Raw genomic sequence first — 60,948 nt, 5'->3', positions numbered from 1 at the left:
TTATGCTTTTTTATTCAATATGTCTTGTGGAATACGTCTCTCTAATATTCTATTAAATTTAAACTCATCTATATTTTATCTTTTATAAAAAGTAAAATTGAAAATTATTCTACAGATACGTAATTCAATGAATTACTTTTAAAGAAGAAACAAATCTTGCGTTGCTTTGGCTTTATATAACACATATGTTTATTGAATCAAGGGTTCATTTAAAAGGATAAAAATTATGGATTCTCGACTTAAATTTTAAGAAGGTAAGTTTTTTCTTCATAAATTGTATTCAAGATAAATACAACATACCTAATTTTATTTTCTAAAGATTCATATACACTTTGCAAAAGGATAATAAATAAAAAAACGTACGTTTATTGAAAAATGTAAGACACAGAGTAAGTACAAAAAGACACAGAAACTTTCAGAGTAACTGGAGAATGTACAAGAAATGTGGCAAATATTTCCGCTTATGGATTACACGAACGCATATTTTTAAAATCAATTACAACTCAGTCTACTAATACTAGTCACTACCACTTCTTTTTATCCTTATTGTTCTTGTTCTTCTTATCTTTATTATTCTTCTTTTTTCCATCCTTGGACTTCTTGCTCTTATCCTTGTTCTTTTCGAAAGCTTTCTTTTTATTATTCTTGGTCTTTTCCTTTGATTTTTTATCTTTTCCTTTGTTTTTCCTTTCCGCCTCGTTACGTGTTTCTTTGAGAGGTTCGAACGAATCTTCAATCACTTTTTCTTCCACAGGATTCTTCTCCTCCTGATCAGCGAATAGTTTCTGGTCTTTTTCTTTCCTTTGTTTCTCGACATTTTCTGCAAGATAATAGGATTTAAATGAAGAATAATACAAAAATATATGCATAAAACTATTAGTCTAGCCTTAAATTGAATGTATAGTAAAAGAAAGCACAGTAAATCGATTGTCTAGGAATTCGTGAGTATTAGCAAGAAAAGCCTCCACGTTTTTTAGACTTTTAACATTTTGCATCGCTATCATTTTTGTCTCCTTTCAATTAATTTTGAATGTCAGTAATTCAATAATAAATTTATTTAATTACTGCATTTTTCAGTTGAGGAAGGGTTAGTTTTTAGTAAAGGAGTTTTGATTGAACAATTAATGTTCTTAATTAATTAAAAACTTGAATTTTAAATCAAAACGTAGATTTTAAATCACATTTTCCAGCATCATTTATACAGATTTATGCAACTTTGGTTTTTAAAAAACAAAGTACAATGTAAAATTAAAGTTATATGTGACATTTCTGCATAAAGTAACTGTATTTCAAAATATTCTTTTAAAAGCACTTAAAGGTTAAAACATTTTATCTCTACCCCAGCAGTGAGTAGCCTAGTGTATTAAAAAATTACAGAGAAATATAGAAGTCAGAAAGTTATTAGCTCTTAAATAGCATTGTTCAAAAACTGGTATGCCGATATATGCTTTAGCAATAAACTATTGACTGTGGTCACGCAGGTTGGTAAAATTGGTTCTCCAGGCAAATACAATGTGATTCAAGTTTTCTTGAAAACTTTCTAAGAGGGCAACAGTTTCTGAGCTACATCATTGTTTCCTAAGATACTTTAATTCCCTTTACTACGTGTTTTTAAATCTTTGTTCTCTCCAACGAGATTCTATTGAACGAGAATTCGAGTTCTTCTCATGGAGGTGGTAAATTGGTTTAAATACGGCGACTGAAGTGATTCAGATTTTGTATAAATTATACAAACATCAACGTTAAGAGAAGTGTGTTCAGGATCCTCTCCTGATGAATCCCAAATTTTATGCTCATAATTTTAAGTTTACAAAAATAAAAATGTATTTAAACAAAAAGCATGATTATTTTATGTTTAAATACAGAATAAGATTCACTATTCCATTAATAATATCAATTATGTAAAATAATTTATTACATAACTAAATTACTTAATCTCGATGCTAACTTTTATTTTCAAACAAGGACACCTCCACCCTCATGCTTGCTGTCTTAAATTTTTGTATTACGTTCCCCCCTCCCTTCTTCACACAAGTATACACCCATCAAAATCAAAAATATAAAATTGCTTTCATTTCCAAGTAAGACATAATTCCAATACGTTTCAGACTTATTTATCACTAATATCAAGAAAGGAAAGCCTCGGCTTTATACGAATTAAAAAAAAAAAAAAAAAAAAAAAATCCGAGATGAGCCTTTGTACAATTTGGTTGATTTAAATACTTGCCGACAGTTTCAGGTGAAATTGAAGCAGGGAACATTATGAGAAATTCAATAGAAATCTTTGCAGCATTCAAATGTGGATTTTTCGAAATTTTTTCTAACAATAAATCTCTTATTTTTTGCTGGACGATCTTTTCTTACCACATTTTTGATTAGATTTTCTTTTATTAAAACTTTTATCATATATTGGAATCAATTTACTAGTATAGCTGTATGCTAAATTTACCAAAAATATGCTGGAAATCAATCACTTTTCGAATGCTATTTATTGTTTTCTTATGGTAATAAGCCATTTAAAAAAAATAAACAGAACATAGAGAAGTAAGTATACAAAGATTAAAGCCAAACGATTTTTAAAATATCTCTAAAATGCAAAAAAAAAAAAAAAAAAAAGTAGTAACAAACGATAATTTTAGTTATAAATGTAACTGAAAATTTTTCAATGTAATATCATTTTTGTGACGCATTTTATTTCTGCCTTTGCCTTTTCATTTTTATTTAAAAATAAAATACAATAAAGCAAATTAAAATTGGATTTTTTTTTCAGAAGCACATAGTGATATGATTTGAAAAAAAAAAAAAAAAAAAAACATATAAGATTTTATATTTGAATTTATTTCTAAACTATAGCTTTTCTTCACATTTTAGAAATGCACAAACACTTATGGAGCCATTGTATAAGTAACCCACTATCAAACATAACAACTCGAATAGGTATCATATTTCAAGATCGTTTGATAAGCTTGAAGGATCTTTTCAAACAAATAACTTAGATCACGTGATTCTAATATCACGATAAAATGCTTCAATGAAGTGACAATCTATTTTACTTTTATAAGGAAGGGAATTGAGCAGCAACAAAAAATGGAGGAAGCATAACAATAGCGAACTACCTAAAAAATTCATTTCAAGACAAATCTACTATAATCATATTACAAAAAGGTATTATTATTTCATAGACAATTATTAATGAGAAAGATTTAAAAAAGGGGGGGGGGGAAGCATGTGTGCGCATTATCTAGCAACTTTGACATTAATGAATTAGCAATGGCATTATGCCTGAATGAATTTCCTTTTCTAGCGTGAATGCAAACATTCCATTCACTGAACAAGATGGAGACGAAATTTCGTAATATTCTTACTGAACAGATAAGTAGTATACAATTACTTATTTGTTCAGAAAACATGTTTGGTTTCTCCTAGAAATGACCTTACTTATTTTAATTTTACCGAAACGCTTTTTAAAAAAGTAAAAAAAAAATGTACGAGTAATACGAAATACATTCATTATTTCAATGGCTATTTTCTTTAAAACATGGCGGAAGAATTGATTTTGCAAGATACTAACCAGCATGATGATGGCCTTTCTTCTTTTTCTTGTCTTTCTTCAGGTTTTCTTCATAAGTTAAATCTTGCAAGTGAAGATCTTCCACCTCGGCTTTCTGTTTTTGTTCTTCTATGGCCTTTTTACTCGTCTCAATGTCAGACTGTAACTGGATCTCGGGCTCAGGAATATCGGCATGGGCCGGTTTGGGTTCAGGATCGACTTTTTTAGGCTGTATATAAAAAGAAATATATTTTTTATAGATTTTATAACAAACGCAGCATAAGAATATTTCAAGAATGGAAGTAAATGTATTGAGTAGATTTGTATTGATAGTATAGAATTGTATTGATTGTTTAGTAGTATTTAGTAGGATTTCGGCTCCAGTAGGAGTCTGGTTAGTAGGATTTTAGTAGTAGTTAGTAGTGTTTAGGAGGATATCGGCCCCTAATATTGTCATGCAAATCAGAGACTTTTTTCAAATTCTTCAATATCTGTAAGCAGAAAGTGAAAATTAAATAAAATAAAATAAAAATTAATTAAAAAAGTGGAAAATTAAATAAGACTCGAATTCGCCATGATATTTTAGGATTGATTAGTTTATGTTAATATTAATTTTAAAATTATTCTCTAGTGAACATTTTGAAAAGAATATGAGAGGCAGTTTGGCTGTAGTTTTGACAATTTTTTCCTGTACATTGACTATTTAATTCTTTCTTACTTTTGGAATGATTTTCCTTCGAGCATTGTTTCATTTCTTTTCTTTTATTTGGGGAAGGGGGGATTTCCACATGTCTATCTTTTGGGGAATCATAATTTTGACTTTGACAATTTTATTAAAATTAGAGAAAAATTAAATTGATATCAGCAAAAGAAGAAGAAATATATTTCTGTAATTTTAAAGTAATAAAGTGTAAAAATTATTTCGTATGATAATATACTCCAAAGTTACAGAGGATAAATATTAAAATTTCGAATAATTTTAAATTAGACACGGAATAAAAATTATGAAAAACTTTTTCTGAGTCAGCACTTACAACCCAAGAACTAATTACTTGACAAAGTTGATAGGTCTAGATCCAATTATCGGTCTTAATGGGTATTTTGCGCAAGTTTTATCATGTATGTCGTATGACGCACTGTACAAATAGTATGCAGTTTTTAAACAGGTATATACTAAAAATAGTATAAAAAATTAAATAATAATCGAATTAATAAAAAAAGCTCAAAATAATTGTAATTTCTAAAACTTGCTTTATATTTCTACCGGATTCAGATTGAATATCTAAATGACACTTGGAACTAAATAATTTCTCAGCACAACAGTGCATTAAATTTTTTTTCATTCGCAAAAGAAGATATAGTTTTTTTTTTTTTTTTTTCAAAAACTGTCAAATTAATTTATTATAAAGAATATAATACATTTCCATGAGCTATTTTTAAATTTAGATAATCGAATCAATAATTATCAACATTTTACCTCAGAATAAAAACCTTTTTGCAAAGAAAAAAAAATCTCGCATCCTAAATTAAGGTTAATAAGTTAATAGTAAAAACTTTTATCTCTTCATTCGTTGTAAAAAATAATTTTTAAAGGTACAGTAACTATGCCCTTCCTAAGAAGTTACAGTTGATACTATGCTTGAATAATCTACACTTAAAAAAACAAAAAGATTATTGTAGGAAAAGAGGGTATTCTTAAAAACTGGTATTTGCAAGAAAAGAAACAATAGTCGTGCCGTAAAACCATCTGCAAGTAAAAAAACATAAACGATCCATGGCAATTCCTTAAAATAGATTTGTATATCCAACTGCACCTGGATGTATAAGCTAGTCTGTTGTAAATAGGCTTACACCATTGCAACTTTAAAGCAACGAGGAATCCAATGCATTATCTAGTAGTTAAAACATATTTTATCACCAAAGAGTAACATAGAAATGAAGGGGGGAGGGGAATACCACTGATATTTAAAATTCAAAGTAACAATTTTTCAGTCGATAGTTATTTGCCACTTTTGTAAAATAAATTTGAATGGAATTCAGCTACAAAGATATGCAATTTGAAATTTAAACTGACCGCATAAGCAAGCTTTTCTTTCTTTTTTTTTTAATCGAAACATAAATTAGTGGTTGAGATTAATCGATAAATTCCGAAACCATTTTGATACAAAACAAAATCCATAATAAAAATCAACAGCCTGGCCTTTCATCTATATTTCAATATAAGAATGGGATTTACAATCATTGGCTAAAAAAAAAATTACCTTGGTAATTGGTTAGGAAAGATTGATTTGTTGTTTAGTAGCTCAAAAATAATATTTAGCTACAGTACTGCAAGTATGCCGAAAGCGTCAAAAGGCATTATAATTTGATTTTAGCCAAAAAAGCGGAGAAGCGTTAATGAAATGACACTGAAATTAAAGTAAGATAATGTAAGATTACTATTGCAGTAATAATACAATAAGTTTGTTTAAAAAAAACCAAAAAATATCAGATTACGACAGACCAATCAAATTTAAATCTGAGTAAAAGGATTTTTGAAATCTATTTTTATTTATAGATTTAGAAAATAAAAATTCAGGATTGGACTTGGAAAAATCATTAAAGTTCCAATTTCATGAAATCCTCATTTTCAACTTCTTTGTCCTGTTCATTAAACTTTAAATAAGGTGTGCAAAGCCCTTTACAGAAATATTCTTGAATAATGTCAAACTAAAATTAACTTAGACCATTAGCGGATACTTATTAAGCTTGAGGATCGTATCAAACCACAAAACTAAAATCCACACACAGCTCAGTCTTTAGTTATTGATCAATAGTCAGTATCAATAAACCAGTGGTCGTCCATCAACATACAGCTGGATCTGTCAATAGGTTATTGAAATCACCGAAACACTGCACGAATTTTTCATGCAACAAACCTATGACTGATGTGCCGTTTCGAGGCAACACCTGTCCCCTAAAGCTATTGAAAAATTCTATGAAATATTACTGAATCAGTTTTACAGTATTTTTTTTTAGGTCCGTCTTTTTTTTTTTCTTTTTTTTAGGTCCGTCTTTTTTTTTTTTTTTTTCCCCTCTTTTCTTTTTTTTAATAAAGAGCTCTGATCTCAGAATCTTTTCTCGTGATTCCCAATGGATATTATATTAATTAATAATATATTACAAAGAATATTTATTTAATGAAACTATATAATAAATTTTACATATTATTAATATCATTTTCTTATTAACTGTTGCTTAAAAAAGTACATTTTTTAAAAACTTTTTTGTACTTAATGTACGTTAATCAAGTTGATATCTGATTGTGACATATGTTAGTATCTATTGAATTCTACCCCTTTATAGTTTTAAATCAGTTATGTATCATGATTTTATTTGAATTCTGATTGAAATACGTATGTACCAAAGATGATTCATTTGCCTTCTCTATCATTCATTTGTGGAACTTTTTTTTTTGCGTCATTTATTTCTCCTTCTTTAAAAATGCACATTACTACTAAACAGTAATTAAGGTCGGCCAATTGGACATATGCCTGGAGTCTTGTACTGAGCTATCTTATAGTATTTCAGAAACTCTAATAAGTCTTGCCAGATTTCTTTCCTGTATTCCTAATACAAAATTTTGGCAGTGAAAAAGTAATCATAATAATTTTAAAAAAATGTAATTGTCTATTTAAAAAATAATTGCTACGTTCTTATAACAACAGATTTCAGTTAGAAAAATATATGTTTATCCGTTGGAATGAGATAATCGATGAATTGGCTGAAAGCTAATGTAATAATTTGATATATATTTATGAATTATAAGTTAAGTATTACTATTTAAGTAAAAATAAATGCTATAAATATTCTTGTTTTTTACACAAAAAATAAAAGATTTTATTTATTTATTTATTCATTCTTTTATTAAAAGGGGTAGGCCTCCCATTTTATATTTGATTTTAAGCCCTCAAAATCTAAACAACGTCTTTCGAATAGAGATTTGACGTTTTTATAACAACTAATTTTGTTCTTTTTGGTATCTGGATAAAGGTACACTGATTTTATTCATCCTGCATTTAAAAAAAAAAAGTCTTAAGACATTGCAAGTTAATAAATAAAATAAAGAATGAAATAAATTGATTAATTAGAAAACATAGCGAGCAAAAAATAAGTTTGCTTTAGTCACAAGCAGATAGCAAAAACATCTTGAGTAATACTTTGTAATTCTTAATTCTATGAATTAACAAGCATTGAGTGCCATTTCGTGTAGAATTACTCACAAGCATTCATTGCTGATTTATGTGACACCTCTTCCTCTTTTATGAGACAAAGTACTAAACATTTTTCTCTTATCTCGGAAGCTTTTAATTGGTCCTTGTTAAGTTCAAGAGCAGTTAGAATTACATATATCAACAAATATGACCAAAAGAAAAACTGAGGGACTGTAGAGAACTCCCATTATTTCATGACGATCACAATAGAAAATTAATTGTAAAATATTTTGATAAACCAGACGAACATAAAAATTTGCTTATCGAAATTAATCGAATGTTGGCTAGAAACATTCACAAATTTGACATAACTAAAAAAGCTTCAAAAATTATTGCAGGTTTTTAAAATTCCGAATTCGAATTTTTGAAATTCGAAGCAATCCGAAATATTAGCTCCCATTCATAGAGAAAGATTCCTCTCAAATTTTAAATGTGTTCTAATGTGCCTTGATTTTTAAATAATGTCTTAATATTGCTTTCTTAAGATTAAGTTTATAGCTTAATTAATCAAACTTAAAAGATCTAGCTATCAAAATATCTTCACTGCTAAAACAGTTGACGAGCATTTTTATTATCTGATAATTTTAATATAAAAAAGGCCTTTTTCTCATCGGTTAACATCATTTGTTCTTAATCACACTTCAAAAGTCTTACTTTTATATTAAAGCTTCGAACTTTGTTTAAATTGCATGCAGGTTGTTTAGAAAACGACATTAGGCCTTTTGATAGCATATACATGTGCATAAAACAAATCTAAACAAGAAAAATATTTCAATAATTTCACATTTACCTTCTATAATAAAATAATAATTTTTTAAAAAAAATCTTGGTTAAAAGCAGGCTGACTTTTTTTGAATTCTAGAAAATGAAAGCGAATTTTAAGACTATATTTGTCGATTATTTTGAATTAAAAATAAATACAGTCAAAGCAACTGACGTTGATAGTGTGTAGAAAAGTTACAAGTGGCTGTATAATTATAAATATAATTTAAGATTTTATCATAATTATTATCATAATTATAATTTAAGCCTTATTGTATAAAATAAAATAATTATATTTACATAACCTTTAACAACATTAGGATCATTTTCAGGTCTATTTAAATGAGGTGAATTATACACCATATAAAGCCTTTCTCAACTGTTAACTCAAACTACCAATAATTAGTTAAGCGAAGATATTGTTGGAAAGTTACTCACTTCATCAAGAACTTGGTGCTTTTTGTGTTTATGCCCTCCATGATGATGAGTCTTCTGATATTCTTTGGAATATTTCTTTGAACTATGCGCCTTTGTTTCAGCTTCAATGGGGTCGATATTTTCTTGAATTTGCTGAAAAGTGAAGAAGATACTTAAGAATACTAGTAAACATAACAGCACTATTACCATAAATTAACATTGATTATAATTTAATTGTTAATATTTAAAATAAGCTTACTATAAGAAAACTATAGCAAAAATCTATCGTTATCAACTCATTAAACCTACTTAATGAAACCGCAAGAAAAATATACAAACATTAGCATAATAATAGCTGCGCCAAAATAATACAGAATGAAAAATTCACATGTTTAAGATGTGCGAAAAACAGTATATAATTTTAGCTGAATTGGAAGTGATGTGAAATCAATATGAAAAAGGTTGACAATCGAAAGAGATTTAATAAAATACAACCAATACAATCACATAGACTATTACTGTATTTCACCTTTCCGATTAGAGGCGGAATTTGCGATTCTAGACAGTGCATATTATGAGGCCTCTCTTTTAAAAAGACATTTATTTCACAGTTCAACACATTTTTATTATAAACTAATGATTTCTTTTATTGTAATACATATATTTTTATTTTATTAACTTAGTAAATAATACATGTTTGTTTTTATTTATTTATTTATTGTGATTGCCCGGCATCCAAATTTGCATACAATGTTATTGAAATAGATATTCTAAGAATTGTGTGAATATAATAAAACATATGAGAAATACGGCCAATTACACTTGATAAAGTGTTAATATTATCATTTATAAAATTTGTATTTTTGACAAACATATTTTTTTTGGCAATTAGAAAAATAAGGTTTTTATATTAATCTTTTCTGCTGTCCTAACATCTGCCTAGCTGGAAATCCGCCTCTGATTCTAGTAAGATATTGGCTAAAGTGCTGTATTAATAGAACCAAGCGGCCAGGCGAATTATTCAATTATCTATAGCCATGCCGTAAGAAACATTTTTAGTAGTGAATAATTTCACGAATAAACTTCACTTATTCAATATCTATTCCATTCTCCGATCAGAATCATATGTTCACCATTAAAAGTTTATAAACAAAATAATATATATTTTTTATTTTTAGTATTTTTTTTTTTTTTTTTTCATCTCAAATATATTTCCCTAGTTTCTTATAATAAGTATAATCGAATCCTACAATCAATCTTTCTTTCTTTTTTTTTTTTAATTCACTCTCAGAAGAGTGCTTTTGAGGGATCATAATTAAAATTAATCAATTAAATTATTACTGATCGATTAATTAAATCCTGGAGAATATTCAAACGCCGAACTGCTATTACGAACATACCATTGTACAAAATTTTGGAACTAAACTTCAACAGGAAATGAATGCTCAAGTGAATCATAGATTTCATTTTACAAACATAATAGCATGTGAAATAAAGTGTGCAAAGATACTTTTTTTTTTTTAATTGTATTGACAAATAGATCTAACTAAAACCGTTAACATCCCAAAAAACAAAAAAACGACGACCCTCATAGAAATTAGGATGTTGTTTGTTGATCGTATGTTTTTCTTAGAAAACAAAAATCCAATGGATGCGCGCTTGGATACAAAGATAAATTCCCAGATACGGCGGAAAAGATCTAAGATTAAACTCTAATTAGCGGTTTTCCCACTAGAAAATCCCTCCCCCATGCGTGGGTAGAATCGAATTTCTCAGTAAAAACGGATGACCGAAAACCGAGGAGGTAGTACGAAGAGAGGAATTTCAGCGGTAGATCGCAGATGATTCGTTTCCCAGAAAAAGGAAATGGAATATTTCAACAGGGAAACTAAGCGCAATATACATCTGTTTTCGTTTTCAGTTAAAACAAACAAATCATGGTAAAAAATATTTCGCTTTAGTCAAGCAGATGAATGCGGCTCAATAGCAGCAAATGAAAATAAAGGTCTAATGGTTTATGCTAACAAAATAAATAAAACAAATCCATCTGCTGTTTTTTTTCCCTCCTTTTAATGATTAATGTTTGATTTTAAATAGTGTTTTTTAAAAACAGGTTTTACAAAAATAAAAAAATAATAATAATAAACGCTTCAAAGCCAAAATAATAATAATTAACTAAATGGAAAGTATTTTGAAACGTAAAATACATTAAAAATAAGCCAAAGAATTGCAAGCTAGACATAGTGCTGCAAGATGATGTTTTGTTATCACATTCTACATATTACCCCAACTTCAAAATACAATTCGAATTTTAAACACTTTTTTTTCTTCTTTTATATTACAACTATTGGGAAAATTGCCAAAATCAACGACTCATTAAACAATCTTTCAGAAAAAAATTCATATCCTAAGATTTTCCATTTAGTTGTAAATAGTTTGGAGTAATCTGAATTTTAAAAATATTTTGTTTTCTGAACAATCTAAAAGATAATAAATTTGCCCGCCCGGCTCCATCATTGCAAAATAAATCTGTCATTTATTTATTTTATATAAATGGCAGAAATAAATAAATTTTACATTTATTTATTTTGTAATATTACAGCAGTGAATTTTTTTCAACCGACTTCATATAATTTATTTAAATAAAAGTCCAGTTTTGAAGCTATACGAACTGATTTTGAACCGTGATCAGATAACAAGAATGATATACGAGCAAATAGCATTTCTCCAAATTTTCATATCACACCAGTAGCTGGAAATTAATGCAAGATTTAACGTATAGAAGGCTCACGCACATACTGCAATATTTGATGGAATCGTATTTGTAACCGTGATCTTGAAATTGAGATCTTACAAACAGGATTTCACGACTTTTATTGGAATCATAAATGAAAAAAATAAATAAATAATAGCCACTAATTTAAAGCATCTTTTAATATGGTCTCTCGTAAACACAAATGACAAAAAAAAAAAGCATATGTGTTTCTGTGTTCTGAATTTATCTTTTTTTTATATTTATTATTATGATAAGCTATCATGTTTTGATGTTTTACGAGTCATGGAGTAGTAACCAAATAATACACAAAACAAAAAGATTCCGGTTTTTTTTTTTTTTTTTTTTTGTACACGTTGTCAGAAAATGGTTTTCTATTGTTCCTACAAAAGTGAATCTAATGTTCAGTTTGTGGTTCGGTAGAAGGGAAAGGGGGGGGGGTCGCGAAAAAAAACCCCATGAAGGCCAAAATACGGAGTATCCAGATGAAGAACAATGGTCATGATTCGGGCATACATCCCGGATTTCGGCATGACATCACTATCAGCTGTGTGTCTATTAGGGGAAAAAAATGAAGCCTCGCCACCGTTTCTGTAGGGGACCATTTCCATATTTTTAACAGCCATTTCCAATTTTGCACAATTCAATCAGAAATAAGAAATTACCTTTATGCAAAATTTCTAAAAGTTTCTCAGTTATTATTATGGTTTTGAAAATTTCAATTAATGATGGTTTTCACACATCAAACCAGAGCATTAGATCTAAGCAGATTTGAAGTATGGTCTCCCGTTCGTTCAATATCGTAATTTCTGATCAGGTCAACTGTATCAAATCAGAAAGCTATTTATGAATATGAAATAATCAGAAGCGGGAATTATAGTTCAACTAGGGAACTAACAATCAAAACTTTATTGTAATAATTAAGTGCTGCTTAATATCTTTTATTTCATATACTTATCAAATAAATATTTTGTTTGGGAGCTTCCAGAAAGTGACAACGTGAACAACGATAGGGTTGCTTAACTTCGAGTTAGGGCAGCTTTTTAGGGGGGTCAAATATAATAAAATGAATTTTGATGTTTCATAGACAATCATAAATCTTCTGCCAAGATCCTTTAATAATATTAAGCAAAAATAATTGGGAAAGATAAATAGTTTTGTAATATTTCATTAAAATTTTCCAAGAAAACAATTGTGCAAAAAGTGTAAATCAGCATTCAGCCATTCATTCCTTTTGAGTCCTGTTATTTTATTAAAAATTAAATTCTAAACATTAATATAATGCCAAAATCATTTAAATAAATCAATTTTTAATAAAATAATGCTTACAAATGGAACTACTTCGATTTACTTTACTGCATAAAATGCATAGCTTTATATACACAGCTTTAAAATAACTTTTTATTTTGTACATAGTTTAAAACAAAATGAATAATGATAAGTTTAAAATAAATTAACCAATCTTATTTAAATTTATTTTCGATCTTTTCCTTTTATTTTAATAATTTTTGAAAATATTTTTAAATAAAACAAATTAAATTAAATTAAATATCATAGTGAATAAAATAAATTATTATGATTAAATTTTAATTAACTGTTATTTTAATGAATAATTAAAATAAAAGTTATTTAAAAATTAAGCAAATTTTTAATGTTTCCTAGTTTATTTTTGACAGCATCTCACAAAAGGCTACTTTTCGTGGAATTATGACGTAGAATTTTTATTGAAAGAAAAGAGATATTCCTCCTCCATATAAAAGAATTCAATTCCCACAACTCTATGGAGTTATAATAAAGAATAAAGATTACATAGTTTTCTACTTTAATCTTTTTTTCTGTCAAATGAAATAAAAGTATTTTGCCGATGATGAACTGCCCCGTTTCTGGTTTCTTTTTCCACATCTGTAACAAATCGGGATTCTTTAGCTCTTCCATTCTTCGTGAGAGTTATGATGCCTTAGTAAAAATAATAGCTAGCAAATTTGATTCAGTTTGAACAACTCAAAATTATTCATTTTACATTTCATTTCTAATCAAGATTGAGGTTTTTATGATTTCTTTAAAAATTTATATTAAAGAATTTGTTTTACATTTTACCATGAATATGGGTAATATAGTCATTTTCAGCTCTTATACTATGCATTTAATAGCTATGTGTATTCCATTCGTACCTACTTTCAATACTTTAAAAGAAAAATATTTAAAGTAACTCGTTTACAAGCACTGCAATCGTCTAAAAAAGTCTATTTTAAAATTGGATGAATTTCCACATTTTATATATCTCTGAGATAAAAGGAGGGGGGGGGGGGAGAAAAAAAGATTTTTAGAACAACGCCTGTCTGTCAATAAGATAACTTGTATCTTTTCGTGATAAGTTTTAAATTTGTATCAAATTTTGGATCAGATCTGTGATCAGTTTATCTGTTCGAGTAGAGTTCAAAAGAAAATTTGATGAAATTTGGCATATTGTTTTGTCATTAAAATTTTAGGTTTTAGTCCCATCTTAGATCAAATCTACCAATAGGTTGAATGCCTGCCTGTCTATCGATTTGAGTGTATGAAAAAGCAACAATTCAATATAGAGAGATGAATTTCAGTATCTGATTTTTATGAAAATTATAGGCCTGTGTTAAATTTCGTTCAAAATTCATTCAAAATTTAGGTTCTCTGTTTATGTAATGTGAATATTATATAGAAACGCAATTAATTAAATAAAAGAAATTGGATATGTTATCAAAATGGCATGTATCAGTTCTGATTTCTGATACAGTAGGTTTTCAGGAAAAATCAATAATGCATGCTCAATACCCCCCCCCCCCCAAGTGAAGTTCAAAACACACGTAGAAGTAAGTATAGGTACGGTTCAAAAGAAAATGCACATGAGAATACAATGAATTGCAATTAAACAAAAATTATCTTTAAAAATCAACCAAATCAATTTATCAAATGATGGCAATGAAGTTATTTCGAACAGAAGCACAACCTCAACAATGTGTCGAAGGCTGCATTATGATATAGTTTCCTTTATTCCATTCTTTCTTCGAAATTTCTATTATATTAAATTAAACTGAAAAGTTGTTTATCGCAACCAGTGTAAAAAATGCTTAAATAAACCGTTCTATTTCAATTGATTTCAGATCATAAGTCCTATAAAATCTCATTACCAGAGGCAGATTTACGTATTTAACTAATTGATTAAATTAATTTATTTTAAATTAATGATTTATTTAAATAACTGTGAAAATGTACATGCATTTGTGTATTTATTTATTATGACTCATGATTGGGGTCGCTTCCACTAGACGCTCGGTTTTATAAATACTGTAATAACAAAGTGAAACTAATGAAATAGATAGAGGGTCTAATAAATTATACTCGAAAAGATGTAATATTATCCAAATATTTTATAAATTCATAGAATTTTCATTTTTTACAAAAAAATTTATATAGCAACCAGACTAATTACATGTTTTAGCCGACCTATCTAAAGCTCCCCTCATCCCAGGGTCTAGGCAGCTGTCAAATAGGAAATCTGCCATTGCTCTTTGCTAATAAAAAGAGACGCGTCAATCGACAATAACATCCAGAATGATTCATATATATAATCCCCAAGTTTACGAGGGAATGCGTGTTGTTCTCCCTTTTTTATAAAACTTCTGATCTAGGTTCTTGGAATGCAACAAAAAGATCTGGAAAAGAGATAAAAAAGGTAATGGGGGTCAACTGCATTCTTTTTCTGGGTCATCGGAATATTTCGCTTTATGTGGGAAAAAAATTCAATGACAAAGCACTAAGCTTTTCGGTTGCAAACACTGCCCTGAATTTTTATTCTATAACGGAAAAAAAGTTTACAGTCAGATAAAATGTACAACTAACAAGTGTGCATGAGGTTTAAATGGAATGCAACTACAAAATAACAACAATGAATGATCGTCAAGTAATACTTCATAAAAAGCTTGCTACATTGTTGGAAATTTTCAGTTACGGTTATTGCTGTCAAAATGTGTTGATACATACTACTTATATGAGGGAAAATATTTCGACATGTAACTGAAAAAAGTCTTAGCTGTCTATCTTGAAATCTTAGCTACAATTTTTCTTTCAGGCCAAAGAATTTAAAATAAAATGTATTATCAATATGCACCTGGTGTTATGCATTAGATATCTTTTGCATTATATTATCTTTTGAATATTACAACGTTTGGATAGTTAAAATTTGTTTATTATGCAAAAACAAATATTAAATAGTAAATTAAAATTTCTATATTTTAAAAATGTTTTTTTTTTCGTAGAAATGACAGATAATTATTGCTTTGTCACAACATCATCATCAACAATATAAAAATATTATCAGCATAATATTTCACTAAGAATTCAAATTATTGCTAATTCAGTTAATCATAAAAATTTAGGTTTCAAAATATTCCAATTTCCAAAAAAAAAAAAAAAACTATAATCATGTCAACATACGCAGATTAATATTAGAGAAGTAAAATGTTTTATATTCTCGTATTTCATCAGACTTCGTCGTTCAAACAGGTAGTTTTTCAAATCTCTAATAATCTCATTCGAAAATCGTTTCACAAAATTATACTAACTTATGATGCTGCGATTAACATTTATAAAAACCCACCCTAATTTGTAGTAGCGAATTTAATCCATTAAATATAAATCTAAAAATAAAAATTGTTTGCAATAGTGAATTTATTACTTAATATAAATGAATTAAAAAAATCGTTTGCAGTGCTATAAAACTGCAATATAATATATGAATAATTAATATAAATATACGAATAAATAGCGAAAACGTTCCCACATACTGGAACACAATTAAAATGCGTTTTTCTTGTAGCTAACTTTCTCCCAGAAAACGCGAAGAATCTCTTTTGACGTAAGCACCGTTAAGTGTTTTAAAAGCTATGATGCGTAACATTGTTTCAAGAACAGGAAAAAAAATTAAGGAACTCCCTTTATTTCATATCTAAAAATGCAAGTAAGGAAGCAATGCTTCTCAAAATACTTCTGATTCACCAGCCACCCAAAGACGACCTTACCATCAGAATAGGAGTCAGGGCCTGATAAGAACACTTGAGTGTGCTTTTTTTCCCAGCTTCCGCGAGCGAAATGAAATTGTCCTTAGAAATCCAGGAGATAATTGTCTCTCTCGTTAATCAAAGCTACGAGAGTTAAATTTCATTCCCATTTAAATTTCACACACTGCCTGCTTTGAAACGGCGACCGTGGCTATAATGGAAGCGAGACGCACACACAAAAAAAAGATGTTAATGAAGGTTCTTTATGATCTGATTATATGTTAAACCATTAGCACAGCATTTATCATAATGGTAATGGTAGACTAAACTATAATATTCCGTTTAATACCAAACAAAATTCGTTCCGTGAATACGTAAGATCGATTTTTCGAGGAATTAATTAGTTTGGTCTCATTTAAAACAATTATTATCAAAAATTTATATTCATGGATTTTGTTTCCTTTCAAAAATTAATGAGCTTAAGTCATATTATCTTTCAGAGTTCAACTCATTAGGTTCAATAATTTGTATGTGAACTGTTCATTTATACAAGAAGTAAGCTGAATACTAATACGATAATAAAATCGTTCTTTCAAATATATTTTTTTTAAAATTTTGAAGTGAAACTGATTAAGTTTTTTAACAGATAAGTCCATAAAATTGTTCTAATAATAGCATGTAAATAATGAAGATAAGTTATGTGAAGTACTTATATAAAAATAATTAAATATTTATATGTGTTATATTATGTATAATATTTCACAAATTGTTGTCCTTCAAGGATATAGAAAAGAAATAAATGAATGTGGATGACAAAGATGTGAAAAATGCTAGAATTTTTAATTTTACAACCTTGTCGAAATATGGGATTCTTTTGAAGTGCTTCAAAACCTTCTAGATTCTTAAAATCAGATGACATTCGAAGCTATATGTACAAAATGCCAGATAATATATGAATTCGACAACGGCGGAAAACTCATTTTTTTTTTGCGAAGATTTAATTTATTTTTTAATTTTGTACTCGTAATCCATCTCTTTTACATTGAGTTATTCCTGTATAGCATACTCAATTTTTTTTTATCCTTCTGATTCGAATACCACTTATATCAAGACCCTTATCATTGAAATCTTTATCTTATAAAGAAAGTCAAACATATTTGTGATTGCAAACAACAGACATAATTAGAACTAAACTATAAATGAACGAAAAAAAATCAGATGTGCATCCATTTTTAGATTTTAAACAATCACAAAATGTTCGAGAAACAAGCAACTTTTCTGCAGATCACAGAAATCGTTTGAAAAATAAAGATTCAACAATTCCATTGATATCATTTATACTAAATAAACATTGGGCATTTCTAGCAATCTTTTCCAAAAATAAATCAGAAATTTTCCGAACAGACAGCTGGGCCAGATGGCACATTCCACAAATCATGAATCCCATTTTTCAAGTTTGAAATATAACGCTCCCATTTTTAAGGAGAAGCCACGCCATTTTTATCCGTTTCCCTTCCTGGTGGCCAGAATTTATCATCAGCTAGTGAGGACAGGACGAAAGATATGTCTTGAAGATCGGTCATCTAAATCAGCGAAAGATAAGCCTACCCCATTCATTCTTTTTTAGAACGAAAAGCCAATAATTTTAGACGTATAAAAAGGACCTCGCCTTCCTTTAAACAAAGAGGACAGTTTCGAGGCTTTTTTTTTTCTTTGGAAAAACATTATAGAAGAGATGGAAAATAAAATAATAAAACGGCGCTACTAATTCCAAATGTTCTATTCAAAAAGAAATCAAAGCTTTGAATTGATTTTTTTTAAATAATTTCTTTCTGTAATATAATGTTAGGTATTTGCATGGATCCGGGGGAAAAACGTGTTCTTAAGACTAGTTTTGATTGATAAATTTTAGAATTAAGAACCAGAATGGATCTAAGAAATGAAATAAAATATATTCAACTTGAATAATTATTTTTATTCATCTTTTTTTTAACAAAGTTTATTTTCAATTTCTTTATCTATGGTCTTAATTCCAAGAGAAGTTCCATATATTAATTTCGGGGTCGCTAAAACTGCATCAGCATATATGTACCAGCAAATACTATACAATTTCACTAAAATTTTACCAATAAACATATTTGAAGTTGTGTGTTTTTTAAAATTGGAATCCTTTATTTTTTCATCTATGCTAATAAATAACACGATTTGTAAGTATCGCCCCAAAGGAAACACATTTTATATATTTATTATTTTGAAAATGGGGAATCGATTAATATAGCAGGGGAGAATCACAGTTCCGCTAACAGAAGCAAAAATATTATTGCAGGATGAGCATGGACATAAAGAAGTAAGAAAAGTAAGGAAAATAGGGAAAAAATGCTTCATATGATTGATTCATATTTTATGGACCAATAGTTTATTATTTATTATGTGTTAAGATAAACTATTTTTTCAAAATTGCATCCTCCCCGCCGCTACAATTCATCTTTTTGCAATAAAAGTTGTATGAATGTGAATTACATAAATTTTGTTCGTCTGATTTTAATCCCAATAATTTTTCTTTGTTGGGTAATTTAAAACGGCTTCTGTGATCTTTAAATGAGGATAATTTAATCGATCTACGAAACACAAGAAACTGCATTTCAAAAGTTCGATTGAAATATATGTTCTACAATCGTTAATACTTTTTTTAGAATATTGAACTATAATGAAAGAAAACATGTTAAACAAATTTTGTAAACAAAAATAACGTAATAAAAGATGCAAAATAAGAAGTAGGCTCTGAATTATAATGTCAGCAAATAATGCTAACGAAAATGAGTAAAAATTCAATTAAATGTTAAAAATAAAATGCAATTACCCAAAATTTTTTCCTGCTTTAAGATATCCATTAAATTTTAATCAATCACAGAAAAAAAATTATTTAATTGCTAGGCTTATTTTACTTAACAAATTCAGCCGGCAGCGCCACCACCTTTGCCATGATAACAAGATGTTAACTTTTTTCTTTATGCATTTATCATGGAATTTATCATTTAAATAACATGAACGTACGAAATGGCGTTACGTTTTGCCCAATACTTTCTTTGTAATTGATCTACAAATATCGACATTTTAATTATGTTCTTAATAAATACTCCAGATTGGGGGCAAATTGCCATTTATAGACGGTCTAATGACTAATTATTACTGAAACGGGATTTTGAATGAAAAAAAGAATCGTTTTCAGAGTTACTGGACTTTAAGTAATGATTTATCCCATAATTTCCGTTGCACTATCAACTAGTTGTCAGTGACTGAGGGAAACCTCTAAGATACCACTCTTCTTCTGAATATGCGAATGAAACAAAAGAAATTGACACAAATTCAGCCTTTTTCACTAAAATATCTACTATTTCGCTCATCCGACCTTGAAATTTCTTAGAAAAGTATCGCTTCGCACTTTTCTTCAATTTGAACAGCAGTTAAGACCGAGGAAAAGTATAAAACCCGCTACTTGGTACGTCGTTAAAGAATGACAAATGGATCCTTCCCAGGTCTCGAAGTGAAAAGTGGGCTACTTTACGATCTATCACCAGCTCAAAATTAATGGTTGCAACGCTTTCTTACATAGTAATTTTCTCTCAATTTTAAAGACAAGTCAGCTAGTAATATCCAAGGTTTTAAGATATGAAGTCTGAAATAATGATAGCACGGTCAGTAACCGTGAATTTCCATTTATATTGTTCTCAAATATTTGGATTTTATCCAGGACAATAAGCTTGGGAATCGTAGTTTATTTTAAAGTATAATTTATTATCCGAAAGTATTTCAATTTTGCCTTTTATATATATATATATCACACAAAAAAAAAGGAAGAATTGTGACTTTGAAAAGAATGCTCACTCTTCTCGGGTGAATTTTTTGAGCGAATTAGAATTCGTTTTTCAAGGGAAGAATAGCAAATAAAAACAAAATATTAAAAAAGTGTAACATAATAGGGAACAAATATTAATAAACGGAAGGTAGTTTTTTCCTCTCGATTTTTTTCGCTTACATACACATCATCGAGTGTTTTGCGTTTAACGACGTTATATAATGAACAGAATAGAATATACAGTTTGAGACCTCTTCCAATGATCGCAAGAAGTTTGAAACAAATCTATAACTTTAGAGTCAAGATCTCGTACCAGATTTCATTTATTTAGTTTGTTGCATTTTTTGAATAATCACGATCACATACACATAATAAAAATACCGACAGACAGAAACTCTTTGACAGATATGGCCTAAAATTCGATTCAAATTTATCATTCTAGTGATAAAACCATGTGCCAAAAAGCGTCTGCGTTATCAAATTTAAATGTAAGAGGGTCGACTTTCATCTGAAAACTGGCACTAAGAATTTGACAAAATTCGCCAATTTTGACTGCAGACGCATGCTAAATCTGATTCGTTTGGCATGTTTTAAAATTATCACGTTCTCAAATAATTAACATTACATAGAACCGCTTTATGTCTTGTGCCAGTGACTGTTATGATTATGTAAAAAGAATTGCAGACATGAGGAAGAAGCACCGGAAGACACTTCTCGTCCGTCTGTCGGCTTCTCCGTTTACCTTCTTATATGAAATAAAAAAAGAAAGGAAGAAGTCTATGCATCGAGTCACAGATAGACAAATATAATTTCAAAAAATGTATTTTTGGACTTGGGGAGATCTAAAGCATGGAAGTTCATCAAAATCTCGAGGTTTAATTTTTTCGGGATTTCATTATTTTTTCAGTTTACGATGGAGTGAAAAAGTAATATACGGGGCATAATGAACCAAACTTCATAACTCTTGAAGTCACATTTATAATATTTATAAGTTGCTAGTGCCGGCGTCCTGGCATAGGGGTAGCGCGTCTTCCCCGTGATCTGGGCGTCCCTGGTTCGAGTCCCGGTTTGGGCATGGTTGTTCTTCTGTTGTTCTATCTGTGAGATGTGTGAATGTGCCCTCCTGTAAAAAGGGGTTGTGCAAGCGAATGAATGATGCGTGAGTGGCAAAGTCGTACTCTTGGCCCTAGTTGACGTTCCCCCTCAGGCTTAAATCGCTGTCTTCGTAACAGCGGGCTTGTCAGTGGCAAGTGCCATAAGAAACAAACAAACAAACATAAGTTGCTAGTTTGCACCATGTTTGTGAATCACGTTTAATTCTTTAGAAATAAAACCGTTTCATCCCTTATAATAATATGTTATTTATCAGATAACTAATGAATTCATTTATTGTATAATTAATCATCTACAATCGTGGTTCGTATCTCATTCCAACAAATTAACAGCTTGATAGCAGACGAGTGAAAAATCTAGCATGAGATAATTTCCCGTGACTAATCCATCACAAATTCTCATCTAATTAAATAATACATGAAGCATTATTATGAAGTGTATAAATTGATCCGTCGAAATAAAACAGATATTCATTTTCTTAAGAATAAAAGTAAGATAAAACTGTACAGATCCTAATCCAAACGAAAAATATTAGTAGAAATCGTGAACGGCTCATCTTTCAGTTGTAATTGCACATTTAAAGTGAACAGATAACCAGGATTTTTAAAAAATCTGTTCCAGACTTGCCATGCATTTGAGTGAAGTGCTTGTTTTGTGTTTGTTTCTATTTATCAGTAATTCATCACAAAAAAGTTAATTAGACAATTTTTTAAAAAAATATTCATTCTGGATAAATTATTTTGTCTTATTTTTACTCTACATAGAAAAAAAATGTATAAAAATTTATTTTTTTAAAATTGAAAGAAGGAAGTATTATGTTCAAAGAATTCAGAAATATAATTAAGGGGGAATGGATATAAACAGAAACCTATTTATGTGCTGTTCTCTTCGAAATAACTTTCTTGCGCAGTTGCACATTTTTATCATTGTTAATACAGTGATGTAAAAGCATATAACAGTTCTGCTCTTGCACTTTCCGAAAGAATCGTTTTCTCTGCACCTCCTCGGAACGAAGCAAATATTCATCCGAGGGAAAATGAACATGTTCGAGATAAGAAGAATAGGCTGTTTATGGAAGTGCCGAATGCGAACATCAGTAAAGGCATTTCCTTAACGTGACAGAACATCCAGTATTTGGTCTTTCCCGCGAAAGAAAATTTTGAATATCAGCAACCATGAGCTGTATTTATTTGAAATAATGAAAACTATTCTGATTAACAGGTAAACTGATACTCTTCGCATGTTCAACAGGAAATGGCCTAATTTAGTTACGTTTGGAAAATATTTTTTTTAAAATTCGGAATTTTTAAACGTACTAGTATTATTTAGTTTCCTCATATCTTCCTATTTTTTTATTGTTTCTCAATATTTTTCAATTCTATTTATTTACTGAATTTTATCCATTATTTTCTCCCAATCTGACTCCAAAATTATATCACCTTGATTGAAATCCAAACTCTAGAGCGCCCTCTATTTATGTTCAAAATATTTAAGCTAACTAACGAGACATTCCAAGTTATAGTACGCGCATTACTTAATTTTACTAACTCGACAGAAAAAAAAGCATGCCAAATTTGAATTAAATACACTATGTACCGGTTTGTTATTTATCAAGAAGTAAATCGCTTTAAAGAATATTCAATTAGCTTTAATATTCCAAAAAGTTAGCTTCTAAATAATTTTCCTTGTCAATGTAAAATAATTCTAACTCTTTAAAATCTAAACACTCTTGCATTTACTTAAAAAGTTATTACTAATTTCAAAATAGTTACTAGTTTAAACCATGCTATAAATCACATTTTTTCCGTTAGAATATAATAAACTCCATAAAATTCTGTAAGCATTTCCAAAATATCACAATAACTAAGATAGTTACTAATGTCACCACATTTGTTAACCACGTTTCTTTCATCAATTACAAAAAAGCTTCCGATAACTAATAAACCCATCTGCCCTGTAATTAATCATCACCAATCGCAGTTCATATCTCACCTCCAACAAACTAATTACTCAACAGCAGGTGGATTAAAAAACCACCACGAGTTCCCAAAGATTACAAACTACCACTAATGAAATAATAAATCGATCGGCAACACGAAGAACAAAAGACAACAAAAAATCCCACCAAAACAAAAATTCACAACATGAGACGGTAGTTAATTTAAAGAGCAAGAGCTAAGTGTTCGGTGCAGAAAGTTTAAATGTTTCTGAGGCCACAATTTAATAGCACGAAATATTTAAGGCCGCATCAATTAGCATCACGAAAAGCGATTTAAGTTGCTTGAATTTCGTGCACCAAGGTTTTCTCTTTCGTATAATGAGGTCAGAGAGTATTTGGCTAATTAGTATTTGGTTGTGTTGGGGTTAATTAGGTAAAGCGGAAAGTGGTTGTGATCGAGAGATAAAAAAACCATCGCGTGATACCCAGTGGTAAGCACTGACTAACAAATGCCGACAATGAGAAAGCTCTCTCACACTTTTTTTTTTTTTGCCGTGTTTGGTAGGCCAATTATGAACCGACAAAAGTAATAAAATGTGACCTTGGAAAAATAAGTTTACATCTGTTGTTATCAAGTAAATGTCATGATTTTGAAACTATGTAATTTTTTAAGATTCATAGAAGCATGTTTCTAACTTTTAGTAATTAGGATACACAATTTTATGTAAAAATTTGTGTTAAAACTTCTTTCATTCGTGTATGCTTAATATGACATCATTTCTATAATGTTAGGATTTAAAAAAATATCTAATATTACTTAATGCTTAATTTTAAATCGGATATTTTGTTTTAAATAATATGCATTTTTATTGGTTTGTCTAATAATTTTTTTTTAATTTTTATAATTTTTTTGAACATACTTTTTACTTTATCTTATATTAAATACACAAGAGAGAAGTACTTAAATAGTCAATCAATTCGCCTTCGAGAATATGAACATTGAGTCATCTCTACGTCCCCCAAAAAATCTGGAAATATGCATGTCAGTGAACTTGATAGTCAAAGACGGCGATAAGAAAACGAAATTTGGTATGTGATCCTCCAAAGCTCTAGAATTATATCAAATTTTGGATGAAATGAAAAGTGACTGACTGTCAAGTTGCATGAAGACTGCCTAACCATCTGGGTGCTTGTGAACACGACAACTGAAAAAAAAAATGTCAAATGATAAATGACATTCGTCATACGGCTTTAACACCAGAGTTGCAGATATGAATTAAATGCTGGATCAAATCCATCAACCAGTTGACAATTTAATAAGCGGTCTATTCGCGTAATTGAGAACGCTAAAACTGAGAAATTTAACTAGTTAAATGAAATTTTGTATGTAATTTCAACATTAAAATATAGATTTGTATCAAATTTTGAGTTCGGTTGATCAATGGATTTACAAATGCAAGCTTGAGATTCTTGCCTCTAAGACAATGTTAAATACAAATCATAACATACAAATCATATACGAGGAAGTAGAACATCACTACTCCTTGTTATTCCGCGTCTAACAGTTAAAAAGTTTTGGTTTAAATTAAAGTTTTACAGCATTTTTACCTTCTCGTATCGTAGTATAGAAAAAATATAGTAATCACCAAAAAATTCAAAATCGAGATTTTGCGAGATTTCATGTTTTAGACTATGAGCTCGAAAAATACATTTTTGGAAAATGCCAGCCTGCCTGTCTGTAACAAAGATAACTCAAAAACGTTTTGAGTTAGACGATTGAAATTTGGTATACGGTCTTTTCATCAAATTTATAGATTTCTATCAAATTTTGAGTGAAATCTGTTCGGAGGAAGTCCGGCTTTTCGAATATAAGTTAACAAAACGAAGAGGGCTAGATATATAAATAATATATATATATAAATAAAGAGGGCTAAATATATATAATATAAATTGACATATGTAGTGTTTTCAAATTCTGAGCCAAATCCTACTATGAGTTGATGAGTCTGTCGGTCTGTACTTTCAGGAACGTATAAACGTGATAATTCAAAAACACCATGACTTAAATATATCAAATTTCGTACGGAATTTTGTGATTATGAGTGTAATTTTGTGTCCAATTTTGTTTCAACAGGTTGAGAAAAAATGCGTCTAAAACACAAATTCGAGTTTCCGATACTATTAACGACATGCCAGGGATTAATCTCCAAATAACTCGCCAAAGATGACACGATAAATTCAGTGAAAATGCTATATTCACGCCAAAGATTAATATTTCATAACTATTGTACGCCAAAGCAATGTAAGTGTCGTTCTCTGGCACGACACATTTATTAGAGTATACGAGAAAGTTTTGTGGAAACCATTCCCGCTGGTTTTAAAAATGAAAGTTATATATGTTGTTTTTGTTGTATAAAACAAAGGGTGTTATGATACACATGAATAGCAAGATGAATACCAATTGCGCTAGTATCAACGTTCACTATAATGTCATAAAATCGAAATAATGCTACTTTCCTTATTATAATGGTATAAAAGATTGAGAATTAGAGGCATCTAGTTATTTCTTCATATGCCCCCTAACGATGATGTTCCAAAAAACGTGGAAGCCAATTCAGTAGCCCAGCATATCTATTATTTCCTCATTTATATAATGCTTCATATAAGTAAGTTGGTTAGCAATTGATAATAAGCTTTTGTTTACTTTACTGAAGTAATACGGGCAGTAATAGGCTTTGAATGCTGACAGTACTTCTTGAGGTATATGAATCTGCCCAGGAACTCTAGATTTTTTTTTTTAAAAGAACATTCATCAATGTCTTTGCAGTAGTAAATTACTTTTCATCTTATTCTGATGGCATATAGAATGAATTGCAGTTCTCTATTCCAAACCAAAAATATTCTCTCTCTTTTTTGCAAGAATTCATGAACGGCCTAGAGTACATTGTGATGTACATTGGAATATAAATACAGAATTACGACATCGGAGAGAGCATATGGATCTTCAGATATATTTGCAAAGTTGTATGGGAAAGCAGGCTTACAAAAGAATTGCATGTAGGGAAAAAATAACATTATACGAAGTCAGTGAATTAAAGGTCGATGTTAGAAAAAGTAGCTATTATTAAGACAGCGAATGTCGCTTTTAGTATTAATATTAATGAGTTGATTACGTTAACATATATATGATAAAGACCCTAAAAGTATAAGCAATAAAACTCGTGGATAATATAAGCATCTCATTTTATAACCCTTATTTTAAATGTAGACTCATTACATCAACGCATTTTAATGAGTGGTTGCTCTTAGAAATTATAGCGAGTCTTGTAATAAAGACGCCGATGAAAGGGAAATTTACATTTTTACAAGTCGTAAAACAGCAAACGAGTGCTAAATGAATTGTAATCTTCAGTACAGTTTATAGCCAAATTTATGATTAGTAATTTATAGCCAAATTTATGATTCATAAGAGGAGGGCTGATAAAAAAAAAAGTAAATCATGTATTTCGAAACATTATTTATTATTATTTTGGTTGCTACAGTGTTTAGAGTCAGTCAGGCCAATGGATACATTTGTAACCCGGTGACAGTCTCAGTTTCTGGATAAGACGGTTCTAGATTCGAAGCCCGAATTCCTAAAAATCCATGGAATGTGTAGATTTGGTCTCAATAATTCTGACATCAAGGATCAAAAGCTCACTTGTTAGCGTTGCTTAGAAATATGAGCAGGTATCGTTTTTTGATCGTGCAACGGTTTCAAATAACACGATTCACTCCAAAGTAACCTCGTGTTCAGATTATTAACATAAATTCAATTCCTTAATCTCCTTCAATTCAGATTATTAACATAACAAAATTAACTGAAACCTTTAAATAATCAAGTGAATTCTCTCCTCATATTTTTTCCATATAAAGGATTTCATTATAAATTCAGTCTAATTTTAGCCTCTGAACTTAAAAGCAGTTATTTGATTTTAAAATAGTCTTAATCTTTTGTAAAAATATTATAGTATAAAACAAAGATTTAAATACATTCGTTAAATCATGGAATTTTTGTCTTCCAAAAGCTCAGACTTAAATCCAGTTTCTTTTATTACATCGGCTAAACAGAAATATCTATACTACTTACTGAATAGAGAAAATAGCAGTATAATTCCGAAACTTTGATACTGCATTGACCGAGATTTTAGATAAATTTGATATTGCAGTTTTAGGGGGTACCGAATAATTATACTTCTTTAACGAATGAATGACATTAGAATTCTCTAACATATGATTACACAATCTGTCAATTTTCAACTATATCCCATGAAGTCATTGCTCTTAAAAGCAATTACAAATAATTTAAACCACAAAATTTTTTAGTATTTTTTATTGCTCTGTAATTTTAAACATATTTTTCCATCTAAATATAGAGCAGTCTGTCAACAAAGCAGTTAGGCGAATAATTACGTCAAATAATCAACGTCTTTTAAAACACTTTCGTGGTGGCTAATTTCGAAAACTAGGATGGGGGAGGAGGAGAAAATACGGAAACGGAAATAGACGTCTAATCTTGAGGACGTAAGGAACATTAACTAATTGTTGCACAATTGTTGTTCTAGTTATAACCATTTATAAAAGTACATTTATTTCATACTCTACGGCACTATCGGGAATACTAAATTACTATGAAGTTGACAATTCGTTTCAAAGTCAAAATAAATACATTTTCATCAGAATTTTTTTCAACTAAACTTCAGTATTTTATTGAATGACAAAAGCAAATGATCTTTAAACGAAATTAAATCTTGTTCGTAAGTTGCAAACGATAATTTTTCCGAAGTCAGAATAACACTGGCAGTATAAATTTAATTCTAAATACGCACAAAAATATTCAGTAAATATTTTTGTTTATTTGCAAGGAAAAATAATTTAATAAATATTTTTTTATCTATCTTTTTGTTTTAACATTTTTGTTTAAAAAACCTCCAAATTATTTTAAAATGAAATTTATTCTTATTCTTAAGTTGCAAGCGACAATTTTTCGGAAGTCAAAATAATACTGGATATGTAAATTTAATTTTAAACACGCACGAAAACATTCAGTAAATATTTTTATTTTTATTTGGAAGGAAAAATAATTTAATAAATATTTTTTATCTGTATTTTTTAACATTTTTTTTTTTTTTTTACCTTAAGAAATTTTCTTCTTAAAACTCAAAAACAATTTATTTGTTTCAGTGATTCTGAAAACGAACGTCCGGCGTAAAAATTATTCTTCTAAACCCACTCACATGGTTCAGTGACATTTTTAATGTCACTTGCATGACAAAGAAAAGAAATTTTTGTTTCTCTGAAACACTAACTTTTTTTCCAAGGAAATTATCAGAAACACGTAGCTTGCTTTTCCGAGTAATTTTCAGTTCTCCTTTGTACGGAAATGACATAAACCATACCGAGTTTTGTTGAATGAGACAAACTTTTCAGAGGCTACCGACTCGTGTGTGCACAGGAAATAAATAGAGCGGAACTAACCGACAATGCAATCAATAGGAACAACTGATTGAAAAATGAATGGTCTCACATTTCCATTAGAAAAAAGAAGTACAGCGCACACAATCTAGTTGCGCAATGTTTTCATTCCTGGTACTACTAAATCGTCAATATCAATAGGAAATGTAATGCGCCGTGTAAAAATAGACTCATAATTTATTGTTAGAAACAGCATCTGACGTTGTCAAAAGCAAAAATAATCAGAAGTTCATAGATATACGTCAATTCTACCGCTTGCGGTTAATTATTGACGTATGTATTGAGCAATTAATTACTGGTGCATACCCAAACTTAATCATATTGACGCATTTCTCTTTATTACTATCGATTTTGGTAATATTTTATTCAAATAATAAACGGTTTTGTCTATAATTAATATAAAATACATTTTTTTTTCTTTATATTTCATATAATAATAAATGCTACGCTTCCTTATAAAACGATTTCGATAGTTTACGATTTTTCCCCCTTTACTTTATTTTTTTAAAAATAATTTTATTCTTATACTATATCATCATTTTAGTATAGCGCAGTTAATAAAATATTACAGATTTTAATTGGAATATGTGAAAAATCACAATTTGTATGAATGTGGTTGTTAAGTAAAAGTTAAAACGATTAAATTCCAGTAGCGGTTTTTACATTGTTTTAGTAGTCAAAAAATAGCAATGAAATAATAATAATAACGTAAAATTAGTAATTTGCATTCTAAACTGTCCAGTAATGGAATTAGTTCAATTTTTAACTTTTTAATATAATTTTAAAATACATATCATATAACAATGAGTGTTTCATGGATTGTTGGTGTGACTTCTAGTTGGGGCGGTAAATATTTACAGCCTATTTATTAAGCTTTCGCCTGTTTATGGCGAAGAGAAGTAAAAACAGAATGGAAAATTCAGCTAAAACGTTACAAATATCTATTAAGACTTACTGAGCTAATCCTTAAATTAAATTCTTCTTATTTACCGTAAATTAATGTTAATTTTCTTATTTATTTTCAAATTTTAGCGCGTGCCAGTTTTTCTGAAATAGGTTCTAATCAAAGTTAGTTTAAGAATGAGGTGAAATAGGTGACGTTCTACATTATTATAACAATGTCAATTTATACTCATGGGGAAAGTGACAGGCTAGATTAATTTTGGAATTTATATTTTAAGTTAATGTTAAATGACAGTTATATGTTGAACGGCACATACGCCTATGTTTGTCAAGAGATAGGTTATACACTTAATTCATAAATATTTTCGCTATGTGTTATAGATCTCGAGATACAATTGCTGATTCCAAAAATTGTTCCAAAAAAATAGTGTGTAATTACATTACTGAAAGCAACATTATATCCACTAACTATTTCTTTCTAATATAATTTCGCTTCTAAGATCCTAACTCGTCATCATCCAAGCATCTAAACACTGATTCGTTTAAAAATTAGTGTTTGGATGCTTAGATTAGATCCTAACGCTCACTCTTCAATTAAATACGCACCTGTATTTTTATATGCAGCAACTGAAAGCTGTGTAAACAGAAGATAGAAAAACTCTCCAAGTCACGACCGTTTATCTACGCATTATGCCATTTAAGCTACTGATGAAATTATGCACATACGGCAAAGCAAGTTATGGAATACATTCTTCCACTTCTAAGATCGAAAGAAAATCAACAAGACGATGCGAATTTTAAACAGTCTCTTCGAGAGTTTTAAATGAGTCTTTCTGACGTCAAACAAATACATTCCATCAACCAGATGTTTTTAGTCTGACTCATAGCCAAATTAGAATTCTTTGCTTAGCTATTTCTTAACAGCATTTTTTTTTAAATTTCTCAACGTGTTTAAAGTGAGTAATTAGAAAGCCTTACAAGAAATTTAAAAACACTTCCTTAATATCTAATCTACATTCAAGGTATTAATATAATCCACATTCAAGGCATTCATACAATTACATAACCAGTTTGATAACTTATCAATTGCTTTTTAAAAATAATATAAAACATTTATTCATACTCGGTAAACAATAAGTATGAATGAAATAGTGGAATATTATCAATAATTAATTAGAAAACATCACAGTCCGGAATTACCTAATTCTCAATCTTCACTTCAAAATATCGCTAAAATAAGGAACGTTTTCAGCTCAATTTGCAATTTTTATTTCTAAACCCCATAGTGGATGAGTTATTTCAATTGACAATTTGTCGAAAAACAAATTGTTTTTGATTGTAAGAATCAGAAAAAGGGAAATTTCTGCGATAAATCAATACGACCTTTGTTCGAAAAGGAATGTAGCGAGTTCTGTCACAATCTTTATCGTATCTTCAATAGATTTCAAGAATAGTCGAAAGCAAAGGTCAACTAGCGATCTCAAAACACTTAACGTTCCATTGTTATGAAAATAGGACTGCGTATTCAACCTTCATGGTAGGGAATTATCAATGAAAAATGAAAGTTTTGAAGTTTCTAAATCTCATGAAATACAAAGATTTAAGAATTTTTTTTTTATGCTCAACGAAATAAATTTTGCAAAAATCATAGCAATGTGAGTGAGTTTTCAAATAAGAAAATTGTTTAAATTTATTAAAAATAAAGTGATAACAGAATTCGAAGATATATTTATAATTCACCACAATTCAATTTGTAAACAAATCGTTTGCAATTTATTTCTCGTATAATTTCTATTCTTTTGTATATATATTTATGTGTAACATTGGACAAAATCGATAACATTAAAATTTGCTCTTAAAATTTTTGATAGTTTTCTTTTTAAGTATCATTCTTTTTATGTTCGTTAGATTTCCATTAACTTAATACATGAGATTCCTTAAATTATTAAGCACATCTAACAATAGTGCACATACAATGCTATACCAATTTTGTCTATTAAACTTTTGCAGTTATAGAAAACTAATGTAATCTTGTTCCGCCATTCTTTGTTTGATGAGCAATAACTGATAAAAATGCTATTTCAAAATGCAGAAAATACCTATATCTTTTAATAACTATAAGGCTGCATTTAAAAAAAATTATGTAGCTTAAATTTGCGTTCGGCAAAACAAACAATTTTTTAAAAAATCTCACTATTTCTAAGGTAATGATTACAAAAATAAATAAATAAAATAAATACAACGAAATCAACGCTAAAATATTTACATATCAGGTGGTGGCAACATATTATCAGTGTTGCAACAAAATGAGTTTCTTATTTTAATTATTGAGTGATTCGACAGGAAGTAATTATCTAACAAATTTCAATTTCTTTTTTTTTTAAACCTTAATTATAAAATATACTGATACATGTCAATATTCCTGAAAAGGTTTAAAAAAAAAATTCGACATATTCTAAAGTCTATGATCATCTCATCTCTGAAAAAATTCCATGCCTACCTCCGGATGAACTTAGAATACCTTAGATAACCTATGTTTAGACTAGAAACACCTTAAAAGCTCAATTCCTCAGATAACGAAAGGCGAAAAACTTGCTTATCATAGAAAGCAATCTAAAAACAGAAACGGAGAAAGAAAAATAGGGGAGATAGGGTAAAAATCTTACTACATATAATGCTGAGGAGCATCCCACTCAGTTATCTGCTGTGATTGACAAGAAAGTTGAATTTAAACAAGAGCAAAAACACAGTTCTTGAAGTGGAAAGTTAACATCCGGTGGTAAAGGGGGGGGGGATAATTGACAAGCTTGAAGCAAAGACAAACAAGACATTTGAGAGAGGAACCATCTGTTTCTAGAAGAAATATGAATTTTGGGAGCCAACAAAATACTGCTGGTTGCAACACGTACTACACGATATTCAATTCTAGAGTTTCTTTTAATTCAGTTTTTGAGTAGAGAAATTGCTAACAAAATTTATAAATCATGTTTGTGCATATTGTTACTATGCATTATATTTTATAAGAGAAAGACGACAATTCAATAACTGATGCTGAAGTAAAATTTTGTAAATAGTATCATAACTTTTTTTTTTTCCAATTTTGTTCATTAATAAAAAGTTCCAAGATACTGGTATTTATATAAAAAATTCTGTTTCCAGTAGTTCATAGTTGGTAATAAAAAATCTTAAAATGTAAGAGAATATTAAGCTGTATTTCAAAATTATTGTGGAGATTCTTTGAAGTAACGAAACCGAATCATCACTAATTTTCAACGCCAAATCAGTGCTTAACATGGTAGTAATTATAGGCTGACAAGTTAATTGTAAAATACATGTGAAAACTGTTCAAAATATTTTACAAGACAGATCCTTAAACCTAAAGCTTCTAAATTTGGTAGATAATTACATCTTGGGTAAAAGGTGCTCACTAAAAATGATTTTGAAAACTTTAATTGGATTTTGAATTAAATTTTAATCGAAATAGAAACGTATTGCATTTTAATATAATTTCGAAATATATTATTGCACAAAAATTATCTTTATACCATATTAAAATTACAAAAGTAAATTTCTCGGTAATACCAATTTCATTTTCATGTAGCTTTTTCTAATTTTAATAAAAAAATTTTATATTTAAAAATTTTTTGTATTTTTAAAATTTTTTTGTATATTTAAAAATATTTTACTACAATATTCTTCATTATTCAGTTTTACTGCATTATTTTTGTTTTAGTTGCCGAATTTATATTCACATAAATTACAAAGATCTCAAATCCATTTATTGTGAGCGCATTATCGCGACAATATAATTAAAAAATAAAATAACGGTAAACTTGCAACATTATGACACTACGATGTTTTGAACTAGAAATCCGAAAATCCTTTAAATTTTATTTTTACCAGTTTCGTTCCTAAATCTGGAAAACAAATATATGATAATGTGCTGTTTTTTCTATCAAAACCAACAGCGGAAACATACTTTAACTTTCAATAATATCGGCTGCCAATTTAAATAATAGATATAAAGATCTTAATCATAAATTTTTATTTCATGTTTTCAAAACATATATTTTACATAGAATCGAAATTGAAAAAAAAAATTGTCCCCATTTCTTTATTAATATTTTATAGCTATAAAAAAGTATATTTCTAATTAAATTAAAGAATGTTTTTATAGAACAAATTTTTTACTCTAACGTTCTTCCTAATGAATTTTGAAAACTGTATAGTTTTTCAAAATAGTGAAGTCTAGAGACAAATATTTTTATAAACAGAAGTTGTTATTTTTTCCCCTCACACTTAATTTAGGTGCATTGGTGTTTAATGAATACAAGCCTGTTTCAATAATTTCAATAAAAACTGAATTTTCCGTTAACATTTTGAAATGTTCTTGTTATATTTTTTAAAAATAATATAATCTTTAAATAAATGTATCAAAAGATGGTGCCTACAAGTTTATTTTAGCATTTCTGTTTTGCTTCAGGAAAGACACCACTACAAATAATTTTTTTAATTAAAAAAAATTGAAATTCATCGAAATTTCTTTCCATCCTTTAAAAGTTTTGTTTATTAATGTTTATAGAATTTTTTTTTTTAAATTATTTATTCCAAAACGGCTTTTTAAATAGAAATTGGAATGTTATTACTTATGACTTTTGTTGCATAAACATTTCCAACTTTATAAGTTGAGCCACCACAATGATTAAAATCTGCTTATTTAATAGAAAACACATTCCAAAAAATTATGAGCATTGAAATCTATACATTTATATGCCATTATTGGAAAAAAAACAAACATAAATTTTAAGAAAAATATATATATTTTTTAAAATCCCAAGAAGCTGTATAAAAAGAAAAAAAAATGTTTCATATTTCTCTATAATTATCTGATGTTTAAGCTTTCATATACGAATGCACAGCAAATTATAACAAAATTGCACTGCAAAATCATGCATTCAGAATCAATTATAGTCATACTACAAGAGTTTGCTGATGCATATTTCGAAGCGACATTCTTGCAGAATTGTGACTCACCTTTTTGGCCGAAATGACCGCCAGCAAACAAAAGACGGAGAGCGAGAACAAGAGTAGCCTCATCGTTTTATGCTTTCTCTTTCAAAACTGGTTTTCTAGTGGCAGAATCGCAATGAAGGCAAGCTCTGTTCACTGTGTTTTTGAATGGAGCAGAGAGAGAGGGAAACGGGCGATAAGTGAAACCACCTTCCAACGGAAATGACGCTACGGACGTCATGGGGATTCCGGGCTGTCATTGGTCCACCTACCTGTTGCGCGCCGCGCCACCCCTTTGTGGATATGCCGCAGACAGTCTACCCCTCTGAATGGAGGAGAGGGGTGGTTTTATTTTTACTTTGCTCTTTCCTTTCTTTTTCTAGACAGGATGGGCAGCAGGGTGCAATGGTACTTTGTAAATAAATGTAATAATATTGCATATAGCAGTAAAAATGAACATATTTAAATCTTATAATAAAAATTCGGATTTTTATATCAGCTTTTTTGCTAGCAATACTCAATTTTAAAAATGAGTACAGCAAGTAGAAACGGCAATAGCAGTAAAAATTCATTTTTAATATTTATTAAATAATAGATAAATAAAATAATTGTAAGTAATTTTAATAAGTGAAGTGGGATGATACTTGACAAATAATTGTAGTAATATTGTATATAATAGTAAAAATCGACAAATTTAAAACTTTCTATAAAAATTCGAATTTTTATATCAGATTATCGTTTTTGAATGTAATAATCAGTTTTAAAAATTGAGGACAGCAAGTAAAGACGACACTGTCAGTAAAAATTCATTTTTAATATTTAAGATTTGTTAAATAATAGATAGTAAATAAAGTAATTGTAAACAATTTTAATAAGTAAAGTTATTTTATTTAAAAACTAGCCGCCTTTGGCGACCAGCCGGTTCGCCAATCTTAATGTTCGTTAAAATTTTAATAATTAAATATTTTATGCAATTTCTACTTTAATAGCTTCTTCATCAAAATATTTTAAAACTTAAAATTTTGATTATCATATAATTCATTCATAATATTATAAAGGCCTTCAGTCATAACGTAATATGTATCTCTCTCATTTTCTGTTAGCACCCGTAGAATTTATGCTTTAAATTAAAGTGGAAAGAATTTATCTTCAATTAATATAATAATATTTTTTACTGAAACAAAGCATTTTTTTATAATCTGATTACTGAAAATAGAGTCACTCAGCGTTTAAACTTTATGGGCACTAAAGAATATCTTTTTAAATTTATGTAATATCTCAAGAGTTGGTCAACAAAATTTTCTTAGATTCATTATGAGCAGATCGATTCATTAACAATGTTTAAATTTAAATGCATCAAACACTAAGAAAATAAAACGAATCGTTTAAAATAAACGGTTGAAAACAGGTTTTAAAAAAACTACTTAAAAAACGATGTACTTAAAACTATAAGCATATACAAAAAATATATAACTAACATAAATACAATTTACTTACAAAAGCATGCAACTAACCCAAAAATAATTTAAACCATGCATTGATAACGGTTGTCATGGCAGCAATCAGAACAGAATGCGCATGCGTGAATTTTCTTCGCCGGTTACGTAACGCAAATACGTGATTTTTTCTACGCCAGTTGGGGTAACGCTATGCGGATTAGAAATTTTTAATTTCCTTTATTCTGTTTTATTTTAATTCAAAAGTACTTCAGAATGAATCTGAAAGATTGATTCATTAACAATGTTTAATTTTAAATGCATCAAACATTAAGAAAATAAACAGAACCGATTGAAATAATCCGCCGAAAAATTTTAACCCTAGCCTCATTACTGTTGGGAGAAAAAAAACTGGAGCCTTTCTCGTTTGGCGCTGAGGATAATGGAAGATTTTTTTGGCGGAAAAGTTGGCGGTAGGGAAAATGGAAGATTGTTTTGGCGGGAAAGTTAGTTTTTAATTAATAATTAAAATTATAATTAAAAATTCGAAAAAAGAAACCCCAGGTGCACATTCCCAACCTCCAAGGTATACATGTACCAAATTTGGAAGCTGTATGTCAAACGGTCTGGCCTGTAGAGCGCCAACACACACACATTGAGCTTTATTATAAGTATAGATATAGATATGTGTTATTTTAAAAATAATAATTTTATAAATATATAAATAAATACAATAACTGAACAGTGTGGAGAAATTGAATTTGTCATTTACTCTATAAAAATTCAAAATATATAGTGCAAATGACATCCGGCGAGTTCTTTTTCATGTCGCTTTGATTTTGAATTTATAAAAATAAATTCAAATCATAAACAATATTTTAACAAAATTGTAATAGAAAATTCAAAAAATTTGAATTACAATCCAATAAGCTAAGTTTGCATTACGATTTTTTTTAATGATCATTCCACATTAATGGAGAAAGTTTTCTTTTTATTTCTGTGACCATATTTATTTGATATCAGATTTTTTTTTTAAATATGCGATAACTACCTATTTAAAATGCCATCTTTTTTAGCATAATGATAATTAAAATATGACTTGAATTTAATCAACCTTTGAAAGCGCTGTAGTGTTATAGTGATTTTTCATTATACCCATATATTTCAAAATTACAATTTTTATAGCTATATTCTTCTCTAAAGAACGATTTTTACATTGTTTTCAACTTTTGAACTCTTTAATTTAATTGTTCTATTCATGAGGCATGAGTGATGGTGGAATTTTAAAACTGATTGTAGAGTTCACCTTAAAATTATAGTTACATGAAATCTTGAAACTTAAGACGAAGTTTTAAAGACAATCAAAGAGTACCTCCTTTCATGTCAATATAAAATTAGATCTATTTTGATTGATCATAGATTTACTGATTTTGTTGTCCAGGTGCAAATTGAGCTCTTTCGGAATCCTCGGACGATTTCAATTTTGAGGCCTTCTTTCCCCTTAGAAATTTGATACTTTTTTATTGATTTTAATTTAATATTTATACAGATAGTTTTTGAGTAATAAATGCTAAGAAGAATTAAATAACGAAACATTTATCTACGGATCATATTTGAGACTATTGCATACAATATACTTTGCATTTCAAAATGACAGAAAATTTAAACAAAATGGCAATCGATAACTACAAAGCTTTTTAATGCATTCTAAATATTTAAAAAAGTTTATTACAGTTGTAGCATATAATTTAATCAGCTAATTGAAAGGAAAAAATTAAACACGCTCTTCTTCAAAAGAAATCGAAAATAAACCCAGAAAATAATGTTCTGAAATTTAAACGGCAACTGCTATGTATTTCAATACGTGCAAATGGCCTTTGTGAACCACATGTAAACATATAACTTAATTACTTGAAAAAATTTTAAAAATATTTCGACACCTTGGCAACTCCACGAGTTGTACCATATAAGTTATTCAGCTAATTGAAAAGAAAATGAAACACGTTCATCTGCAAGAGAAATTGAAAATAAATCCTGAAAATAATGTTCTGAAATTTAAACGGCAACTGCTATGTATTTCAATACGTGCAAATGGCCTTTGTGAACCACATGTAAACATATAACTTAATTACTTGAATAAATTTTAAAAATATTTCGACACCTTGGCAACTCCACTAGTTGTACCATATAAGTTATTCAGCTAATTGAAAAGAAAATGAAACACGTTCATCTGCAAGAGAAATTGAAAATAAATCCTGAAAATAATGTTCTGAAATTTAAACGGCAACTGCTATGTATTTCAATACGTGCAAATGGCCTTTGTGAACCGCATGTAAACATATAACTGAATTACTTGAATAAATTTTAAAAATATTTCGACACCTTGGCAACTCCACAAGTTGTAACATATAAGTTATTCAGCTAATTGAAAAGAAAATGAAAAACTTTCATCTGCAAGAGAAATTGAAAATAAATCCTGAAAATAATGTTCTGACATTTAAACGGCAACTGCTATGTATTTCAATACGTGCAAATGGCCTTTGTGAATCACATGTAAACATATAACTGAATTACTTGAATAAATTTTAAAAATATTTCGACACCTTGGCAACTCCACGAGTTGTAACATATAAGTTATTCAGCTAATTGAAAAGAAAATGAAACACGTTCATCTGCAAGAGAAGTTGAAAATAAATCCTGAAAATAATGTTCTGAAATTTAAACAGCAATTGATGTTGATTTGAATACGTACAAATGACGCTAATGAATCAAATGCAAGCATATAATTAGATAATCTTGAATAAACCTTAAAAATATTTCTACTCCTTGTGACCCCCAAAGTTATGGACCATTAGGCGCTGTCTGTTTTATCAATTTTATAATCCGATCCTGCTGTCGTTTTCCATTAGAAAACAAGGTAACCATCTCACACGGAGAAAGTAAGTAACAAGATAGGAGCGAAAAGTTATCTATCTCCTGGGACACTTGAAACCACATAAGTTAGTTTCACCATGGGAGAGCTGACTTCTAGATAACCAGATCAGGTATATCGCAATGTGTGGTCCATTAGATAGGAAATTAGTTTGTATCTGGAAATTCCATTTTAAAAAGGGTAGATTCAGGGCACCCACCTTTTGCAACATGTTATTCAAATTCTTTTCTCTCTTTTTTTTTTTTTTTTTTTTTTTTCCTCTTCCTTGCATAAGAAGTATAGAAAGCGAAAGTACTATTAACAGTTCCAAAAATTCTTTAAAAAAAAATTATGTATATCTTTTATGTAACCCAAAAATTGAATAAGCAAGACGAATGAAAGTTTTTTTGAACGAAAACTGTATAATTCTATCAAATTTTTGACTGTCTATAAGAACTCTGAGCATAAATATGTGATAACTTTAAAACATGCAAAGGAACTAAATAGTTTGAATGTGATACGTTGATTTTTTAACAGAACTGTAGTAACTTGGACGATGTGGATATGAAAAACCGCGAATTCAAAACCCAGGAAGATGAATTTCTGGTCTTTACATCACTAATTCAGATTAATGTAAAATGTAGGACTATTTGCATTCATGCAATGTAAATAAGAAAATCAGCTGGAGTGGTCTCCCGAAACTTTCTCGCATACACTCCAATAAACTGGTCATGTCAGAGGATGCCATACATAGCATTGGCGTACAATAGTTGCGAAATATTAACTTTTGGCCTGAATTTAGCACTTTTATTGAATCTATCATGTCATCCTTGGCGAATTTTTGGACCTGGCATGCGGTTAATAATAATCAAAAATCGAATTTGTGTTTTAGACACGTTTTTCTCAAACGATTAGAACAAAAATTTGACACAAAACTGCACTTGTATTATTTTTCAATTTGATATATTTAAGTCACAGAGTTATTGATTTATCACGTTTACATTTTCTAAAAGTACAGACCGACAGACAGTCAATCCGTAGTTGCATTTGACTCAAAATTTGATAGGTGTTTAAACAATAGATGTTAAATCTGTGTATCGAATTTTATTTTTCTAGCTCCCTTCATTTTGCAATTATCGTGTTAACTTATATTCGAACAGCCAGACAGACGGACTTCATCTGAAAATATTTCACTTAAAATTTGATATGAATTTGAAAATTTGGTGTAAAAATCGTATACTAAATTTCAACAGTCTAGCTCAAAACGTTTTTGAGTTATCTTTGTCACAGACAGATAGAAGGACATTTTCCAAAAAAATGTGTTTTCCTAATCCAGGGAAATCTAAAACGTTAAGATTCGTCAAAATCTCAAATTTGAATTTTTTTGAAGATTATTACACTTTTTCTATACTATGTATACAAGAAAGTAATAAAAACGTAGCGAGTTAGATAAATGAAATTTTGTATGACTTGTGAACTTAAAGACAACAGATGCATAACAAAATTCCAGTCTATCATTCGGACGAGATTCGAAATAACCCACTTGATTCTTTTCGCCATGCTACGAAGTTAAACATAAAATGTGTTTCTGAAAATATACGAGAGGGGAAAACATTCTCGCGGGTTTTTCTCAGAGAAAAAAAATAACGTTTGAATTTCAACTCACTACAAACCATTTTGTTATAGCAGAATTTGATTAATTAATTTATTTTCGACACTTTAACTATGAACATTAAAGGAGTCACCCTGTTAAAGCTTGAATGAATGTGAGTGTCCCTTTTTTTCTTGATTAAATGAAGTTTTATCCCTTTATTCCTTTAAATAAAGAAAGTCAATTGGATTAAGTAAATTGGATAAAGCAACAATAATGACTCATAATCTTTACAGTTATGTCCAGGTTCACGCTAAAAATTATTTTCGAATTGTTCTGATTTGAAAAGGACAAGGGGTTCTTTTCCGACAAGCTAATATTAAGGGAAGACGCAATTATGGATTTGACATATGTCTCACACCTTTACATTACTTAATAAAAAAATTTAAAGAAAATACGAATCACCCACCCTAACTGTAGTTGCATAATAATATTTTAGGCTTGATTTGTCCATCTAGAATCCATAACCCTCACACAAAAATGTATTTAATAAATGTGTGAGTATAAATCCAATAATCAAAACAATGAAGTATATTGTTGCAAAATATACTAAACAATTTTTCGAATTTCTTCGTGGAAAAAAAATTGTTCAACAATTGGCTTCTCTTAAAATCTTCTTTTTATTATTATTATTTTTTAAATTTTAAAGTGATGTAAAAATAAAATGATTTTTGTTGTGTTTCAAATTTGAGAAGAAACGTTAAAATGTTGATTAAATGTTTAATTTTTTAAAAATTAAACATCTAATCACAATTATTGAAAAATATTTGTTTTTTAATGAGCATTTAATATCCATGAAGTTACTATGTTCTATATATATATATATATATACTCTTTTCCTTCATAAAAATTGTACAATTCCGTAAAATTCTCTTCCGAATGATATGCAACTCATTGATTAGAAATAAAATGAAAGACAAGAAAAAATATTTAAAATCAAACATGTCTTTTGATATCTTACTATTTTTAATTAAAAGGTTTAATGTTACCGAAGACATTTAAGCTGATCGAAATTGATGATAGGAAGCTTCAAAATAATCAGCAATTTCCAGAAACAAGCAAGCAAAAGAACTCACCTAAATTATGTATTTCAGTTTCTCTCAATAAACAGAGAAAAGAAAAATCAAAACCTAATAAATCTTCGTTACCATGAAAAAAATTCTTAGAATTGCGATTATTTTTAATGGATCTTATTTGATGGGAGACTGATAGTGAAATAATTCAAGGAAAGGTACTAGGAATATATAATTTTTCTAGTTTTAAGATAAGCAGCAAATTTTGTCTCACCCCTTCCGTAAATGATTACTTTTTGACAATTTATAGCGTGTTTAATATTAAATTTTTCAGTTAGAATATAATCAAATTAGCATCTTTTTCCAAAAATTAATTGGATCCAAAATTTGTTTCAGGATTACGCTTTCAGTGCCATGATTCTTACCATATTTCACTAATCAATCTTTTTTTTTTCTTTTTTTTTTTTTTTTTTCTTATTTTTTCTTCTCCCCCCCCCTCCCAACTTTGCATGCCTACGAACAGACAGACGTGTGGACAGTCAAACCGTATATAGAGTTATTTCAAAAACTGATACGCATATACGATTCTGTCGGTAAAACTGCATAGCAAATTTTATTAACCTAATTCAGTGTATTTTTTTGTTATCTTCTTAGAATACTGACACAGACATATTTCCCTCAAACACATTTCGTCCATGTGTTGGTAAAAGTCTACAGTTTCGGTTATACAGACCCTACACAAAAACTCGCCCTTCTAGCTTGTTGTACTTTGAGTTATGGTATAAGCAAGCAAACATAACATAACACGACTTCACTCACTCCGAGTGATGTAATTTAAATTTATATATGTATAAATATTCTTTTCAAACTCAGACAATTTTAAAATATGGAGATTCCTCCAAGTCACAATTTTTTTTTTTTTTTTTTTTTTTTTTTACGGTTACATTATTTTCTCTTTCTGCATATACTTCACAAGTAAAAGTAAAGAAATAAAATAATTTTTAAACCTTTTGCTAGCTAGAACTCTGCATCCTCTACTATTTTCAAGATATTACATGTTCCATTGTCAAAATGAAATTGGAAATGTTTGTGAAAAATTTTTTAGTTGAAACTTTAAATAAAATTTTACTCCATTTCGTGTCATAGTTCAGTGTTGCACACATTTCCACAATTTTTCTGTTCTCTTATTCATGCTTTTTCCCTATTTTTTTCTTATAATTTTTTTTTCAAATCCTGTATTAATTGCAATGTCTAGTAATTCACTACAATACAGTGTAGTTTTTTTTTCAAGCAAAAATCTTCAAAATGTGGCAGTCCAGTCAAAATTTCGTGTGTTTTCCTTTTTATTTTTTTTTTAATGGTGGTCGTTTGGCAAGGATGGTTGGCGAAAGATTCTCGACCTTGGAAACAAGACCGTATAATAATCTTACTTTTCATCAATAGCTGGGATTAACGGAAAGTTAAAGGCTTAGACATTACAAAAAGACATGTTTGATCATTTGTGCAGATCTTGGTATAAAATTACGCAGTGTATTTGTCCGACTAAAGATAATTTTATTCCTTGAGTAGGATCTAAAATCACCAAAAAAAATCAATTATTATCTCAATAATTTTTTACAAATATTTTTCAAAAATTCAAAATTAAAAGCAATGCAATCACGCATTTTAAAAAATATCTTTAAGCCAGAATAATTGAGGAAAAATGCTTTAAATACTGATAAGTATCTTCAACAGATATATTTGTAAGTTTCCTTTAATCACAAGTATTGCTCTGGAAATCAAGTATTAGTTACATCCGGTTCAGTTATCTGTCAATCAAAAAGTTCTTCGGAGAGTTTCATTTCAATTAGATAAATAAAATCCTTTCCACGGCCTTAATAAAAGAATTTCTACAAGTTTGTGGTAAAATTCTGAATTAAACATTTAAAAGCCCTTTTGAACAAACCGGATAATATAATACAAATTAGTGATTTATAGAAAAAATTATTAAATGAGTACAAAAATGCCTTAGCGACAAAAATATCCTAGAGATTAATTGATTACAGTTAAGAAATAACATTGAAACCGTAACGAATTTGTGTTCTAAAGGGTATGCCAAAATTATCGTAAGATTTGAATTTGCTAATATTCGTGCAGTAAAGCGTTCGCAAACCTATTAAAAATCCTTTAACAGTTGATAGTTTAGGATTAGTGAAAATGGGGTGTTACACGATAGAGCAACGTGTTTCCGCTGTTGAACAATATTTCAAAAATAATAAAAGGCTGTCGGCCACAGTTCGAAATTCCGAGAATCGGCCCCCTCGATCGTGTGATTTAACACCTTTGGATTTCTTTTTTTGGGGTTATATGAAGTCAAAGAGCTATGCCAACAAGCCCCTAAGCACGCGTGGAATTAAAGGAGGAAATTCCACGCTGGATCAACGAAATTAGAGCCACATTTATGAAAAAGGGTCATGGAAAATTTAGACAAAAGATTGCGTATGTGCTAGCAAAGACTTGGAGGCCACTTTCCCTTTGTGTTATTCCATACTTAATCCTATCGTGTGTGTGCATTACTATTCAATAAAAATATGACAATTTAATGGAAAAAAATGTGTTTTTTATTCAATTCAAATCTTGGGTTAGCGCGTTATTCTATCGGGTAACGCTCCATTTTTACTAACTCTATAAACTATCAGCTGTCAAATGGTTTTTTAATAGGGTTGGCAAAACTTTACAGCACGAATGGTGGCAAATTCAAATCTTGCTTTACTTTTGAGACACCCTTTATTAACTGTGTGATATCTGAATAAAGAAAAATTGTGAATCTTCATTTTCTCCCTAGCAACTATTAGAAAAGGTATTTAATTCGCTGCTTACTTGAAATTGTTACAAATGTTCGTTTCCTGCGCATGCATTGTTGACCTCTACAAATCATAAATTCTTTGTTTTGACAACTTTATATAGACTGAGAGTGGCAGCATTATAAAATAAATATTTTTAGAATGAAATGTTCTTAGAACAATTAGGTTGAAAAATGAAAGAGTTTTTCGAATGATAATGTTTAAAAAGAAAAGTGTTTTTGTAAATTAATTTTTAAACAGGAGAAAATAAAGTTTTGTGATGTAACATCAGCTACATATATTTTTTAGATTTGCCTGATTTTCAACCCGAAATAGTATAATCTTCGTGCAGCATAATAATACATTTAATAGTATAACGTTAAATTGGAAATAGTCGGGTCAGTTATTTCTTCGTGATCCGCTTTAAAATAGTTGGATACTTTTCCACCATAAAATAACGCATAAACCGAAAAATGCAGGATGTAGAAGGCCCAACCTTGTTATTAAAGCCCAAGATCTATAACTTTTCTGAAGTGCTCGGATTTAGGTCATTCTTGTTGCAGCGAAAACGACAACGATATTTGCGACAAAAATCTGAAAAAGAATTTTGTAGAGGGCGTTTATTGCTGATTTTATGACTGTGATATATGAGAATCAGAGTTTTAAAAGAGTAAATGACGAGGATGAATTTTTCCTCACTAGATTGAAATTAGCATTATAAAATACTGCTTGCCTTTGGCAATCAGCATGTCCGCCTGGAACATTTGCATTCTTGATTATATTAATAAAGAAGGACTTTATTAAAAATTCACGAACAAATTATATATATATATATATATATATATATATATATATATATATATAAATTGATACACAATCTGTAACGTTGTTTTTATTGTATGATGAAGTTCAAGCTAATTTTATTGCTCCAAAAAAACTATTCAATAGTATGTTTTGCCTGTGTTGAAATTTAGACACACACACACACAAAAAAAAAAAAGTTTTGAACATTAACTTATAAGTATTATTATACTTATAAGTTAATGTTCAGTTAACAAGTTAATAAGTTAGAATAATACTTATAAGTTAATGTTCAAAACTTTTTTTGTGTGTGCGTGTGTGTCTAAATTTCAACACAGGCAAAACATACTATTGAATAGTTTTTTTGGAGCAATAAAATTCGCTTGAACTTCATCATACAATAAAAACAACGTTACAGATTTTGTACCAATTTAAATTTTTTAAAAATTATTAAAATTAGAGAAAAATTTCACAAAAATAAAATTGGTATCACCAAAAAGATAATTATTTTTTATTTTTAAAGTAATGTATAAAACTTTGTTTAAGAGATAATATTTTCTGAAGATATAGCTGAAAAACACCCAAAAAAATGCTTAATGTTTTTATAAACAAATTTTAACTAACCATTTGAGGGCAAGTACAAACCGACAGGTGTTCAACCCTTTGAAGGATTTGGTCCCTAATTTGACAAAGAACTACATTGTAGATGTTAAACTCGTGTCTCAAATTTTATACATACAGCTGATATATAACGTTATGCTTTCCATTTATAGCGCTCACCTACACTTGGACAGACGGACGGTCAGATTTCCTTTGAATGGATTTAGTTAAAAATTTAACAGAAATTTACAAATGTGGTGTAATGTTTATGCACCAAATGTCCCTCATCTAAATGAAAGCGTTTTTCGAGTTATGGTGTTCTTTAATATATTTCCAATTCATGTGCTTTTCGGACTCAAAGAGATCTGAAGCATAATGATTGGTCGAAATCCCAAATTCCCATTTTTTCATGATTAGAATGGAGTACGTGCCATATTTTCCCTCTGTATATTTCGTATACGAAAAAGGAAAAATGATTGAAAATTTATACGAAACTCCACTACGAGTATTAAATTTGTGAATACAATAATTCAATAACTGTATTTTTAATAATACAGTACTCAAATTTTGACTATGCTAAAAAGCATTGTAAAGAATAACAGGGAGATATATGCCTGGAATATTTTAATAAAAGTTACAAAACAGCAAATCGAAAATGTGGAAGACATAGTGATAGGTTCAAAACATAAAAGTCATTTATACAAATCATTTATCATGAGTTAGAAATTATAAAATAAACGAAAAAAATATTATATGTGCTTCAGAGAAGCGAAATTGATTAGGGTCAATAATAAAACAAAATTATTTTTAAAATCGCAAGCTGAAACTTTCGACATACTCGTCTAGCAAATTGTTAGCATTAACATTTGAAACTTGATACATGATAATATCACATAACGCCAATTAGTAAACCATATTTATTCAGTGAATTTTTTGTTAATTTAATATTTTCTTGCAAATGAAGCCCTTGCTGGGTTTGTTACTTAAATAATAACATCAGCATTTTATCGATTAAAATTTGAATTAGATTGGTGATTCTTCGTCTTCAAACTGAAGACTATTCACATCTCGTAATTTCTAACCATTATCCTCTGTTCGGAAATCTACAGAAAAATTTGAATAATCTGAAAACACTTTGACAAAATTATTCCTATGAGAAAATTATAACTTACAGAGACTTTAACGCCAAATCAAGTGTATGAACGCAGAGAGTCACTGAACATACAAGTGATATAATCGAGTTTCATGATTTATTAGGTGTGCAATGTGAAAATCGGCTTTTTTTTTTTTGTTAACTTTTTCGAAAGATATTTGTTACAGATATTTATTACGATTAATGATTGAAATATTTCTGCCATTACTATGTATCTTTTGTTACTTATCTAGTACATGATGAATGTTTTCATAGTAGATCCTGATAGTTTCGATGTAAAATAGTATCAAGTCACTTTCGCTCATCATCAACTTCCGTGAATCGCCGGTCTTTCAAATATGACAACATAGATCTGAATAAGTAGTAATAAGAAGAGGACAAGTCTGGAGAATACGTCGTATGCTAGATGACTTCGCAGTCTAAGGAGACGATGAGTGGAAGCTCTGGGTTAGTTTTGGTATAGTGGACGATAATTGTCATATAATAATAGGACTTGCCGTCTTTCTTGGCTCGTAGATAGCTTATTTTCCTCCAGTACATTACTTCATTTAATCAGATGGCCCTGGTAATATCAATTGTAACAGTTTGACTAGGTTCCTGAAGCTGAAAGCTCGCAGCTAATGATTTCTTTCTAATCCCACCAGAACAATTTTTGATATGTAATAATTTCTTGATAGGAATATTCTTTTTTGCAATTGATGCTGATGGCTAACTTGGGCCAACCCATGCTTTTCTGCGTTTGGAAATGCAGTTCAAAATTCACTTTTCATCACCGGTAATGATTTTGAGCAAAAAGTTATTTCTTTTTTTACCGAGAAAGCAAATTCATACAGATGTCAACTCTTTGGTTTTATTTTTCTTCCTTAAGTTTATGATGAACGCATTTTTTTTCCTTCTGTGTCTTACTCATTGCATGTAATCGAAGTGTTGCTTTGCAAGCTTTTCTTGATTTTGACATGGATTTCCATCTAGCAAAACTTTAAGTTCCAAATTCGTAGATTTCTATCAAATTTTGAATGAAATTCATTTAGATGAAATATGTGTATGTATTTTGAGCAATTGTCAAAAGGCTGTCGGTCTGTATTTCGGCATGTATTTTAACGCAATAACAAGTATTATAAACGGAATGATTTAAATACATGAAATTCGGTTTAAGGCCTTGTGACTACAGCTGTAGTTTCCTGTCAAATTTTGGTTTGAATCTGTGGGAAATAAAGCGCCCAAAATTCATATTCACACAATATTTTCAATGAAAATGCTAGATTCATCGCCAAAAATAAAAAATTTTGTAACTATTTTTCGCCAGTCCTACAGAATTTTCTGCGGAGGGAGGGGTATCTTTATTGAAAAGTTTGCAAAAAAGTTCCTGAAGACCACTCCCGCTAATTAGATAAAAGAAAAAAGTTGTTAAAGCTGAGAAGTTCGTCTCAGGCGTTTTACGTTCTTTTAGTTTAATTGTGTTAACGTCCCTTTTAAATCAGCACTAGGGCTAATTTTTAGGACGGGCCTCGTAATTTTGAGTCGCTGTCAGATGACGGAGACGGCACTTGAGTTGGCATCCCACTCTCCAAACGTCCATGCCACACCAGCAGCCCGATGGATTTAGCGTGCACCAGATCTACTTACAAGAGAATTCTTCGATGGAATCGGGTCTCGAACCTGACGCCCATTTGTTCCAAAACCAAGACCTTACCACCAGGCCATCGCAGTCTTCCCTGTTGTGTATGACTAAGATCTGGTGATCTTAATGAAAACTAGTTATTTTCTTTATACTGCTCTGAAGAGCTGTACAGTTCGAAACACTACTTTTGAAATCCTACCTTTACCCTTCATGCATTGGAAGTATCTTATTAATTGTTTGACCTATCAAAGATACGAGCAACCAGTAATTAAATGGTGATTAGATTATAAAGTATCTAATTTTCGTTCTAATAAATAAATTACGACATTTTAATTAAAAACTTAATTAAGTCTGTGAAGCATTTCTGTCAGCCTAATTATATTTTAATTACTTTCAAGATGTGTATGTCAGGTATTCGAATGCTATCTTCTAAAATGCAGCGTTAAAAATAGCAAATGTTGTAGACTCCTCCCAAGGAAAATGTTTACTACCACCCCTGGTCCAAGGCCTGTAAGGAATTTCTATTAACCCTGAATATCGTCTGTCAAGTCTCAATCATAGAAAGTTACTTTACTTGGCATAGATGCACGCAGGTGTGGACAAGACAGAAAAAACAGAAAATGGGTGTGCACTTTCTGGGCGTAGGACAACAGAAGTTCCATCTCCAACAAATTAAGAAAAGATAGAGTTTTAGCTTCTACAATGAACTCAATGGTCGCTGATAAATGCTAAAAAAAAATAAGGAGTTAAAAATTAATGAAAGTATTCAATACCAATCTATTTTAGTTAAAGTGAATTTTTTTTCATTAAAATATGTATTTAATTATTGTTATTAATGATGTATTATTTCAATAACTATTTTATTCTTCTATGTTTAAATTATTTATTAATTTAATGAACTATTAGAGTTCATAGTTGCTGTTGTGAGGTTATGAGAAAAGATTGATTAGGAGCTTTGGCAAGTCCTTTAATAAAACGTAATTACGTCATTTCAAACAATAATTTAGTGAATAAATAAAAAATACGTTTTATAATTCCTTTCTTATATAATTTAGTTAATTAATGATATCGAAATTTGAAGTTGTATTTATATTACAGAATAACAGCAATTTACAAAGGAAGAAGTTTTGTATTGAGTGCAATTATAAATCAATTTCATTCATTGGGTAATGTTCATTACCATATGTTGTTGTTTTTAATCTTGGAAGACTTTGTAGCTATTAAATTCATTATCATATGAAATAATATCTCTGACATATACATCAAAGGTATTTTTGTGATGAATTATAATTAATTAAATAGATTACGTGTTTTTCCTTATTATTGAGATGAATACTGCAATATAAAGCTTTGGTTAAGTTTAATTTGTTAGTTTAGGTCGATTAATACCCTATTTTAAAGCTATTAGAGAACATTTTTGAGAAGGATCTTGCTATTTTTAACCGTGATCAAGTGCCGAGGACGATATCTGAGTCGTAATCTCTTCACCACACCGGCGAAACGAAATTTGTCTCTTATTGGGTATGTTGGGTAGTGATCCGCATACATGGCAGAATACATGTGGATATCGAAACCGTGCTTTTCTAGCAAATTTAGAGTGAATGGCAGAAACGGCAATTCCGCAAAAGTGGATTGATATACTGTATACTCTTTTGAACACATTTTGCTATTAGGCGATTAAAACAACCTAAAGATTAGGCTATAACTAGTGGCAGTGGTCTCCCTTAAGCTTAATAGCACACTTTCTAATAAATGTATCTATGAATTAATAAGCATATGCCACTGGCGAACAATAATTATGAAATAATCGATCAGAGCTGCGATCCTTGGGGATTTTTTTTTCTAGTAATTGCTTATATAGGTACTACAAAATCGAAAGTGTGTTTTAAACGCCTTTTTTTGCAATAGATTAAAATCAAAATTTGGCAAAGAACTATTTAATGGTAGTCAAAAAATCACATGCCAAATTTTTCATATATTTAGGTCAACCAGTTATTAAGTTATCACGTCTGTGAAAGTAAAAAACGATTGACGGCCAATTCCTTGAAAATTTTGTTTCAAATTTGATAATTATCTACATTTTAGGACGTGTTTTAGAAAATGAACGTGTTTGCTCAAAATGATAGAAATCTACGAATTTGATACAGAGACCACATGCCAAATTTTATCTCGTCAAACAGTGTTTTTGTTATCTTTACATAGACGACAGACATAATTTCGAAAAATTGTTTTTTAGGCTCAGGTACTTCTAAAACGTGAAGATTAATCACGTTCGAATTTTATGATGATCACAATACTTTGCTTTTAATACTTTGTACACAAAAAAAGTAAAAATACTTCATTATAATAGTTAGTGGCCATTTCATTCTAACATTTTATAATCTGGTGAAAACTTTTGTCCTCCTCCTGTAAATCCTTTTTTATTTTTCCGTCTAAGATTTTCGAAGTTAAACTACTGTAACTTTCAATGCTTTAGTACGGTCATTAGGGCCTAATGAGCCTCGTGAGCCTCTTCAAAATGCGGAGAAAGCGATTTCTTATTAAGTGCATTCCATTCTTATAAAGTGCATTGAAGCTACCCTCAATTTCAAAGTCATAAAAAGTTGAGTATCGGAATTAGCTTTCATGGTCGATATGCATAGCATCTTGTCAAACTGTCCCAAAATGATCGTGAATTGCAACTAGGTAAATTTTGATTTGAAAATTAAATTGTCTATAATGAATTGCCAAAGTCTATAGTAAATAATAATAATAATAATAATAAAAGGAACACTGTATTTTTTGGGGGTGGGTGAGGGGTTTATGTTAACATTTTTCAAAATTATCATGTAAATTGAAACCTTAAAAAAAGCGACTGGGGAAGTGCTCGAGAATCCTAATAAAAATTATGGTCATCTTACAAGACAATTTTTTCCTGATGAACTAATTCAGAGCGCTATTGCTTCAAGAACGTCTACAAATTTATTACATTAACTTTGATTTTGAAACGCAAATTTACTAAATTACAATTTCAAATACATTATAAGTATAAATTAGATTAGAGCTTATAACTAGACAGCCATCGATTTTATAATGATTATATACATGTACAGGGTGTTTCAAATTAAAGTGTCCCTGCTTGGGATGCCCTAGTGAGATAACCAGTCGACGCAACGCCTTCATATTTGAAGGATATACATCTCAATCCATTGGAAATTGATGGGTGCAATAAAAAAATGTAGTTAAAAAAACGCCGCTAAATGAAATGTGGAGCTGCGATCGTTTTAAAGTAATATATAGATATATTATCCAAATATGAAGGCGTTGCGTCCACTGGTTCTCTCCCTAGAGCATCCCAAATAAGGACACTTTAATTTGAATCACCCTGTATATCAGTTCGCAGAATAATCATACAGAGAATACTAATTTGAAAATGCTAAACTTTTAACGTTACTAAACTTAAACTTTTAACGTAGAAGTTGCTTAGATCATGAAACCTAACTCGCAAAATCCTATTTGAAAAAGAATCGATTAGCAAAAATATGAAATGCTAAACAGAAAACAGAGTTTTTCCCTTTAATTTAATTTTTTTATTAAGTAGAGCGCAGCATGGCAAGATCTCGCGTGTGTACCAAAACCCCTAACTAATGTAATCTTATTAAGTAGATATTTTTGTTGGGACAAAGTTTCTCATATTCTTAATTACAGCTCTAATGGGATGCGAAATGACACTAGCCAGAATTTCAATTTTTTTTAAAGATCTGTGGGAACCTAATTTAAAATCTCAAAACTTTAACGAACATGTAGCTTTTTTTTTTTTTTTGCATGAATATCGTATGTTTATCTTTTTCGTATCTTGTTTACATTCAAGAGAGTTCCAATTTTGAATTTCTAGCTTCGATTTTAATGAGTAGAGTTATGAAAGTAAATTTTAATGCATTCTAATATGCTAACCAAAAGAAAAAATGTTTCATGCACGCTATTGTTGCCAATAAAATATGAATTGATTGAAAAAATTGTTATATGCATATCTAATATATAAAAATGAATGTTTGTTTATTCGTATTTTATGCGCTGCTGTACCGTCCATCCGATTGCAATAAAATTTCTCCAACTTATTGCTTGCACTTGCACGAAGGCTATTGGCATAGTACAAATATTATATCTAAAGTTAAAAAAAAATAAAATAAATATTATTTATACTTTTCTTTTATATATCATTCAATTTCAATGAATGTATTCATCGTCGACAAAAAAATAAATATCATTCTTTCTATCATTCCTAATTAAACAAGATAGTTATTTCAAATTTCAAACGATATTTCAAAAAATTTTATTCTTTCTGTGGCAACAACTCTCTGGGTGCCAACTAGTATGTAAATAAAATATGAAATATCTCTACAAGAAAAGAGAACTACGTAAACGGCGCTTTATTGCAAAACCGTTTGCAATTTTTCAATTGTTAGATCACTGAGCTATTTTTATAGCATTTTAGCACTTCCTTATCTATCTTAAGATACCTTCATTCTGTTTATTGACTGTAATGATCTGATGTCCAACGTCAGAAACACTTCAAACTTAACTGCTATCTGCCACAATGATAAACGTGAAGAAGTTCTATGTTTTGTTCGACACCTTACAGATTATTCTCAGTGCTTCAGAAATCAATTGACGTCAATAACCGGAAAAAGTGGGTTGCTTCCCATTGTTTTCTGAAAACTTAAATGAGTAAAATGTTAGTAAATATAGCAAACGCTCTTCAACTAAAAGCGTATTTCTGAGATTAAAAATCAGTTTGACGTAAAAAGACAAATTTCATACAATAGTGATTTTCGATTTGTAGGGTGTGTTCAAACTTCATCGGTGTAGAAATAACTAATCAAAAATTGCAACAAAAAAAATGAAAACACTAGATTGAAACTAAAATAAATAAAGGTCATTTTTTAAAAATATAAAATAAAATATTGCCCTTAGTATTGATTTTATTTAGTTATTTTACTTTCTGTTTGAAAGCAACACTAGAGTTAGGGTCGGACCTCGCATTTTGAATAGGAACCATACCAACGACAGGATGTTTTGTCCACAATATCAGATTTAAGGCCAACAGGCCCGTATTAATGACGCATCTTTAGTGGAATCGGGTTTTGAGTCTGAAGAACTTCCATTCCGCTCTTACTATAAAGAGTGTTCTCTTCTCTATATACTCTTATATGCTTCAACATATTAGCATTTTTTTCCCTTTAAACTTCTCATTTTGAAGAAATTAGCCACCTATGGTAAACATATTATTCACCCTGAATACTGACTGTTTAATATTAATATGGAATACATTATTTAAAATGTAACCGTTATAAAAACATGTTTGGCCTTATTAAATGCCAAACGTGTTTTTCAAACGGAATCCATCTACAATAAATTACTGCTTGAGGAAATTAATATGTATGTATGTTACTATTAAAGTGTATTTTATAAAATTCTCGATATTTTTTTAGAATTTTTAGTTATTTCATAAAATATTATACCATCAAAAACATAACTTGTAAAAAAACCAAGTCTCGCAACTCAGTTCTTCTATCGTAAAAAGTTGTGAGATCCATGTAATACCAAGTCGGTCAATTCATTCAGTCCCTACTTAAGGGTCCTTCTGTCTTAAGTTATTACGTAATCAGCTAACCTAACAACATCTTATAGTGACCATATCAATATTAAAAATCTTTTATGGTTTAAATAAATAGATTGACTTGACCATCGCATGAAAACACAATGTATCTTTACATTAAATTAGATTACATTAACATATTATATTAAATTAGATTGTTTAGTGCGATTGCCAAGTCAATCTATTTATTTAAACCATAAAAGATTTTTAATATTGATATGGTCACCATAAGATGTTGTTAGGTTAGCTAATTACGTAATAACTTAAGACAGAAGGACCCTTAAGTAGGGACTGAATGAATTGACCGACTTGGTATTACATGGATCTCACAACTTTTTACGATAGAAGAACTGAGTTGCGAGACTTGGTTTTTTTTACAAGTTATGTTTTTGATGACATCTCATTTCTTTTTGTAGATTTTCCTTTTCTTATTTTTGTAGTCTTCCTCTTTTTCTTTTCCGGTACTACTTCTTGAGCTTCAGCTACAGTTTTTCTCAATGACACTTCGTCTATGATATATAACACTACTTCTTTCAAATCTGATCTCAGAACTTGGAGCACTTCATCAGAAAGTGGTTTGTACTTCGGTGTTTGCTTGTGTTCTACAGGCAGCTGCAATAGTCTATGTATTGTCAATCTATTCTATGTATAGTCAGCTATTCCTGTTGGAGCACTAACTGCCCCTTTTTTTGTTTAAATACGTCTTAACCCAAATTTTCAGAGTTTTTATTTAAAAGCTCTTTCCTGTGCCACCAGTTCCACTCACAAAACAGCGTAAAACGTCAGCATTATTATCAGTTGTGTCCATTTTATTTGTGATCATATCGAAGACTCTTTTTTAATTGGCATTAAGTTTTGCGATCATACTTTGAAGATCAATTTGCTCTTCTTCTACCAGATTGATTCTCTGAAAGTCACCCAATGTGTTTGCAGCTTCCACAGCTTCAAATTGAATTATTTCAAATTAGATATTGTTACAAACCTGTAATTTTGAGATTTAATTAATTTTTCCCAGCGAGAATAGTGTCATCATACGAAAGACCGTTTTACAGTAATCTGTATTGGATGCTGCCGGATGCCGAGCCAGTGATACCTGAGCTTGGTGACAAACTTGGCGACTTTCTTTTTGTATAGTTTGTTTAGTTACCATTTGGCGATGAATTTGCCGACAAAATGGATAATGCTCGAAACTTCGAAAAATTTATCGATCCGTCCATTATTACACGCATATTTTAGTTTTCCCTTGATTTATACACTAAATTCCAATTGTATTCTAAATTTGAAGCTTCTATGTCTGCTAGAAGTGCCTTAGAGTTTTGATGATCGGTCAGTCAGTCAGTCAGTGACAAAATGCACAAACTTTGACTAGTTATAATTCTTAAACTACTGGTTCAAATTTAATGAAATTTGAAATATACCGTGTTTATATAATGCCTGCTTGGTTACTGAATATTCAGGCTTCTAGTTTTATCCACAACGAAGTTATAGGGGGGTCGAAAATCGCCTGAACTGCTTCGAGAAAAGGATAGTACGGCCGTGCCGCTTGTTTTTGCTCGACTTGGCGGGGACACTGCCGTGCCCCCAGATAGGAAATAACGGATTTTATACTTTTACCTGTCTGACGACGGCTAAGCCTAATTTCGAGCTGGTTTAAGTTTTCTAATTCATATCAGTATCCTTATTTCGTTTACATTTCTTTCCTTTAACTGAAGGTTGGTTTCTTTAACATGGCGATCCTTTTTCGAGAATTTCAAATAATATTTTGCAGCTTCATTAATTAGCTAAGCGAAGTGCTGAGTAAAGTGCAGCTCTAAAAGCTTCAAAGCAATTGTTTGCAAATTTTGTTTAATGGTATGTTTACATTAAACAGTTGCCATTCGGCAATAAGACCGATTTCTGTATCAAGGACGTTAGCGAATTACTTATATAAATGATATTCACAGAAGAATAAATACAATCACAAAAATCACCAGGGAAAGGGAGATATAAAACAAGGAGATTCTTTAAAATTTCGCGTTCGAATGTTTCGACGAGTGTACCACTTTCTCTTTGTATAGTTTGCTTACGAGAAAATAAAAACAGATAGATATAAGCAATATAGAGTGTTAATAATGATCCAAATGGAATCGCTTCTGTGGCGCTTGTTACAAGTCAAATGTAAAGCAGCAATTTAATTTCGGCAGTCATAGTGTATCTTGCTATGGTAAAAACCGTTTCGCGAAGTTTAAGACAACGAGAAGTTAGATGTCAGGATATATAAGCAATTATATTCTCACTTATATGTGAAGTGAAAGTTTTTGTGAATGCAATTAAGTAACGCAGAAGGTCTGTACATACGCAACGTATATCGATAACAATAGAGTTAATGCGGGTTCACAAGATAACAGTAAAATGAGCGTAAAATGCACTATGTCAATTTACTTTTAAAATCTATTATACGTTCGCAAAATAGAGCACAGCACAACATGCAGTTAAATTTTGCATAGTGAGTAGCATTGTGACTAGAGAAAATGCTTTAATTTTCAAAATTTATTGAAAGGAGTGGACAAATTCAACATAGTTCACTTAAAACTTAACGCAATAAAAATGGAAAAAAAAATGATCCTTTTTACTAAAAAAAAAAAAAAAAAAACCAACTCTGTCCATTTTACATTGTTTAGTCTAATTTAGTTTAGTTATATTAACGTCCCGTTGTAAAGCAACACTAGGGTTATTTTGGGACGGACCTCGTAATTTTAAGCCGCGGTCAGATGACGAGGACGACACCTGAGCTGGCACCCCCCCCCCCTCCACACCACACCACCATTTTACATTGTATCAAAAACTAATGCTTGAATAAATTTTACATTGTATCAAAAACTAGTGCTTGAATAAATGAGATTCCACAGACATATTTTAGAGAAAAAAAGTTCCAATTTTTTCAAATAGTTTTTGTTCAAATCAAAATTCTGATTTGTTATATTGAAATTGTGTCTCATTTGCAAAGACCCATTACTAAATAGGTAAAATAGACACCTTCCTAGGAGCCCCGCAGCTTTGTGGGGCCCTGATATCACCAGAGTTTTTTGCTGTATTTCCGAAAAAAAAAATAATAATCTACACGCGTTATAATTAAAATCGTCTACATTTTGAAATATTATTGTAACAATGTTCCCGATTAATTATGATTTGGAAGTTTTAGGTTACGTTGTTTTAAAATGCTAACAAGATATGTAACTTTATAATTTAAAAGCTGTTAAAAATGTTATTAAGATGTTTTTATAAAAGTTTCTTTTTTTACTATTTAAAATTTTTTTTATTTCTTTTTACTATTTTCTTTAAAATTACTTTTATATTTGATTTTTTTTAATTGTGAAATACTGAAAACTATTTTCTTGACAACAAAAAGAAATTAAAAATTTTGTTATTTCAGTTTATCGAAATTTATTATTCAAAACTCCTCGTACAGAGATTAAAATTAAGATCAATAAAAATTTACATAGCTTCGGAAGCTAGAGAGGAAAAAGAGTATCCCCTCGGCTTGCATTGTCTAACAGCCTCCTGAGAACTTAATCTGGACTTGTTTTTTTGTCAATGATTCTTTCGGAAAATAGGAAAGAAATATAAAGTATTGATTCGAAGATGAAAAGATTGTAGAATTTGTTTGCGTAGAAACATTTTACAATCGAAATCGTCACTAAGATTTATGATTCATTCTGGATATGTCATTAAACAGGAATTTAAAAAAAAGTTCCATAAAAATTCAATATCCTACTATAAAAGAATACTTTTATATTAGAATTATGGCAATTTTGAACATTATTTAAAATGAAACTAATACAAAAATCGTCTGCGATTAATTCATTAAATGTTTATTTTGTACTTGGCAATTCAAATACAATTTGGAATTGGTCTTTAAATCTGTAAAGCTGCGTAAGCAATTACTTTTAATCTTTTTTTCTATATATGTTATGACGCAATTAAAGTTATGCATGATTTTACCCTTTCGTGGCAGCATAGATAAAATTCTTAAAAATTATTCTTATATAACGATTATTAAAAAACATGCCTAGTGCATCAGATATTTCGAAAACGTGTTCAACCCCCTTGTGCTAGCAGAACCTTGATAGTTAACTAATGTTGGCGTGCATGAAATTATCTGATAACACAGCATCACGAGATAAAATAAAAGTTTTTATTTTTACCCTCTACTATTTATCAAACTTGAACAAAAATGAATCGCGATTTTATCTTCCAGCATTAAAGAAAACCCCAAAACCCAGGTGGATGTATAAGGAATCATAAATTGCTTCTAAACATAGTCATTATTGCCTAAAACGTGTTGGATTGCCGTCCTTCAATAAAAATGATGCTTTAAAACATTTTACGTAAAAGTCAGCTTCGAATGCCTTTTCTTACTTTTCAAGAGATAGGTTTGTACATAAATCTATGGTAAAATATATTCTATACATTACCACTTTTTAAACTTTAAAGTCGCTTAATCTTTTACATCACCTGTTTTGTTTTATTTCTTCAATTATCTGCTGTATCCGCAGCTATGCCTGAGTTTACTTGTTTTATGTATATAGAAGAAAAAGCAAAATACATATAACTAACCGCCTTTGACGATCGTCTTGCTCCCCTAGAATATTGACTTTTTATGCTATTAAACGATTAATACGGAATGTATATTTTTTTAATTTTTAGTTTATTTGATACGAGTTAAAAATATGTATTTTATTTGAATCAATCTGCAATAAATGAACTACGAAATAAAAGCGGAAGTGAAAATTCTACTTCGGAATTAATGTCCAATCAAGAATTTTTTAATCTTTTTATTTTAACATTGGTAGAAGAACATGATCGAGTATTTTAACGAATGGCTTTAAACTTCATAACAATAAAAGCACCGTAAAATTGTAAATTAAACTTGAAAATTTTTTATAAAGTAAAAAATAAAAAAATAAAAAAAAACTGTTCCGAAATGAAATCGATATCATTAAAGAGATAATATTTTCAGTTTTAAGGTAATGCAAAAACTTCTTTCGTGAGATTAATAGTTTGGGAAGATATGGTCTTCTGTTTCCATAGGTAAGTCATAGCGAATAGCCATCTAATGGCGGTTAAGCCTATTTTCACCCTGGATTTAAATTCCTGTTTAACGCCCCTTTGATTTATTTTGCATCGTTTGATTGAATGAAATGTTTGACACAGCGAGCAGCATTCATATTATGAGCAGTCGGCCACAACAAATCCTGTCGATACTGCTACGTTCAGTGGTGGCGGGGTGGTCGGCTGTACGCAAGAAGAAGAAGCATTCATATTATAATTTAATTAAATTTACTAAGTGTTGAATTAAGCGCAGTTGAAACGTTTGCATATGGTTATGTTTACATTTGACTATTGCCATTCCATAATAAGTAACAAAAGCGATTTCTGTGCCACGTTAATGTTTTATATACTGTATAGATTTTAAGTCGTAAAGCTTTCGAATTCTTATATTTCAGGCTGTAGAATGTTTTAGGAGCCTCAGCCCTCATTAGATTAACAATTAATTAATATCCGAATAGATTAATAATTCGATTAAATGACATTTTCGGTTCTTACAGTTTGGCACGTGAATATAAAGCATGCTTGGAGTTCTAATTTTACTTAATTTTGAAAATTTAATTCAAATCGGAGAAATAGCCGTACGGGAATGAATAACTGTAACAGTTAGATGTTAATATAGAAATGAAATTATGTCACTGAAAAACCTACTCTTTAAAGTTTAAAATAGTATAAAAATAATTTTTGGTCAAAATGATATGTTCAGAAGTGAATGGAAAATTATATAAAAATTAATTACCATAAAAATGTTTTTGTTGATTTTACGGAAAAGTGTAAATTCATGTTATCCTCATTTCACTCTCTTTAGTGAAGCGTAGAAAATTTTTGATAGAGCCATTAACCTTTCTAGTCCTAAGGAACATATATTTTAAATTTAGTTTGCTTTTGTCAAAGAGTATGTGATTGTATAAGTTTCAAATAAAAAAAGAAAACTGATATTCGATTATATATATCTATGTAAAACTAATTCTTAATGAATTCTTTTCATGTATAATATCTATATATATATATATACGACATTAACGTACGTGACACAGAAATCTCTCTTATTACTTATTGTCGAATGGCAACAGTCAAATGTAAACAAAGAG

General features: G+C 29.5%; 1 protein-coding gene across 1 annotated transcript; it reads right to left on the bottom strand.

Annotated features, from left to right (window-relative positions):
- Nucleotides 1–343: 343 nt before the first annotated feature.
- LOC129984553 (uncharacterized) lies at nucleotides 344–35,307 on the bottom strand. Its single transcript, XM_056094461.1, has 4 exons — nucleotides 35,148–35,307; nucleotides 9,004–9,135; nucleotides 3,572–3,779; nucleotides 344–820 (listed from the first exon to the last, which is right to left on the bottom strand). The coding sequence occupies exons 1-4, from the start codon at nucleotides 35,208–35,210 to the stop codon at nucleotides 525–527; spliced, it is 699 nt and encodes a 232-aa protein (XP_055950436.1). The 5' UTR covers nucleotides 35,211–35,307; the 3' UTR covers nucleotides 344–524.
- Between the last annotated feature and the right edge of the window lie 25,641 nt (nucleotides 35,308–60,948).

Source organism: Argiope bruennichi, chromosome 9 (assembly GCF_947563725.1).
Source record: "Argiope bruennichi chromosome 9, qqArgBrue1.1, whole genome shotgun sequence".
Taxonomy (NCBI): domain Eukaryota; kingdom Metazoa; phylum Arthropoda; class Arachnida; order Araneae; family Araneidae; genus Argiope; species Argiope bruennichi.
The sequence above is the reverse complement of the archived record's forward strand: the minus strand, read 5'-3'. Positions and strand labels throughout refer to the sequence as shown.

What these genes read in the sequence shown, in the direction of transcription:
- LOC129984553 (XM_056094461.1), bottom strand. Translation starts at nt 35,210, where the DNA reads ATGAGGCTACTCTTGTTCTCGCTCTCCGTCTTTTGTTTGCTGGCGGTC. An exon ending in CGGTCATTTCGGCCAAAAAG is followed by an intron (nt 9,136 to 35,147) that starts GTGAGTCACAAT and finishes TTCACTTTTCAG; the next exon opens with CAAATTCAAGAAAATATCGA. An exon ending in GAAAGGCCATCATCATGCTG is followed by an intron (nt 821 to 3,571) that starts GTTAGTATCTTG and finishes ATTATCTTGCAG; the next exon opens with AAAATGTCGAGAAACAAAGG.